At 39.3% G+C, this 65,748-nt stretch overlaps 1 protein-coding gene across 1 annotated transcript; it reads right to left on the reverse strand.

Annotated features, from left to right (window-relative positions):
- Positions 1-19,052: 19,052 nt before the first annotated feature.
- LOC140236279 (uncharacterized) lies at positions 19,053-49,513 on the reverse strand. Its single transcript, XM_072316236.1, has 18 exons — positions 49,507-49,513; positions 47,004-47,190; positions 46,637-46,767; positions 37,403-37,467; positions 33,905-33,971; positions 33,273-33,511; positions 32,335-32,436; positions 31,428-31,628; positions 30,594-30,707; positions 29,649-29,783; positions 28,881-29,105; positions 26,934-27,128; positions 26,234-26,366; positions 25,663-25,820; positions 24,798-24,890; positions 24,183-24,369; positions 20,247-20,309; positions 19,053-19,333 (listed from the first exon to the last, which is right to left on the reverse strand). Exons 1-18 carry the CDS (start codon positions 49,511-49,513, stop codon positions 19,053-19,055), a joined length of 2,583 nt encoding a protein of 860 aa, XP_072172337.1.
- Positions 49,514-65,748: the final 16,235 nt, after the last annotated feature.

The raw sequence follows: 65,748 nt of genomic DNA on the forward strand, positions 1-65,748 counted from the left end.
CCCGTTAAACAGCACACGAAATACCACGTGTCATTAACATATTCAAAGTACTGTCAGTCAAGTAAAAACTCTAGACAATCAGTTTCTGTTCATTAGTAATTCATTTTATTTCCAAAGGGATAGAAGAAGACAGATATGTTTTACCAAGGACAGGACACTACATAGCTCATTGGTATTCACCATTGTAAGTATAACACCAAGCAGTCGTTATAATTTTTGGAAATAAAAATTAATTTAAAAAAAGGAAATTATACATTTTACAGTCATGACAATGAAATAACTTTCTACCAATAGCGTGAAAATTGACAGTTGAACCGATTCCTAGAAAATTTGGTTATGTTCGTCGATATCGAAAAATGGGTTAGCGTTTCAGTGTTCGCTTTCTTCTTCCCCATCTTCCATGATACAACCGCATGACTCTTAGATATTACTGCGCCCTGGACTTTGGAAGTCATTATGAGTATTTTATAACGCTGTAATTTATACAATTCGGAGACTTCTTGAAGTCACTTAAAGCAAACAGACAAACCGAGTAACCCATCACTATCATCTGAAATTCTGCGAAATGGACATCGTACATCTCACAGAGAAAAGTTGGAAGGTTTGTTAATTACCATTTGGGTAATAGAGTAAAAGTAGACAAAAGTATACTTCAGCCTGTCACTTTCTGCGTCTTAATGAACCTAGTTGACGGTATGATGACATGCCCTCTTCCCAGAACGTTGTATCAAACTATCAAGCCTAAACCATCAAGTAATGCACCATGGTACTTGATGCATGGCCTGCATGGGCTCTCTCAGTTGGAGACGACAAATCTGAAGTATCTGAAGTATTTGCTTTCATAATTGAGCGGTTTGTTTCCAGAATTTAAAGGGTGGTAGAGCTAGCTTGTTCCAATGGAAGCATTTTTTTTCTTTTCATTTATGATAGTTTCTGATAGTGACAATACTACATATCAAGTAGAGGTTGACTGAGGTTTTCTGGAATAGGTAGAGTGAAGTAAATAAGTATATAGCGTTACTCTGGTTTCACTGATTATCAATTGGGTGGAAGGCAAGGCACAACTCACATCTAACTTCAGTATTTCCAACAGAGGAGTACTACGTTTTGGTACGCAAGTATTTTGACAAGGATTCTTAAATGAAGTGACTGAGCATGAATAAAATGACCTCTTTCACTTTTGTCTATTCAGTAGGAATATTATTCTTGACCGTCCGTATAGCACGGTGGTTCAAAATGGAAGGGTGAGGTAGGCATTAAGCAAGGAAGGTACAAAGAATTACTTACAAATGCTGTGTATACCTACTCTTGTTACATCTAACGTGCAAACTCCGTGCAAACCACGTAGTACATATAGATTCGTATGTGTACTCGTATTACAGTCACGCATACTGTATTGATTGATATTTTGTATATAACGTTATCAGGTATCTTCGAGAATATCAAGACTTTTTTTTTTGTTTTTGGTTGACCCAGAAAAGAACCAAAGGACGTCAGTGAGTGAACACGTCAATGCGAAATGAAGGATTAAAATCAAATTGACGTAATTAGATCCCATAAATGTTATATTATTATTGAACTCTTCTTAGTTCTTCCTCATCGGGGGTATGTGATTCTTTTTTGCATCTTCATTACCATGTAATCAAACACGGCTTTGATAATTCTCATAACTACGGCGGATCCAAGACTTTTCAGTTTCTGTTGAAAGAAAATGAAATGTGTAGTTTTAAATCAATGTCAAAGAATTAAGAATCGATTTCATCTAATACTACAACTCTACTAAGGAAACCAATATTCATGACAGTGCACGTCATTGCATGTATCTAAATTTTAATCATCTATATAATACGCCCTAAGCCTGACAGTTTTTGCGGAGCCCCAATACAGCACAGCAGAAAAATGTCTTTACGTAAAGTTCAGAGCCATCAATTGGCCTCATTTAGATTAAACATTTTTTAAAACCAAATGTTCGCTTCCACTTTCCCCTTTTGATGCCTCACAACCCTACATTCAAGGAGAACAGTGTACATAAAGAGATTTACATCTTTTGAAAAAAAAAATGGAATTTTCCTCAAAGATCTGACCTCTTGAAATGGACCTCTTAAGGGATGGCCATGCATGAGCTCTAACACTTAAAACACTCAAGTAGAGGAGATTTAAGCAGAGAACACCTCCCCTCTCTCTCCCTCTCTGTCTTTCTTTTTTTTTCTCTCTCTCTAATATATATAATGTATTATTACATCGATCAGATATTGAATACTTACGCTCTTGAAACCCATGGTCTTATCACATATCACTTTGACCTCAAAATCTGTTGTCAAGATACAAAGTTAGTAAAAAAAAATAGAATTACACTACGTATTGTGTACACACACACACACACACACACACACACATCTTTATTGTACCCGACATGGGACTTCGGTATTTGAGTTCAATTTTTGTGACATATTAAGAAGATGAAGTTATAAATTAATTGGAGCCGTATAATTAGAAAAACCGACTTGTAGGCCTACATGTTGTATAAAAGACAATTTGGTGATATCTGCGCTTACATCGACTAGCTATTTAAAAAAGAAATGATTTAACTTGTTTCATTCAATGAAAATCTGAACTCATTAGAACAGATAACAAATAAGATAAGAAAAACAGACAGGAGATGAACACTAGAAATACAGAATTCTGCATTTACGAGAGGGGTGTCCTTTAAATGTAGCATCATTCATCAAACTGTAAATTGTATAGGAAATGCCCCCTCCAATTTTCCAGCTCCATGACATGATAGACAGAGAAATTCTTTTGCATATTATATCTGGCCAGTTTGTTTAATGCACTCCCTGTAATGTTCAAACCTGTACATCCCCGTATGGTTAAAAAAAATGAAAGATACAAAGCCTTTTGTAGTGATTCAACTGATTTGTAACATTGATGTGTACAACGTATATTCATATCCCTACGTGTATTTATTTACCATTAATTCACTCTAGATGTTTGTAGTTTAAAATGTTACGTATAACTGTCATGTATTTTGTATTTTCATGTAGAATGATGTTTGTTATTACTGGAAAGTGCCTTTTGGCCTGCTCAGTTTTTCAAATTTGAGCAGGCCAAACCCTGTAGTACAAAATTAATCGTACAAAAAAGAGTAAATAAATCCGTAATGATCATGGGGAGAACCATGAACCCAACGAGTTTATTTAACTTGCACATAAGACAAAACAGAAACTGATGTGATGAAAAAAACTGATCGATGAAAAACAGTTAGTAGTGAAAAGGCACACGAAATACGAACATGACTTGCAGTTAACTACTTATTGTGCTGATTCAGCAAAGTTTTCTTATAGGCAATTCATCGATCTTTCAAACTACTTTCGGATCAGCGCTTAGCGATTCGCCGTCGTTTCATAGCTCTTCATTAAGTTGTAGTGTTGTATTCATCAACAGGAATTCTGAAGATTATTTCTTTTGCCTAATGGGCCTCACATGCATCATTGTGAGAAAGACTACTATATCAGGGTGCTATGTTTCTATTGAACATTGCCATAAATCGAGTACACTGTACATGTCAATGCTTAATCACGGGAGGCATTGTTGACAATAAGCACACATTACCCTCCTACGGAAAACTTACAAATCCTATACAGACATGACAGAGGACATGGGCATACTGCTCCCTATAGTGATTGCCTAAGCAATGTGTTCTGTCTCAATCTCAGGTGCGATTAAGGTTTCAACATACAATGATACAGCTGAATGAATGGGAAAATAGAATTAAACTATATCTGGTGCATGACATACATTTCCATAATGCTATGTGGAACTACACTTTATAATGAGCAACAAGGTCACTTTTACAGCATTATACACACATACTCACACACACCTTCATACAAACACACCCACCTTATTCACACGAACATGCACACACAATGTATGATAACTTCTTTCTCCGGTTCATTTCAAAAGCCATAATCTCGTTTTGCTTTTATAAAGATATCAGGACAAGCATTTGTCCAAATTTTCATTCACTAATCTAAGATGATATTGAATCATCTTTTTTGAAAGGAAAGCTATCTACCTTTAATTCAAATCCTGCTGGGTCAAGTACGTCAGCACGTTTTTTTTTTTTTTCACATAGACAAGGCTTCTTTAGAAGTCAGATTGTCTTCAACTACATAGCATGTTTTCTTTAGTTGTACAATAGAGGTGAAAGCACACAACCTGGGCACAATCTTGCAGCTTGATTGAATCATCTTTAACATAAATTTTCTCAGTTACTTTTATTCACCTTTTTAAGTCTTTCATCTCTATTTTAGTTACATACACAACCTAAACACCCACGGGCAATAATAACTCATAATTAAATTCTTGAGAAGGTAACGTGAGACATGTTTTCATCGTAAAGAGACGTACAGAACGTCTTTAATAATAGCTCAAGAGATGATACCCAAAGTGATACTTGAACAAATGAGCTTACTTACTCGAACTGTCGAACGGTTTTACAATGGGAAGAGGCACGTCTTTCCGGACACGGTAGTTCAGCAACAACTGGTGGAAGGAAAATAGAAATGGCCGATTTAAAAAGATACTGTGCCATGATGTCAATTATACATAATACGCAATTACAGCTTTATTTATTTGAAATAACAGTAGTCTTGTGCTTGTTAATCCTATTAATGTTTTCAAAGGTTGTACGCAGACGATATTTCCAGGACAGCAGGCGATTTAATATTATTGAAATGGCAATTGTCTTGTGCTTGATAAATGTTGAAGTGTTTTATTTGCTTGTAATTGTGCAGACGATCTATTCAGGTCACCGGGTTGATTAAATATTATTTATTGATTTAAGTGTGATAATATGCCTAAAATGCACGTCTAAATGTATCGTGCATATCACTTTAAGTGGTGCAACATGCGTATTCAACGTATAACCAGGATTTTTGTAGATGATAATAATAATAAGCCATCTTTATAGAACTCAAATCACACGTATGATAACTTCTTTCTCTGGTTCATTTCAAAAGCGATACTCTCGTTTTGCTTTTATAAAGATATTAGGACAAGCATTGTCCAAATTTTCATTCAGTAATATTTAAGATGATACTGAATCATCTTTTTGAAAGCAAAACTATGTACCTTTAATCAAATCCTGCTGGGTCAAGAAATTCAGCACGGTTTTTGTTTCTATCTTTTCACATAGACAAGGCTTCTTTAGAAGTCAGATCGTCTTCAACTACATAACATGTTTTCTTTAGTTGTACAATAGAGGTGAAAGCACACACCCTTGGCACAATCTTGCAGCTTGATTGCACTTCATCATTTTTAACATAAATTTTCTCAGTTACCTTTGTTCACCTTTTTAAGTCTTTCATCTCTATTTTAGTTACATACACAACCTAAAGACCCACGGGCAATAATAACTCATAACTAAATTCTTGAGAAGGTAACGTGAGACATGTTTTCATTGTAAAGAGACGTACAGAACGTCTTTAATAATAGCTCAAGAGATGATACCCAAAGTGATACTTAATGTGATACTTAGTGAACAAATGAGCTTACTTACTCGAACTGTCGAACGGTTTTACAATGGGAAGAGGCACGTCTTTCCGGACACGGTAGTTCAGCAACAACTGGTGGAAGGAAAATAGAAATGGCCGATTTAAAAAGATATTGTGCCATGATGTCAATTATACATAATACGCAATTACAGCTTTATTTATCTAAAATAACAGCTGTCTCGTGCTTGTTAAGCCTATTAGTGTTTTCAAAGGTTGCATGCAGACGATATTTCCAGGACAGCAGTTCATTGAATATTATTGAAATGGTAATTGTCTTGTGCTTAATAAATGTTCAAGTGTTTCACTTGCTTATAATTCTGCAGACGATCTATCCAGGTCACCGGGTTGATTAAATACTATGAATTAATTTAAATGTGATAATATGCCTAAAATGCACGTCTCAATGTATTGTGGATATCACTTTATGAGGTGATAATGATAATTTGCCATCCTTATAAAACCCAAATTTCATTTTATAGGACTCTTGGGTAAAATGTTATTTATCATAGTATCCCTATCAAATGTAAAATGGGCTCTGCCCAACTGCTGTACCTACACATGTTAAACCCCATCACCTGAAAGTTGAATACGTTAATGTTTCTTTTCTTTTGTTCCACAATGAAACAAGATGAAAACTTGGATTATAAAGCTGAAATACATATCCTATAAACAGCAAAGAATTAGTAAATGTATGAACGAATAGCTTAATCACATTTCGATGTTCGCAAACATGGCATGAGAAAACAAAGCTGTGTAATTGGAAGCACGTCTTCTTCATAAAGTATCGAATAGGTATCAAAATTCACCATCTAATCAGACACATTGAATCAGCAGCGAAGTGACCGATATTAGACACTGACGTTTATTGTTGTTGTTGTTTGTTTTTTGTAATTAGGTTCTTTGATTATGTTCTATGATAGGATAACTTACCGTTGATATTTTGTCTCTATTGCTTCTGGAAGAGTACTCTGAGTCCTACTCCTTTAGACTTCTGAAGTCTACGGAGTAATGAATTAATGGTTGGGATATAAAGATTATAGTCTGTTCTTGATTTCAGACGAAGCGGACGAACCCATTTCTGTAAGCCCCGCCCTTACCCGCCAAAGCTTGGATTGTGTCGAGCTCCGTCGGGCTGAGTTGGTTTGTGACATATGAAGTACAGAGTCTATACAGTTATCATTAGCGACCATCAGTGATTAGAAAATCCATTTGATGGAATTACATGCGAAATCATAATTCTTAATATGCATATAATTAGTCTGCATACACACACGGAACGGAATTGTGTACTTGACGGAATGAAAACATTGAACTTTGGTATCTGCCTTCTGGCGAAACGGTACAAAGTAAATACACACAGCCACACTTAAAATAGTTTAACTTTAGCAATGCTTTATCTTTGATACACTTGATACAGTGATAATCTTCCAAGAACTCTTATTAAAATGAGCCTAAAGCAGATTTCCCTGACACGCAAAATGCCTTCAAAAGTACAGAATAAAACGCTATCTGTAGTCCTTAGGTGGATTAAGTTATTTGAGACATAATGTATTATGTTTTTTAACTTTTCATGAAAAACAACAATTGAAAAGGGTAAAGCCTTGTCCAAAAAAAGGGGAGGGGTATCTGAGATAATTGAAGATCGTTAATGTAAGTGATTAGAATTTAAAGATCATAACTATCCCTCAGATCCCGATCATTACCAAAGGGGCATCTCCTTAATGTCCGGTTCGGGGTTAAAAAAAAAGAAAGAACGGTCGGCTTTGATGATGTCAGGGGAAAAATGTCTAGAGTAAAACTGTCAGAGGCATAGAGGGACAAATGTCAGCGGTAAGAATGTGGAGAGTAAAAATTCAGAATATATTTGGCTTATCCTTGTCTCAATGATCTCTGACAATACATTCCTTGAAATGAATTACTCAATAGTATAGTATACTCCACTCCAGTTCCATTTCCCTAATGCTGAATATTATGTCCAAAAAATTTCATGATCATTACTTTATTATTCAGGTGTGATTGGTCCTGACACCTGGTTGGAAATTGTAGGCCTACGTTGCAAGTTGAAGAGATAGTACTTTTTCTATTTGCCTTTTGCCTTCATAATCTTGACGAAACAATATCAAGTGTGGAGATGCAAAACCAGGTGGCGTGGTCCCACCTCACCTCACAGCTATCTGGACTCCATGGGAGACCAGGAAGTGCAGGTGGTGGGCTATCCAGCCATCTTCTCAGATGGAAAAATGAAACAAACAAAGTGAACAAAAGTTTCATAAATAGCCACACCTGTGGACTTTGTGAACGTTTTATCTTTGGGACACTTGAAAGCATGATAATCTTCCAAGAGCTTTTATCATATGATCATATGATAGCTATTACTGTCAGTGTCACTCAACATTCATTAGTGATAAAGTATAAATATTGGTCTAAAAACCGAGTGACCCTGACGTAATTAGTAACCGCATATAATTATGCAGTGGGACAAAACCAGGTGTGTCCACTCTTCTTTCGCAGTTATACAGTTATTACATTAGAGACCGACTGTATAAATTGTTCATTTGAACAAAGAGGGAAGATATTTCAAAATACCTAAGTTAGTAGTGCTTGTAACGCGAGAAACGTGTTTTATATACATTCTTCCAGACTAGGTTAAAGGGCATATACGTTTGATAATGTAATTCCCTGTAAATTATCCTGATTGAGGGGAAAATTGGCAGCTTTTTCAAAACGTGACCTTCTCGTCGGGATACGATCGTGAAGAGAGTTATCTGGACTCATGTTTGAGCTGGTGACTGCATGAGAAGCTGCTGTGCTGTGATGTTAATGTGACTAGTGCTATGTTGCTATAAATTGCTGTAACTTCATCCCGGTTTGTCTGACCAATCTGTATATATTAACTTTGGGGGCGACCACTGATAAATAATCATTATCATTATTATTATTTTTTACTCAAAACCAGTTTGGAAGATATAGCTATGCATGTTGTTACAAAATATTTTTCTGAGTCTCCACATGAGTGTCAGGTTCGACGATTCCAGTCCAGCACAAACTCGTTGCTGCTGTAGTCATGGATGTACCCGAACGACCCTCCATCTAGACTTTTGTTATGCTACCAAAACCTAAATAATTATCAGTTACCATCTTCAGTCAAATATCTTTATCATCGTTATCAATGTTTAATCGAAATTACATGTACGTAGAGATGCTTCAATTTCAGTAAAGTGGCATTTCAAAAGAAGAATCTCTGAGTGGTAAGACCACTCCGCTGAGCTGATTAATGTTTAATTTATAGCTTTATTTTAACAAGTTTTTTCTTAACCGGATTTCTTCACAACGTTACAAGTCAATAAACTGGATGAGCAATTAAAAAGCGTGTCAACGTTCAATAAAATAACTGCCATGAAACTTTAAGATATAGGGAGCAACTTCAATCGAAATCTATACGGTAAAATAACTTATGTTGGGATTCCTTGATTGATTCTAAGCAAGAAGTAAGGAGAGAGGGCTTGCAATGACACGATATGTATCCGCAGTCATACACATTCCGTGCCTCATACATTAATTTCTAATATTTAGTTGTTAATCAATAATCTCCCTAAATATCTATATCCCATCTCGACTCTTATTTCAATGCCACGTGGAAAATGATATTCGATTTATTTATTTATTTATTTATTTATTGACTTATTGATTGATTGATGGATTGATGGATTGATTGACTGATTGATCTATTACTGTATTGTCCATAGTGAAATTCTTTATATATTGGATATCACATTAAAATAAGCATCAAATACATCGCAGGTACACCAAAGACATATCACAGAATACAACTGAAAATAAATCATATTAACATACAATACAAAATGATACATGAACCCGACGTTTACAACTGTAGAATATATATATATATATATATATATATATATATATATATCAACATTAGGGATCAAAGTTCCGCCGATTTTGTTTTGTGACAGTGATATCTGTCATATGATTATAATTAATTTTGATACAAATTCTTGGAAGACTATCACGATTTCAAGTTTTCCAATTATACAACAATTATACAACAAAGCCGAGGTCAACAAGTGTGATTATAATGAAACTTGCACAAGGTATTCTTTCGCCAGTCAAATGACAAAAGTCCAACCTCTTCATTCCATCACGTGCAATTTAAAATTGAAGGGGCAAACTTATCATTTCTGTTTAATACTACCTCAAAAGTTAGAATGAGTTGAATGGCGACCACGCATATGAAAGTGCATAGGGGCGGGGCTTAAGTATCAAAAGGAACACGATTCGTCCGCGTTCATGCTGACGTAGATGCAGTTGCGGCCCAATATTGCGGACGGACTTTACCTTAGCCTAAGACCGGTTACAGATTTTGAGATATCAGCGGTCAAACTGCTATCGGTATATAATTTCTCAATTTTGTACACTTACCGCAGATTCTCCGTCAGCCTTGGGTTGACAACACTTCTCTACTTACTTGAAGACGCATGCCTGAGACCGTTCACACCACTTCAGGCCAAAAACAGATGGTAAGATATTGTAGAATTTTCTAACAAGAAGGCCAGAGTTGGAAACAAGTTTTTGTTTTTGTTTTTATCTTATAGCTGGTACAGTACTTCGAAATCAATGCTATTTGTCTAATTATAATCTAATATTGATGTGGCCTAATTGGTTAAAAAAGTTATCAAAACAAAATTTCACACTTTCTCTGTCAGTCCGTTTCTTTCATTTATCTATCAGAAACTTATTCATTGAATCATGAGAAACTCATCTCCGCTTCACACCATTAACAAAAAAAAAATGCAATCATGCAGGTTCACATCTTTTGCTGACTGTTTTAACACTTTAAAAACGTCTTGCAATAGTTTTCGCTCCTTTTGGTCAGCAACATCTCATATTACTAGCAATCTTTTATACCTCGATTCATGTCAAGTTTGAATGCAACTCTTTTTTCATTCCTTTTACTTTTTCTTGACGTCTCCGAGAACACACAGACTCATGGAGTGAAGTGCATGATGAATAAAAAAATGTACATATTGGGCATGTTATCAAGCTGAAATTGATCAGTGACGTTTAATCAACCGTTGACCTGGGAACAAGTAAACTATTGATCATGTTGATAGGGCCTAGATCAATATTAGAGTGTCAATATAAGGGCCTACTTAAACCTGCCTGGAAACAAGTAGGACTGGAGAATCATTAATTATTACTTCAAGCTATGATTTTTCCTCATTTAGCAATTGTTGTCAAACTACCGTGTCAGTCAGCTCTTCACAGACCACTTCAGTATTGAAGTAAGCACACTTTCTTCAAGAGCCATTTTGTGTATCATCTCTTGAGCTATAATTATACGTGTTCCGTACTTCTCTTTACAATTAATACGAGTATTATGCACTGCAAAAAGAACGGTGCTAGATTTAACCAGGGAGGGGGGTCCCTGATTTAACACCATGGGTGTTAGACTAACACCAGTCAAGTGTCAATAGAGGACCATACCGATGGAATGAGAAGTGTTCACCTCGCACTTCGTGGTGTTAGTTTGACACTAAAGCTGGTGATATTTTGACATTGCGCTGATATTATGACACTACATGGTGTTGCTTTGATACTGCTGGTGTTAAATTCAGCGGTTCAGCACCTGCCCATTGTCATTAGGAGACCACACCAATTGTTGTTACTGTGGTATAAATGCATTTACATTTTTTCCCCAAAAAATCAAGTAGGGTCCTACTTTATCGGAAATGTATCTTTAATCTTGCTGAACTTCAAATCAACAAGAAGAACAGTAAATGATTACCTATCTAGAAAACAACATGAAGTTACACCCGAAGATTACAATTTAACACCACAAGCGGGAACCGGTAAATTAGCACTAGCTCGGTGTTTCATTTAACACCAGACTTTTTGCAGTGCGGTAGGCTCAAGTTAAAATGCTGTGGGTCTTTTGCCTGTGTGTATGACTATACAGCGATGAAAGTGTTACAAGAATTAAAAAAAGAGAGGAGATAAATGAATAAATAAGAAACGACTAAGAAAATATATGTTAAAGTTAGGGGGAACAATTTAGATAAATGATTTAATTGTACTTCATCTATATATCAAGATGAAGGTACAATCCAGAAGAAGATGATGGTTATGTGCTTTCGTCTATAATAGCGTATAACTAAAAGATGCCATTTACTTTTTGTTGACTTCTAAAAAATTATTTCTCGTCTGGGTGCCAGAGGCTGAACCTTCTTTTACTGTCCGTCAAATTTTTTTGATGGGCTTTGCCCTATTTCGACGGTACTGAATCCAAATCTGGCTAAAGCAACATTTTACGGTCTTAAGGTGTTTTTTTTTAATTGTATATTCAAACTGGTCATTTTGGCGGTCATTTTGGATATCTCACAATCTTTAAGGATGCTAGAGTTGCCTCGTCCAAATTAGGATTCAGAACCCTTGAAAACAAAAAGGGATACCTCATTCTTTCTTTCCAAAATTAAAAATATATTGGGTAATATAATATCATAGAAACATCAGATGTTGGTGGCCAGATTTAACACTTTAACACCAGAAATAAGCAATGTAATATATTTCCCTTCTATCTTCTGAAAATCAGTCAGTCCAAATCAATAAAAAACAACGGGGCTCAATTGTGGAATTTGCTAATCACGATAATGAAAACCGTTTATACATTAAATCTTTTTATGACCCAATATAAGCAGCTTATTTATTAGTTGTATTAACTAAGTTCATAATATATCAATGAATAATATGAAAATTTTACAAATCTTATAGAGACCGTTGACAATTATCAAACATGTTTGTTTTTATTCTTTATTAAAATTGTGATGTTCAAGTTGATTTTGTGTTTATCATGTTTCGTGTTTCTCTTAAATGTATTGATAATCTTATAGCGCCCTCTGAATTTAGTTCTTTTTTAAGTACATTTTGACAGATAATTTTTATTCAAAGCTGTGATTTTTTAAATATGTTGCATAGAAAATCTCCATTTTCAAGCCCCAGGCTGTTGTGTTATTTCCTCTCTAACTCATACATCTCACTAAATATTTTGAAAGTGATTTTATGAAATTAATAAATTGAATTATATCAAATTTTGAATACCTCATAACGATATATTTTCGAGGGTTTTTACCATTTATTAGGAAATATATAGGAATTTTGAACAGATTTTGGCTGCAAAACCCTCAAGGACTTGAATTGTCCAGATTCGGATACTGCCCTCGACATAAAGCAAAACAATCGATGTATTTTCAATTCATTCATATTTGCTCTTATCATGGTTATAGCACACCTTTTTCATACAGGCCCCCCTTTTTAGCCTTTAAATACCCATTGTCTGTTTTACTTATTTCCGATCGGTTTGACTACCTTTTGAAATCTGTTATGCCCATTGTATAGCCCATTTAAGCAATTATATCATTAGGCCTCTACTTTATACAATTTTGGTCAGCTTTTCTTTACAGTTAAAATGACATTTGTTACCTTTATCTTGTGTCGCCAATATTAATTAAAATACAGAAGAAACAATTTGTAATAAATGTACAAGGAGAGAGAAATGATTACGCTCATGCATAATGCATCAATGAACTCTAAAAATCTTGCGTCATCGTTTATACAGGTCTTAACAACAAAAAGAGAATGGACATTTTTGATGTAAGTATCCAATAACGTACGTAATTTATGCTTACTAAATTCATTCATGCACAGATGGTAGTGCGATTTCAAATCTTAGTGGCCCCGGACCTCCACCAATGCCGATTCATATCTTGCCTATAACCAGAAACATAAAGACTATAAGAATTTAAGAGGAATTCTCGGGTGCTTTATTCCAGATCAGTTTTCAAATTGAAAAAAAAAAAATCACCCATTGCACACGAAGAGGAAGGACTGAACCGTTTGAATGCTAGTATTACCACTTATGCAAGTGTTTGCCCTAATTCTTATGTGTGTGTGTGCGTGTATGTGTGTGTGTGTGTATGTGTGTGTGTGTATGTGTGTGTATATTCATCCTGTTTAGCCATTCAAGCAGTCAAATGTTTATAGGAAAGGGGAATTTTTTATGGGATTTTCTTTTTCTGAGATTTAGGTATCTCAATCTGACAGATTTTGGAATATTGCTAAAAGAGCAAGGATGGGTCAATATTCTACTACAAAGTGCAATCTTTACCGAGGGTTGTAAAATGTAAATAATGTAGATCAAACCCCTCGCTTCACACACTGTTTCAAAACGAATGCCCGTTGTTCCAAAGTTGACTTCCAGGCATCCTTAATCATCTTTATCAATCAGAAACACTTTTCCCAGACAAAGAATTGTATACTTTTTACTTTGGCGTGTAGAGATTGCCTTACATTACTCAGGGGGCCCTTAAAAAGGCTATTATTTGAGAGTATGAATATACACATACGTATTATATGCAAGGAAGGACATGCACTCTCAGAAACATTCATTTTCCGTCACAGAACTGAAAGGTCACATGAACTCGACGATTGATTCCATGACAATACTTTAAGAGATGGTACAGTTCCGGTACAGCTGGATGAGGCTTCGGTTTTCCTGCGTTTTGCTAGACTATGAAATACCTCTTATGAAATGTATAAAGAGCATACAATTTGAGAGTAATTCAAAGTTTATTTTATGAAAATTGGTTTTGAAAAGGCAGAGATATCCAAAATAAAGTGATACTAGGATTGTTTTGTGTTACTTTTTCTTTTGGATATCTCAGCCATTTCAAAGCCGATTTTCATCGAATAAACTCTGAATTCCTCTTAGAATTGTATGCTCTTTGTTATTTCTTGAAATCATTACCAAGTATCTCTCAAAAATTAAAAGCTGAATCCTCATCTCAACCAATACTATACCACCCCTTTAATAACACAGCGTTTCTTTCCCTTTTTCAACAGTTAATACTGGTAAAAGTCGCATCGGTAGTAGTGGAGAAAGTTGGAGAAGTGGTGGTCGATATTATCGTAAGAAATTTTCTCAATTTTTAAACAACAGAGTATGATGCATGGAATTGAATGATTTCGATTAAATTATTTGACGAACAAACTTGTTAATAACAATGAAGTAGCAGATCCAAGGGAGCTCTGCCCCCCCCCCCCCTCTATCTTTTAATACCAAAAGTGTGCATGGAATCGTAAGATGACAAACATAAATAACAAGGATATAAAAAAAACCCACCTCCTTATTGTGAGAGGGGGACAACCCCTCCCCCTTTTGGGATTCCTGAATCCTCCCAATCATATGAGAATTGACTTCATAGTATTTCCTTTTCTTTATTCATTTTCTATTATCAGGACGCAATAGTCGACGACGACTAATTCATATACGATGCATACTCAACACGTTCGCATGCCTGATCTCCAGTACACACCAGTTCAACAGTTCTGCACTGGAGCATCGAGAGTGTTGCTGCCTGATGCTGCTTCTGGCACAGCTAACAGCCCAGCACCAGTGCCGGACCCAGAGGGGGTCCAAGTGGCGCGAGACCCCTTTATTGTATTTTTTTCGGGGGAGGGGTGCATGTGCCCCCCCCCCTTTATTTTGCAAAGGCGCTTCCCCTTTACGGAATTCCTTGATCCGCCCCTGCAGCACTGTCTTCACTCCTAAATAAAACCGAAATTCGTGTTGTTCTGTCCTTCTGGTAATAAAATGACGAACTGGTGAACACAAAGCGATGATTGAGTATTTTTCTTTAACTGGCTGTCAGTAATTTGAATATGATTTTAACACGTAGTGTTTCGTGTGCTGTTTGTTGGGAAGCATATAGACGGATTGTTGGTCAACAGAAATACTTACACATCTTAATTGTAAACAGGTGTTTGCGCGTTTTAACTGATACATGTTATTATGTACTAGGGTATCTTACACAATAATATGGTTTTCCAGAGCTTGCAAAGTGTGTACACACACACACACGTTCACACACACACACACACACACACACACACACACACACACACACATATTCACACATGTATATATATATATATATATATATATATATATATATATATATCATGTATAAATATGAAACTCTACATATCATTATACAAACACACACACACATAATTTTATATATGTATATATATAATATATATATATGTGCAATATACATGTACATACATGTACGTGTATGTATTAATATGTATATGCTGATATGTATATACAATGTATATATATTCATACATATATTCAATTACATTTAATATATTTTCACATTAAGAATACATCGGATCAAATCTATTGAAGTGAGCATGTCATCTCCTTACACCTTGCATCCAGTTTTTCATTTTTCATTTTTTCATTTTTCATTTTTTCAACCCAAATTTTAACCCTTGAACTCGTAAGATTTTACTCCTTGTCTTTATCAGACTACCTTATTTTTTGACTGAATTTTCCCTTTGATAAAACCTTCTATCACGGCGCCAGTAGTGCAGGCAAGGTCGTGGCAAACGCGTTTATCACAGCTTCCTCCCAACTTTTACTCTACACAATCTCCAGCTAGCCAGCTCTCCCACTCTCACCCCCCCCCCCCTCTCTTCGCTCTCTTTCTCACACATGACCTTCATTCTTACGCTTTTCAAGTATGACACTAATTACTGAAATAATGCGAAACATAACAGAATTACTTTCATATGTTTCTATATTCGCTTGACATCATTCTGGTGTATCTCAAAGCTAGTGAGACTCGTGCATATATTCACACGATGGAATGTTGACATTTGACGGAGTGCTGTAAGTCACACTCGTGAAACTGTGGCAGTGTTCGGGATGCAGTAGGGAGCTTTAGATTTTCGGCGCGCGGACGTTCAAAGGAAAAAAACATGATCTGAGCTTGCGCAGTAGCGCGCGTAAAGTCAATCTATTTTTAGCTTGCGTCGCCAGAGTTGTTTACTACGCGTACTGGGCTATTTTCACGTCCGCACAGTTTGCGACGCAGAGAGCTTCTTCATGCACTGATCATTATTGGGGCGCGATTTTATTTTTTATACGTTGCGTCCCAGCGTAATCTAAAGCTACTTTTCCACACGACGCAGGGAGAGGAGAACGTCCAGCGCAAGCGTCGGCTCAAACGTCCGCGCGTCAAAATCTAAAGCTCCCTACTGTTCGGCACTAATAGTAGGGCAGATATGTAACAAAAATTGGTCGAAATGCTCACATCCGGCGGAAAGTATGAAATTTTGCATATAGGGGTATTTTGGGGCGCTGATTTCAAATATTGCCGGATCCAAGAGATTTGACCACGGGGTCGGCCGCCATTTTGAATTCCAATATGGCCGCCATCACAAAACAAATTCAAAGATCCCTATCTTCAGTTCTGAATGACCTGTGGCACCAAAATTTGGTACACATGAGCGTTTTGACACAATGAATTTGATGACAGATTGATTCGGAGTGTCTGGCAAACATCGAATGACCGCCATTTTGAATTCCAATATGGCCGCCTCGACGAAATATTCAAAATCTCTATCTCGATTTCTAAGTGGTGAGTGACCCTGAAATTAGGTGTAAACAAGTATTTTAACATACTGAGTTAAACTATTAACTGATGTGATGTGTCTGACAAACGCAATGCCTGCTATTTGAATTCCAATGTGGCTACGAAGACAAACATCACGACTAACATTCACGGGCATGTCAAAAAGTGCAGCAAAAAGGAAGCATAATGTACCTTTCACGGACGTCACAATGTAAATACATCAGCGCGCACTCTATCAGTTACAAACGCGCGCTCAATCAGGTAGCCTAATTTACAAACCCGAGATAGAGATTTTCAACACTCCAACATGGCAAATATGTATTAAATTCAAATTGGCTGCCGTGCAGCTTGTCAGACATATCAAATAAGTCTGTTATTGAAGTCATCATATCTTCATGCTTTTATATATCAAATTCCAATGGCTACTGTCATTCAGAACTGAAGATAGGGATCTTTGACGGCGGCCATTTTGGAATTCAAAATGGCGGCCGACCCCGTGATCAGATCTCTTGGATCCGGCAATTTTTGAAATCAGCGCCTCAAAATACCCCTATATGCAAAGATTCATACTTTCCGCCGGATGTGAGCATTTTTTTCACATATCTGCCCCACTATAACCGATGTTACCAGCCGTGATTCCAGCGGGCCTGGTTCAGCCAGAGACCAAATTGACTTTGATACTTGAGCCTCTTTACGTACGTTATAACATTTCTCTGGTAATAAGACATACTTTTGTACGAAGTATGTTGATATAGTACAAAGTAGGCCTATCTGCTCTGTCGTAGATGTGTATTGAAACTTAACACAAACCTTCTCTACGTCGGTGACAACCTTATAGAGTTTGCCTGAAGCTTGCCGCACAGTAGACTGACCAGATCGGAATGAATACCGACTAAAGTAAACTCTAACAACAGAAACAGAATTGAAATATTGAGGTCCATAAAAAAGCTCGCATCTGTCATTGTCTGTGAATAAAATGGACTTGCCCTGGAACCATTAGGCCTACCTCATGTTCGTATAAAAGGTACTAAAGTATGTTCAAAAGCAAGAGTCTGACAGTGTTGATCTCCAACGACTGTAACGATCTCGAGCATATTTGTTTGTTTCTTTCTTTCTTTGTTTGTTTTGGGGACCCCATTTTTCTTTATTTAACGAATTGACTGTATTACCATACTGTAAAAATTAGGGAAAAAAAATATAAAAAATTCTAAAAAATAGGATAAGATTTTACTTAATGAGTAGACGTGCTGTCAAACCATAATGATGATGTCTTATTTACCAAGAGTAGCCTCTTCAGTGTTGCCACTGCTCTACCAGAGGGCCCTGCCATTATTACTACCCTAGCGTTGCAGATACCCATTTATAACCTGGGTCGAGAGGGACATGGTAGGTAAAAACATTTTGTCCAAGGACTAAGCACTGGGCGGGAATCGAACTCGGGTCCTCCCACTGGGAATCTTATCCACTACCCACTATCCACTATTCAGTGATATATAATGTTGATTTATGTAAATTCTTGCCAAACATGACGGATACAATGGCATGTTGGTATCAGTTTTGCTAATAATGGGAAAGCCGGTTCAAAAAGCAAGAGACCAACTCTTCCGCATTCGGAGGGAGATCTACGGGGGATTGAGGCCAGTCGCTCAAAATCTCCCGCTCTTTGAATATTTCTTTCTCTAGCTGTGTGTCTCACGCTCCAAACTATAACGTTCCCCTACTTAAGTAATAAATATGTTTACAAATAAGGCCAAGATAGCACCAGACAGGACTTATAGGCCCTAGCCCATGTCTTCCATGGCCTTAGTACGTGGGCAAAAGGACCCCTGCCGGAAAAGACGTATAATTGACGCTTCGCTCTCGTACGCGCGATCAGAGTCTAGTTAACTGGGTGTTCCAGGCGGGAAAATCTCCCGTTAAAGACATGCAGTTTGTGGTTGGAGTATCTGAAGCAGCACTTCCTATAATGTCATGTGAGGAGTTCTCTGTACTGTTAGCTGATTCCTGCATCCTCCTTGACACGATCCGCCAAGTCCGTTCGCCCACAATCACAAAGTCCCTTGCATAGCTCAGCGATCCTTTCCTTCTTGTTTCTACAGGACGCCCTCTCGCGCCAGGTGTGCAGCACATTGAAAATGCGATCGACGGGTACATGATGCTCCTCAGTAATGTGGTCACAGTCAGCCTTCTTGAGGCCCAACTTCAAGGCAAGGGTCTTCCACTCAGAGCCAATCTTCTCCGCTAGGTCACTGAAGTACCTGTCACAGAGAACGTCTAGAGAGGCAGGAGGAAAGCGAAACAATAGAAAAGATTCACCTGTTAATAGATGATGTCACGGCGTAACATTATGCGCAAACAATCACAAAAGATTGGTATTGCGTGGTGGTCAAAGACAGTAACATTCACATATTTTATGTAAGAAGAAAGAAGAACAACGAATGGTATTTTCATGTGTTTGATACTTTTCATAAATCCATGATGTCATCTCATTACACAACGCATCCCCATGTCTTGCTTACAATCTTTGCTAAGGTTCAGATTTTGGTATAGAAAAAAAAATGCATCCTTCATACAAAGACTACTTTAGTTTCAATATTGCAATAACGGCACTGGAAAGAAGCCTTTTTTTTTCTCTTTGCAAAACTATCCAACACTGATTCATTTTACAACACTTTTTATGTCAACAGAAAAGTGCTGATGCAATGACACAATACCCTCACTTAGGTGAAAGATATAAATGAAAGCGATTGATATCATTGACAGCACAGCAGTTTTATTCTACCATTATATTCAGTTGTATTGAGAAGGTTAACAAACATCACTGCTAGTGGAACGTTTTCAAAACTGGGGGCACACTTCCGGGTTTCATGAACTAACAAGCCAAAACAAAACAAAACAAAACAAAACAAAGAAAGAAAGAGCCTTCAGCGCATCTTTTGGTGTGGGCACACTTCCGGGTTTCATGAACTAACAAGCCAAAACAAAACAAAACAAAGAAAGAAAAGGCCTTCAGCGCAACTTTTGGTGCCACTTTCGGATTTCTTCCGCTGACAAGCAAAAAATAAAAATAAATAGAAAATAATGATAAATAAAAATCACTGGAACATTCTTGTCATCATTTATTTCCGCAGGAAGGTATCTGAGGCAAACATTACCATGGCAACTAATCATGTGACAGGTAACATACCTTTCTTCTTCCTGCAGACGAGAGGACTCTCGCTCCCTTCGACCGACCCAGAGTGTTCCATACCTAGAAGACATAAAATACACACACTGACATGTTGGAATACAGGGTCAAACGATAAATTTCTCTGTAGTTTACTCGGTGTCCTGGGAATGGATATCTTTTACTAAAAATGATAATAGTATAACAAGTAGTTATATCAGAGTACCAATAGGATTAGCGACAACAGTGAAAACCGTAATGAAATTAAGAACGTTGATATTTATGTTAATAGGCCTATGTATACTAAAAATAATGTTGATTTTTAATTTAAAAAAATGAGAAAGAACTAAAACAATATAATATGCTCGTCAACAAAGTCTTCCTGCACAGATGTTACAAGTATCTTTAGAATAAAAGATAAATCTTTCAATAAAAGAGGCTCAAAAATGAAATACAGTGCTCTGCCTCATATGCTTAAAATGACTTAAACGAAGACAGTAATATAAAATGAATGAGTAATATGTGATTTATTCAACTTAAGCCCCCGTTCCACTATGCCGTTCTCGCTACGATTTGACAATTTTCTCAGGTCGGGAAGGATCGGGTAAAACCTGAGCCGATCTGGACACAGTACGATGTTAGAACGCTCTAAGTACGCTGCAGTTATGACTACCAAGTGCTTGCTACGCTCATACTACGATGATCGGGAATGAGACATAACGATCTCTGCCGCTGCCGGTACGCTTTAGAACGATGTGGCTACGCTGTCAGTGCGATGTTGCCGATGTTATCCGATCAGTGCACGCTGTATCTACGCTCTGAACGATCTATACGATCTTATCACGCTGTTACCCCGTTCAGAGAGCTGAAAAGTGCCCGATGTGCCCCGATGTACCCCGATTCGACTGTCGGTCTGCAGTCAGTCAACTTATTAGCATGCAGAACCGAAGAAATATACTGTGGACCCCGAAGAGGCTCCTCAACTCACGGTACTTTTGCATGCACAATACATATTGTATAAACAAAGACGTGCTGATTTTTCCAAGGCTTTTTCTTGATGTCCTTGCTTCCTCCAATTGTAGATGATTTCATATTCCTCAAAATTCTGCTATGTCCTCTTCCTCCTCTTTCAGCACCACGTGCAGTCTCTCTTTCTTCGCCTTTTGACTCTTCTTTTTCTTCATCTCTTCTTCTTCTTCGAAAATTACAGCTAAAATTACTTCCCGTTTTTGTGCCGATGTTACTACGCTCAGAAAGACTTTGTTACGCTCATCCCGCTGCGTTTACGCCGTCACTACGCTCTCTCCGCTGCGTTTACGCTGTCACTACGCTCTCCCCGCTTGCCGTACGATTAAAAATATGTCAGTTTTGATCGGGGAGATCGGGAAGAAATTTTGAACCGGTTCAAAATTTCTTCCCGATCTGAAAAAATGCCCGCTCCAACCCCGACCTCCACACGCTGCTGCTACGATGCTTCCGATCCCCGTACGCTTTTGCCGCTCTCTCCCGATCTGCTAGATCGGGACAGATCGGGGTCCAAATCGTGATAGTGGAACGGGGGCTTTAGCCATAGAATAACAAAGCTCCCGATTTTTAGTATTTGAAGAATATTGTTAGCTGATAGGGAAGGTGTTTTACATTCTCGATTAGAATTTCAAATGAACAGAAATACGTCATTTGACAATGTATAAGAATATTTCCCAAACATAAAACAATGTCTAGAAATATTTCCCGAAAATAAAACTCCACTCCACGTTAAAGATGATCATCGGAAATGCAATTATGGTGAATGAATCTTACATAGACGAAAATATAAAAAGGAGAAAATTTTATGACTCTATACGTTACATCTTAAGATTGCTACATCACCAAGTCAAATGAAGATAACGTCATAAGTCTTCTACTGGTTAATAAACTCATCTTCACTAAAACTCTGTTCAAGTATCTATCTATCTATCTATCTATCTGAGGATAAATTCAAATAATACTCAATAAATCTTTATCATCATATAGTACAAATACCATAGAATCATCAAATTATACCACAGTTCAAATAAACGAATCCTCGACTCGAGGCGTTTTATTGAAATTGACATTCGCCCTACATCGACGGAAACAAGCACCGATTTCTCTCGCTTCAATGGAGAGTGTTATTACTAAAACGCTGAATAATCGGTGCCTTTACGAAGGGCAATTTGTCGAGAGTCAATAAAGCAGAATCTTATTTCAGAATGAAAAATTAATAATCAGGAAAAGGGGTGGCAATCGGTAAATCAAACTTATCCCTACATGTCTTAAAGGAGACCTCCGGATGATTTACATATTTTTACATTTGAACAACTATAAATTAGTTATACAAAGGACAGAGTTTCAGAATTTATGATAATATCGATGAAGAATGAGAATAGTTTCAAAATTTAGAACAAATTGCAATGAACAAGGATGATGACATGGCAGAGTCATCATAAGAATGCATGAGTTGGGGCTCAAGGAAGCAGAACAAAAGAAAAACGCATGCATAGATTATACAGAGGTGAACTCGCAAGTAAGCAGTAATATAATAGAATTACACTGCACATTTCTGAAATATGTGCACTGCAAAAAGTCCGGTGTTAAATAGTGAACACCGAGCTGGTGTTAAATTTTCGGTGCTCATTTATGGTGTTAGATCAACACCTACGGGTGTCATTTCCAACTTTTATTCTTGAAGAGTTTCTTAGCAACTGCACTTCTTGTTGATTTTTAATTTAAACAGGACGATCAAGAATTTTACATTAAAATACTAGATTTTTGAAAAAATGTGAAAATAAATTTACACCAAAGTAACACCAGCTGGTGTGGTCCATTATTGAAGCTGGACGGGTGTTAAACCTTTGATATTAACACCAACAAATATCAAATCAACACCATGTGGTGTCATTTTTTAATTAACACCAGTACAGTGTCAAAATAATGTTGAAATGTTGAAATATTATTATATATATGTTTGAAGTGATTTGATGTACATACTTAACCCTATAGGGAATATCAGAGGGTTTATTTAGTTATGATATGTTTGCTATTACTGGTTGTTATGACAATTGTTAACTGAGACTCATGTTAGTCATATGTGTGTGCGTGTGTGTGTGTTATTTTGAATTTTCTGATATAAGCTATTTATTTTGTAAATTTAAAGTTGAGGGCTGAGAACGGTTGAAGTAGTTTGATTTATATAGGGTTATAAAGAATTGATATATTGTATATGTAATAGAGTTATAGGGTGTTGTTTGTATTCATTGTGCTCATCATAGATGTAATTATGTAATTGTGATGTAAAATGTGTTTGTATTGTCATGATCATTTTGTTGTAATGTAATGCCAGTGGAAGCCAAATTTCTATGTCTGACATAGACCAATAAAGAAATGAATGAATGAATGAATGAATGAATGAATGAATGAATGAATGAATGAATGAAAATAACACCAGGTACAGAGTCAAATTAACACCACGAAGTGTCAGGTGAACACTTTTCAACACCATCACAGTGCATTTTTAACACCTGTGGGTGTGGTCCTTTATTGAAGTTTGATCGGTGTTAGATTTAACCCCCTTGGTGTTAAATCTAACACCGATGTTTTTACAGTGTGAACCTTTTATGCCATCATCCTTCTTCAGTGTAATCTGTTTAAGGGTTTTCAAAGTATTGTTTCTCTGATCAAGAACCACAATGAATTCTACAAATCTATACATGGAGTTGTCAATTTATGTACTACATGATGTGAAATTATGAAAATCGTCTGGAATGTCCCTTTAAGTACAAAGCAACGATTAATGGAGACATTCCAGAACATATATCAAACTCCATAAGCCTATAAACTCTATCAAGGGTAACATTTCATTTTGGTTTGTCTGGCTACACTCATTAATTGTACTCAAGTCAACTAGCACGTTGAGTGAATGAGTCACATTTTTCTCACCGAACTTGGCCCAGACGGAGGCCACTCGAATGGCGTGCATACCACATCTCAGACTTTGCTTCTTACTTCCCTCCTTAAACGTCTTCTTCTTGCCGCACCTTGGACAGGCAAAACATACATCATACTGGATTCTCTTAGCCATCTGACGGCGGATACTGGCCAGTGTGTCGGTTAGAAAGGTCATGACCTGTAAGAGAGTAGTGTTCAGTGACAGTGAACTCGATTAAACGTTCGTTTAAGGTGCGTTTTGTGCGTGTGTAATGCGGTTAAGGTGGAACCAGTAAAATCTACGTGAAGAATTGACGATAACAATTTGAATGAACTTATCATTCAAACTTATACGAAGAACAGGTAGCATCGCATTCAGTTGGAATCGTATAATGTTGCCACAATGTTTAACATAATATAACCTATGTGGTGCCGTTTCTTTCTTGAGAACAATGCGAACAGTATAACTAAGGGGGTTATCAGTACATAACATGTTGTCGCTATCCCCTATCTGAAGACGGCCAATTATCTCTATTTCCAAGAAAGAGTGTTTTAACTTATTTTTGTCAACAACATTATTACTTTGTCATTATTCTCCGTATATTCAGAACCATCACCTTAACTTACCCGTTTCACAACATCGGGTTTAGGAGGATCAGTCACGTGACTTATGCCTGCGTCGTCTTCCGGGTCTGCAATGTCAGCTCTAAAGACAGTAATCTGTAGAGAAGTTACACAGTGCATCATGTTATACTGAATGCTACAGGGACTGGGTTCCCCATATATCATGTCGGTTGGATTGTTATGTTCATATTGTACAGTCTCATACCCTTGAAGTCCTGGGATACCAAGAGAGAATTAAAATAAATTTTGACTGTAATCTGATGAAAAATAGGGAAGTTTTAGACATTCAACATTTTAAAGTTTTGCTAATTGTTGTATGAGTTTTTGTACAGTGGTTATGAATATGTAAATGAGAATGAGCTAACCATGTCATAACCTCACAATTTTCCATTGATTGTGTACAAAAAAAAAGAATGACAAAAAATTAAATGTTTCTTTCATTGAAGTTTGGAACATGGTATTATTCCTGGTTGAATAACTTCAGAATAATGATCAGTTACACATACAAGGAATAGAGCCTTGGCATAATTGCGGTTGAATTAAAAATGGGAAATTTAAAAAATTTTAAGTACAAACTACGAGTATATGACAAGTGGTGAGGGGATGACATGTTCACTTTGCCGTTTGCATATTACTGTTTCCCGAAAAATTCACAAAACTTCAAAATATCCTAACTTCTTTATACCATTGAACTCGTAATATTTTACTGTTTCTTTTCAGATTAACTTATATTCGGACTGGACTTCCCCTTTAACTCTTACAGGCTGCAGATCACAACTACATATTTTTTATTAAGTAAAGAAGAATGACTATTGGTACAAGGCAAGCGATGTTTTGATATTCTCATCCAGTCTCTGACAATAATTACCTTGATGGCAGCTTCATGAGGTGGCAGCATTTCAAGTAAAACCTGATGATAGTCGTCTGGCATCAGACTGATTTGGCGGTAAAACAAAAGAACTGGTTCTCCGCCCTCATCGTCAATCCACCGCACAGTGCGAGTCATTAGACGGTGAAACAAGCCATCTTCATGATACACAAAATGACGTCAAGAGTTATAAGATTGCTTATTTGCAAATTGTTCAAATCACCAATAAAATAACATGGTAATAACAGAGCAGATATGAGAGGTTGTGACGTCATGAACTGAAATTTGAAAAAGCAAGTATGTAGCAGGATAGTGCTTTAAGAGAAATATGGAAAATTCCTTTATATTTAATTCTATAATTTATCCAATTTCCATGAAACCTTCCACTGTTCTGTTTCAATGAGTTTAAACTATTTTTAATGTTAAAGAATAACCACGGAGCTTGTTTTGAAGCTCCCTTTCACACATACTAGAATGTCTCAAACTGAGAAAATCAGTGACAAGAACAAAAGGGCCTCTTTAAAATCTTTATTTCGGTTGTTATTTCAGCCTAGGGAATTTGGGAACATACCCGGTAAGAAACCATGAAAATCCACGTAAAATTCTAACGACGACTTCTTGTCAATTTGCCCGATGTCCTCTCGCGAGCAAGACGGTGTTAGTCTGGATGGGACGTAGTACTGCTTCATGACTGATCGATCATCCTGTGAGTACAACAGTAGTGAACGTAAAGGGCGACGATGACAATATGATGAAAAGAACTCTCATTGTCCAACCAATAAAAAAAACATATTCCCTCATTTCTAAAGAGAATTTAAAGAGGCTCAAGATAAACCACTTTGCTGCGATAAAGGCGCCGTTCTCCCCTGGTAAATCTAAGTCTGCGATATAAGTGAGACCAGAGGAAAGTTACGCAACACGCAATATTCCGAAAAGTACTCCCGTGGTCTATTCATTATGACGTCATTGTAATATGGCGTTGAAATAAAGATGAGAGACAAATAAAAGTAAATGATATACACATTTGCACACTACCCTAAATTCATCTTATAAAGTTTGCCCTTTATTTGCAAGTGATAACAAGACTTGCATTTGATCGAGCGTAACCTTTTCTTGCAAAAGAATGAATCAGCAATTTGCAATTAATCTCTAGACTTACACCTTTGATTTTGTGGTTTTGCAATATTGATCGCAACTTTCTTACAACGCTCCCCCCCCCCCCCCCCAGTCTTGCCACAAGCACGCCGTATTTCTGTTACTTGATGACTTACCATTGTTTCCTCTCCATCGCTCATTGTACTCTCGGGTTTCAGGGGCGGGGCTTCGCAGATGAGGTCAAACTTTGCCATGAGCTGTACGAGGGCGCCCTTCTGCTCCAGGAATCCCTCCCACATGTGATGGATGAGACGCTCTTCAAGCACTCCGTCTTGCTCCAGCTTGGTCCAAGCATCGCTCACAATGCCGTCCTAAACAAAGCGACAACACCAAGGACTGAATTTCATTTAAATATCTAAGATTACGATGTGATGCCTCTGAAATCTGCATCAAAACACAATTCATCTGATTGAACCACATCGTTTGCTAATACTAACATGCACAGATCGGTGTACTTGCCATGAACATGCGAGAAAACTAGCACCTACAGCACCAGTCACTTCAATAATATTAAAGGCCCCGTCACACTATAGCGTATAAATCAGCGAATGCCTAGCGGATGGGCAAAATTTGGCAAAGTCCAGATACGCTCGAATCCGCTCGAATTCGCATGCAAGCAAAATGTGGTTTTCGAACGTTCGCCTAGCGAATGATGAGCATATGCTAACCGTGTTTCGAGCGGATAAAGTAACGAATGAAAGCGAATGCGTACAGTCCATCCAACGGATGCTAAGCGGACAAAGCGAATGAGCAACGAATGCCCAACATATGCAAAGCGATACTGTGACAATCACGTGACAGATCTTGGCTGACGCATACTTCACCAAATTATTTTGGGCAGTGACAGCGTCAAGTAATGTTGTGACTGTGAAAATGGCCCCCAAAAGAAGGAAGCAGAAGTCACCACCAAGTATTCCCGACGTCACTACCCTCGGCAGTCCTCAAGATTCCCCTAAAAGTGCACGTCTTTCTGATGATCACGTTGACGATGATGTTGGTAGTCCAACATTCTCCATTGCGTCTGGTGCCTCCAACTGGAGTCGAACTTTCACAATTCCCAATCTCCATGCAGAGATTCCCATTTACTACAGCGGTTTAGAATAATGTTCTCGAAACAAGCACTGCAAGTGCGGTTATTATCTACCATTTATTACTTAATGCCAGAATACGTATAATGAAATGTCATGTGGGGGGGGGGGGATGTGGCATAGTGGATACGACTCCCGACTCCCGAACCAAGGACCCAGGTTCGAATCCCGCCCAGTGCTTACATCCTTGGACAAGATTTTTTTTACCCACGATGTCCTTTTCGACCCAGGTGTATAAATGGGTACCTGGCAACGCTAGGGTACTAATAATGGCAGGGTCCTCTGGTAGAGCAGTGGCAACACTGAAGAGGCTACCTGGGTTTTTAAAACCTTTTTTTCTTCTTCTTCTTCTTCTTCTTCTTATTATTATTATTATGTGTGCTATGAATATCTATTTTTTTTTCTACTACGTTTAATTAACGTGTGTTGCTGTGCAGATTTGATGGCGAAATTTGGACGAACGGCGGACGCATAAGAAACGAGCAGAGCGACCAAAACTTTCGATCAGCGGATGCTAAGCGAACACAAGCGGATTGTCATTCCGTTCGTCATCCGCTCAAGATTTTGGACATGTCCAAAATCAAAATTTGACTCCGGCGGTTCTCTGCGAACAGCTAGCGGATACAGCGAACATCAAGCGGGTTACGAACGAAGAGCAACGGATGTGAGCGTATCTCCAAATTTTCGGATCCGCTGGGCATTTGTTGGCTCGATCCGCTCTAGTGTGACGGGGGCTTTAATAAAGCAGCAAGATCATATAACAATTAGATGATACTCGGATCACCTAACAAATGGGAGTAAATTAAAAGCTAATTTCACGGAATTTCAGTCAAGTCAAGTGTGTGCAAAGATCATCTTGATAGAGTTACTGGACTGCCTTCACGGGAAGTAGATCCTTTCTATCTCCGGTGCATTATTCTCGGGGGGAGTACACGTTGCTCTCGCTTTGACCTTCAATAAAACGGAAACACTTACCCTCTTGGATGGTTCCAGTACAGTGATGACCTGTTTGAAGACGTCAATGAGCCACTGTGGGTTGAGGATGACGATGTCTCGTAGGTGACTCTCCTCCTCCTCCTCCTCGTCCTCCGTCTCCACCTCACCGAAGTAGACAATAAAGCCGAGGTCGTGGTAGAAATGGAGCATGGTGACCAGCTCTTGGTCACTGTATGTACTAACTTCCCGCATCATATCTCTGACCTGATATGGACAGGAGAAAGACACATTATCAGCACATTACTGACAAGTAATATGTTGGAAGGAACAATGTAGTATCACTCTCTCCAAACACTTTGTGTATCTGAGTGCCCGGGTTAGCAGAGGAAAAACCCACAGCTGCGTGCGAACCGTCCGAACTCCTTGGCAAAGGAAAGGATTAACAAGATAACAGCAAACATTTTTCCTATACATTATATCAATTAAAAAAAGAAGAAGATGTATTCAATTTACTTCTCACACCTCAATAACTCGCAGGACAAGTGCACAACCGTTGGAACACGAAAATGACGTTCCGGGGTCTACGGAGAGTATACCGGGAATGCGGGTTGCATGGGATTACGGATAGTATAGGATTATGAATAGTGACAGGATTATGGAAGTATGAGGTTTGTGACGGCGCGGAGTTTAGGAAAGCACGGGTGTAAAGAGTGTCCGGGGCTATAGATACGTATTACGGGATTGTGAATACAGTCAAGAGCTATTCCTGAGCTGGAGAAAACTGGATAGTAAAGAGCAGCAGCATACCTGGTCGAGTGACATGAAGTTGATTTTGTTGCCCGAGAGAGCCTCTTCGAAGAGAAGATATTTAATCGGCATTTTCTCACCCATGTACGGCTCTTCCTTTGCCACTCGCTCTATGTGTTCCCGGAGAGCAACGATCTGGGAATTCACAAAAGATTCACATGTTATCATGATAACATTCTGTGTGAGAACCGGTGGTTTGTGGGATCGAAGACTTGGTACATCTATAACACAATAAATTCGCAGCCACCATTAATCGTAAATGTTGTTAAACACAATTTCAGGACTTCATACTAGTAGTGTTTGTTATAAATGATGCACAGGACAGAGTGAATCGTTGATAATTGGATGCGCGAGCGTAATTTTAGAACTGTTTAAACCCACGAGCGCAGAGAGTGGGCTTTAGAATGTTTCCAAAGTTGGACGAGAGCATCCAATTCTCACCAATCTACGAAATAGACCTGTGCGTCATTTGTGTTATAAAATGGGCCCATAAAATTAATGAAATTCAATATTTTTCCCCCATCATGCGTCTGGTACATCTACAACACTATGCAAGCTTGAGCCCTGCTTTCGGATATTACTGGACGCATGGCCATGCGGTTGGATTCTACCGGACGCATGGCTCTGTGTGGATCAGTACAAAATCAATTCATGATAATTGACCGATCAGATTTTAAAGCCCATTTCATGATATCAAATATGTGATGTGTGATGTGCAATGGTACCTTAGACTATTTGGCTTCTTTTCTTGCAGAAAAATAAAGCATTATTGTTTAAACGCACAAAAGTACACACGAAAACGTGTGCAAAAATGCTTCCCAATAGCCCGTTTCTAATTTCATCCTGAATTCAAATTAAGAACATTATTCATTCGTCTATGTCCCCCAGTCCTTATAATGCAGTTATTGGTTAATGATATAATGCCAATACTAGATTTATTCACACCTCCTTATCATCCTCCCCGAGACTATTGTCTACAGCGTAGTAGCGAGGTATCACGTGACATTCGTACGGCTTCTTCTGTATCGTCTTCCGGATAGCATCGAATGCGGCTTTCACCTGGCAACACAACAAATACAAGAAATCAAGAAACTTTGTGAAAATTGGCAGACTGTATGGCAGAAAAAGAAAGTCTTCTTAATCTTCTTAATCTGTTTATTAGAAATCATTTTAATATATCATAGTCACTTTGAACATGGAAGGAAAATAACACTTTAAACTCATAGTTGGGTAATTTGGGTACGATGCAGAAAGTTAAATGGGTAACTCTTTGGCACAAAGAAGAGGCGGCAAACTGGTGGTGACTCAAGTCTCCATTCGTTGAGGAGACGACTTCCTGGAGACTGGCTCGGTCACCGGGGAGGCTCGGGACAATTGAACATATTCGATTTTTTTCGGTCACATTTTCGCGGAGACTAAACTTTGTCCGTACCGACTCCGAGAGATCTGAACAACCTTGCAGAGAATGATGGCGATCCACCTTCGACAATGTGGAGACGTCGCGGAGGGGCGCTCCGCTAGAAGAGGGGAACTGATTAATATTCACTCTCCTGTGAGTGCACTGGATGGAAGAACATGGTTATCCCTTCACAAAACAAAAACCCTCGTCGTTACTTCTTTAGAACGCAGAAGAAATGATATCATCCTTTAAGATGTTTAAGGAACGTGTAGTTATCATTAAAATGTAAAGAAAATACGATATTATGAAATTCTGTGTTGTCTTTCATGAAAACTTACTCTAAGGCGACGACCAGATATAGATATAAACTCTCTATATACCTTTTTATCCCTTGCCTTGGCGTCTCCTTCTATACTTTGTTTATGTGTCCCCACGATGAATATAGGGGGTGATTTTTGGTGCGTCTTGCAAGTACTGTTTTTGGTAACCGAAGAGGGCGCTACAGCGTGAGCGAAGATGGAGTTCAGCCAGAACGTGATGAATTGAAGACATGTCAGCTCAGACTTCGAATTCTGTTTGGCCTGAGAAACAAAGATCGATAGAATCGGGTTTCATGTTGGTTTAGACCAAACAAAGTGACTGTGGTCAACAGTACGAGAAATATGATGAAAATTGTATATCTGCATTGTAACAAAAGTCAAACAATGTCATCGCTTGGAGGCCTCGGTGTTTCAAACGACATTGCGGTGTGTAAGTTCATCGTATACTAAAGAATAATATTGTACGAGTAATACGTCACAGTATGCTGGGATCTTACTTTTAGCCATAACGAGGAAAATGTGGGGTAGATTAGAGAACGGTGCGGTGTTTAGATTCATTTCAGGTTAATCTAATGCTACTGACAAACTAACTGTGTGACAGGACCATTGCTCTGTTTTTGTTTCCCCGTGTTTTATATTAATACTGTCAATTGTAAGAGTATCTCTCGAGTTTTCAATTAATCGTTGCGACAATTCTTTCACGTCAGACAGCACACTGCAAATGGATTTGAAGGACGACATTTAATCCTTGAGCCGAAAAAAGGAATTACATTTCGTTTTATTCTAAATCCACTGTGTAAATTACAAATTTATACATCCATTATACATCAATCAATACAACTATGCAGCAAAACTGAAACGAAAAATCTCAAATTCATGCCTCATTTCAACTGTTTGTTCATTTCTTTCTTTAAATCAACCCCTCCCATTATGGGACAGGAAAAGATTTTAAATCGTGATCGCCAACCGTTTCGTAGATTTCGTCTCTAGCCTCAGGTGGGACTACCGAGTGAAGGTCGTGACTCAGATCAAAAACCACGATGTAGACCGCACGCCATGACAAAAATACCTGATAGAAACACAGAGAGAAACAAATCAACAATAGTCTACATTTTCTGCTATTGTAAAGGACAACAGTTTAAAACAGAAGTATCCAAGAAGTCGTTACTACGCTTTAATACTCGCAAGGTACTCTTGCCACTTTCTACTTTCAACATAGAAGGCAAATCCCGTATTTAGTCACGGATATGACCTTCAGACGAGGATATTGTAAGTTTTGTTTGTCAGAAAACACTACAGTATGGGACTCAAAGGAAATTAAAACATCGTTCAATTGCCGGGGCCAAGAAGAAACAAATAAACAGTCAAATGAAAATCGTTACCTGACGGAAAATTGTAAGATAATATTTCTTTTCTATTAGGAGGAGTTGGGGCATTATAGGTTATTAATCTTGTTAAGTCGTAAGAGCAGAGAGCCTTTTCCGCATCCAAAATTAAAAAAAAAATAAATTAATTTTCTAATCTTTTCTTACAACTCGAGGAAGCTATTCATGACTCCATGAAATCAAGCAAATGTCTAGCTTTGGATTTTCGTGTCCTCATGATCTCTTTCTCTGTTTGTTTTACGAGAAATGGTAGTGTGTTCACATCTTTACTTCATTTGCTCATTTGACGTCCCTACATAGGACTCATTTTCTTCCATTTACACATTTATCCAACCCTCGTAATCATCCATTCTAGTAAAAAAAAATAAAAAGATATATATAAGTACACAGCATGTTACAAGGCTAATGACACAATAATCAGCATTTTGTGTGGATGAGTGTCACTTATTTGTTTGTGGTACACAAGAATTCCATATCCATGTAGTTCCGCTATAGATTTTACCGATAACATTGAACCAACCTGGTGGGTTGTGTAATACACATCGTGCCCCGCGAAGTCCCATATACTCAAAGAGACCTCTCCATCTGATGAAGAGTCAGGATTGGCTCCGCCCACTGCCCCGCCCACTGGCCCGCTTTGCTTCAGCCGCAACTGTTCCTTCAGCATTCTCTCCACCAGACTGGCGATTTGCTGTGGCATGGGTGGCTCGATGGAAGGTGACGCGGCGCCCGATGAGGGAGAGGGATCCAAAAGAGACTCTATGGGAACATCGTACGAAAGACTCTTCAAAGTAATTGTCCTATATTTATTGTATACTTCCCCCAAAAAACAACAAATTACAAGTGTCTTAACTGTTCTGATCATCATAAAGTCTCATTTTGTCCAGGCCTTGGCTGCGATGACCATTTGCTACCACGGTCGACATCCCCACAAGGTACAATGAATCTGATACCGATCCCACAGTCCAACTGATGTTACCCACTGGCGAGACACAACTGCTTACTAGCGAGACACATACACTTACCCAATAACGAGACACCGAGGCACACCTACCCGATACCAAGACACACCTACCAAGAAACACCTATCCACTACCATGATACATCAACTTACTTCCATGACACAGTTATTATCTACCATGACACACGCACCCATTTCAGATGGATTGAGGCCGATGCCGTCAGTCGTGTCTGGTCCTTGGTTCTCAGGCTGGTCTTTCTGAAAGGGGAAGAAGAGGAAAATATGATTCATCACCCGAGAGAACCTGTAAAATCTTGAGATTTTGAAGAGTGATGAATATATGTACGCTGTTAAAGTTACGTCTCTCTACTAGACTCTAGATTTATGCCCACAGACGTATGTCTTCGTACAAAATTGACGATTTTCACACGTACATATAAGGTCAAAGTTGGGACTTGCAATTTACCGCAAAGCACAGTTGTTGTTGTTGTTTTTTTAAAACGTTTTCAAAATGTCAATTGACTTTACAAAACGTTTTTATTATGTCTGCTACGTCTTCGTCATTAACGGATAATGGGTTTGCGTTTCACCATGTGGTAGTCCTGAAAAGGACTGTGGAAGAAGAGGAGGTAGGAGATAATGAAGAAGAAGTGAGAAAGAGTGTGAGTGAGAGTAGAAGGATTATTTCTTGAAAATGTGAGAGTCCTGAAAAGGACTGTGAACCACAGACGAGAGTAAGGAGAGTGAAGAGAGAGGGCTCGACTTTCCGGACAGCTTGACTATCCGTCCTCAGGAGTTCACATGGTGAACCGCAAACCCAGTATCCGTTATCTACACCACCATGCAAACCTCCTCCTTCAAAGATCATCTGATTAAGCTCTACGGGAAGCCTACCCAATGCACCACCCGACTTCTCCATCACAACCAAGCCAAAGCCGCTAAACTCACCAACCATCTCGCTTTCCCCAAACGCTGCCGGGACTCCGACATCATGCCCCAGGTATTCAACTCAAGTCCTCCAAGGTTTATTATTAAACCCGACTCAAGGAGATCAGGGGATTCGACAAACTTCACACCAAAAGAAGCCACCCAACCAACAACCGACGTGCCTCCCCACCAACCAAGGACACGGTTATCAACCACAGCCAACATCGGCTCACCGAAACCGAACACAATGTCTCATCCCTGGGCCTGAACTTCGCCGCAGCTCCAAAGAAAGCCCCTTTCTCGGAGATCATCCAACAAGTAGAACCAAAACTTCGATTCCTCACCAAGGCAACCGCCGACAACATCCGACTCAAAATTGCTCAAGCCCATTATGGCGCCAAACAACCCAATCCCAACATCACCAATAAACAACGCACAGCCATCAAAGACCTTTGCCACAACAAGACCATCCACATCCTACAAGCTGACAAAGGCAACGCTACTGTCATCAAGGACGAGCAAGTCTACGACTGCAAGATTCAAGACCAACTTGGTGACGCCAAGACCTACTCGAAACTCAAGAGCGACCCTACCACCGCAGCAGAAAGAAGAATAGACCAGAAACTACTCTCTCTCCATCTATCCGACGCTCCAACCAAACCACTTTACTTCCAACTCTGCTCTTCCTCCGCAACTTGCCCCATCTTCTTCGGCCAACCCAAGATCCACAAGCCTCTCACTCCACTTCGCCCCATCAATACAATACAGCAAGACATTTCGCCTACTTGTTTCAACCTCTCGTAGGCCTCTCTGACCACCACGTGACAAATTCCAAGCACTTCGTGGACGTCATCTCCAAGACCCAAATCCAGCTCTCCGATCTACTAGTCAGTTTCGATGTCGTCTCCCTCTTTACCAGCGTCCCTGTCAACAAAGCCTGCGAGATCATCAAACAACGACTCATCTCCGACTCAAACCTTCAAACAAGAACCAAACTCACCCCTTACCAAATCCACGACCTCCTACTCACCATGCCTCAAATCGAACTTCTTCCAATGGCACACTGACTACTACAAGCAACTGGAAGGAGCAGCCATGGGATCCACTCTCTCTCCAATCATCGCCAACATCTTCATGAAACATTTCGAAAACAAAACTCTCCGATTTCTCCCACTCGTCCTTCCTTATGACTCCGCTACATCGACGACACCTTCGTCATCTGGCCGGATATTCAATTGGATTTCCGCCCTGGGCACACCGCCAATTAGAACCTGATCTGTTCCTCAACCACCTCAACCAACAGCATCCTAGCATAAAGTTCACCATGGAGGTCGAAACAAACTACTCCATCCCGTTCCTAGATGTCCTCCACAAGAAGACTTCCTCCGGTTTCCCATCACACCAAGTCTACCGCAAACCAACACACACTGACCGATACCTCCACTACCGCTCCCCACATCAGACAAGCCTATCAACTCAGCAGCCAAAAGCATCTACACAAGAAACTCAGGCATGTCACCAACGCTTTCACTACCATCAACCAGTACCCTCGACGGAAGATCCGCACACAACCATCAACCAAGAAGACCACCAAGAGCACCCCCACCGACAAAACTCCCGTCATCAGCCCCCAACAACTGCCGTGCTTCCATACATCGGCAAAACCTCCCAACTACAACGCATCCTGAGATCAGCCAACATCCAAGTCAGACATAGCTCTTCCAAAAAACTACACTCCATTCTTCACTCCCACAAGGACAAGAACCCATCCAACAAGAACCAGACGTATCCAGCATACCATGCAAGTGGGTCAAAGTTTACAAAGTTTACAAGGGAAACAAACCGCAACTTCGACATGAGGCTCAAAGAACACGAGACCTGCCAACCACTCAACGACTGGGAGAAATCAGCCATTGTGAAACACGTACAGCGAGAAGACCACCGCGGTGGGTCCCAGTCAATGCGGTGCAAGGCATCGACTGGGACCGCAGGCACCTCATCACATCTTTTTCACACTGGCACTCTAGAAGAATCCGAGAAGCCATTGAAATCCACAGACACAACACTGTACCTCAAGACACTGGCCCCCACATCAACAACATCCCTAGCTCAACGTTCCCAGTTCTTAACAACGAGACCATCCGTCCACCGCCCAAGAAACCCCCATCGCCGCCAGGTTCTCTAGATTTTCAGGAAAGGGACATAAAACTTTTTAAAAACATTCTTAAATTGTTTTATGAACGTTATAGACGGCTTTCAAAAGTTTTCTTGACGTCCAAAGAACGTTCTCATAACATTTTATATATTCTTGAAAGGTCCTCTGATGTCTATAACGATTTTATAAATTTGAAACGTTTCAAATACGTAGAAAACCTTCTACAAAAAAGTTCTGAAAACATTTTGACAAAACGTCCAAATAACGAAATTGGAAAGTTTCAAGAACGTTCAGAAAACGTTCAAATGTTAACTGGGTGGTGATTCTCTCTTTCAGGTTAGACAAACGCAGCCTAAAAAGATTGTATGTAATTAGACAGTTGTTGTGGGTTTTTCTGTAAACAGAGTCAACAAACGTATTTTAGTTGGAAAAAAAAAAGTGCAATAGATATGAAATTTGGCATGTGAATGAAGAAATTATGTTCTATGGTTAATGAAATTACAAAATTTTTACAGTATGATTACTACGTGGTGAATAACCCTGAAAAAAAAAATGGAAAAGCTGGCTATGAAATCATGTTCAATACTTTTCTCATTAAACAACCTACCTTTCGTGAGCTTATGATGAGTTGTTTTGCAATAGCATCAGCCAGAGCCTGCTTGTACGAGTCCTCTGCAAGAAAATGTAAAACAGCTCAGAGTATATTACGGTACTAACTGATCATTGTTTCACGTGTGAGACTATGACATCATAATTTCGATTAAATGCAATATCATAATTCACTAAAAGCATACAGAACTGGGAATTTGAACATATGGCAGTTTCAGGGTTTTGTTAATCCAATATTTCGTTAAACAACAAGGCAAAGTGGTGTGAGTTTTGTGGTCATAGCTCAAAGTTGAGGACAGTTATTGAGAACACACAATATATGGTGCTTAAAGGGCCTGGGGAGGAGTGTTCGGTTGTGCAAAACATGCGAAAGAGAAGGTGTTTTGGGTATAAAATGAAAGGTAGATAGCTAACTTAACATGTGTCAAAATATCTTGGAAATCGAAATCTTCTCAAATGTTTTAAAAAGCGAAAAACAAAATATACTTTTCTGGAAAAAGATCCTTCGATACGATGGCGATACGTATTTGAATTGCGGCATACTGCTTGTTGACTGCGGACATCAAGCCAACTTACAGCGAAATCAAGCCAACATGCCGAGTGAGCTGCGGAACTACAGCTGCTGTACTAGTAGTTACAGCACGTTAGTTAGAGCAAGTTAGCAGCTCTGACGGCTGGCTGTGCCTAGGGCGCGGCGGCGAGCGCTGGCCGCATCACTTGCCATAACTCGCAGCAGTGCAAGCTCGAGAGCTATCTAGCTAGCTGTACGATCTTGCATGCTGTGTACGAGTGTATGAGTTCGCGCTGTGTTTTCATTTGATGAGAGCGCTAACCTAAAATCAAAGGACTCCTAGATCCTCCGATTCTGATTCACATGTCCTTCTTCCAAGATACTATGAGAGATAGTTCTATCGTCGGAAGACTCGGTAGGCTACGTATCCTAAAAGCCATCAAACTCCATTACAAGATTCTTCATTGAGAAGTACGAGTAGCGAAAGCGGGATAGGTGAACGCGGTACTACGTAGCCCGACCAGACGCCGGGCTATTTATACAGCGACTGGGCTGTGCCTGTAGCTGTACGTAGAAACTTTTCCGGGTAAGGACACAGCCCAGTACGCAGTTACAGTAGCTACCGTGCTTCGCACGGCGTCTGGTGACCTGGTCGGGCTACGTAGAAAAAAAAATCAACGAAATCTCAATTATTAATTACAATTACACGAAACACAAACGGGTTGTGTTATCACATGTACATGTAATTCAATACATATCTTAAACTTTTCATGCACATTGTCAAGAAATGCAATCTTCATGGCAAACCCATTTTTTTTTTTTTTTTTTTTTAGTTCTTCAAAGATTTGAAACACAAGTAGGCTAGAGAAGTACGAGGTACCAGGTTATATCTAAACTTGCATTGGATCTAACCAGTAGTTCATTTTTATTACCGATACAACTTGTCATGACCGATTCGTAATTTCAAATGTGACTTAGTTGTAAAATTTATTGTGGATGATTTTCTTCACAACTGACACATTCACTGAATAGGTTAGAAAATTGGTCATTGGTATGGCTTAGGCCTACCTTTTTTTTTTCTGTATGAATACGGTTAATTGGAATTATTTCACAGATACACACAAAAATGTTGGGAATCAGATCATTTTCAGTCTTCTAGACTGAATAATGTGACACCTGTAATAGTCTAATAACTAATCCAGCAATTTCTGAGGCTACCTTACACATTTTCTTATTCATCATGCAATGCAACCACGCATGATGCAATATGTCTCGTTCACCTACAAGGCGAAAAGACACAAGAAATAATCTGTTCAAGTCAATTATTTCCACATAGGCCAACAACATTCACTCAGTTTTATCTAGAACCCTGATTAGGTTTTTATCATCAGAACACATTTTTTTCTCAGTGGTAAATTGATGCCTAACAATTAGACCTACAAAGGTATAAATATCTTGTTCTGATATTTCAGTGAATAAAAATCTAACACATTTCTTATGTAAGGGCTCGGGTTCGCTTAGCTCTCCAGCACTCGTCACACTTAAAGCAAACTAGGGCAGCACACATGTGTTACTGAGAAGGAGTCCCTTGGCTAACTAACTTGTAGCCAGTTTATTCTACACATAATTTGGCATGGGTTTACATGTAAATGTGGGTTGTAACAAATATTCATACACAAAATCAACGTAACAAAACATGCAAATAAGGAAACAAAGGTTAAAACTAAATATTCATAATATGTAAATGGTGTGTAGGCGTGGGTGATTTAGGCATGATTTCAGTATTACAGGGAACAATGGGTGAGAAGTGAAAGAGTGGAAAATGTCATGTGATATGTGGTGTGTCTGTGATAGGTGGGATGCGTGGATGAATGTAAATGTGAATACTACTGTGTGTGTGGGTTGACGTATTTATGTGTAGAGGGGTGGTACCTGTTATAACAGAAGGGGGATACACTTATAATAAATGGTTCAAAGTAAATCCCTACACTTACACTGTACGTTATACTACCATGCATAATATACAAATTTCATGTGTACATATAAATTGCATGTGTACATGGGACCTACATTAGAAGTTGTGTGTACCAGGGTACACTGACATTACATTTTTTTTTTATCTTTGCATGAATATTTGCATTTGGTGTTGCATCATGAGCACAGGTTCTAATTGCAAATGTGCTACATGTAGAAACTGCTCTCACAGTAATGTGATGTGATATACAATGTAGAGATAACAAATCTGTGCTGACGACTTGCATGTAGGCCTATATCTTTTAAATATGAAATGTCATAATAGAAATAGTTGTATGGCAAAGATTGCCAATTTACACAGGTAAGGTAGTCATTTGCAAAAAAAAAAAACAAACAAACAAAAAAAAAACAAAAAAAAAAACACTGCTCAGCATTCTGTCATTAGTCAATTTTGGCATCTACACATTATACTCCTATCATATTGAACAATTATGATAACAATAATATAACATGTAAATTAAAAAAAACCTAACAAATGCAACCACTTTCAAATAACTTGCACATTTGCAGGGAAAAAAAAATAAGTGAAGGTCCAAGAATCAATGTCACATGGTTTAATGACTTCAAGTACAAAGAACACTATACTATTTCAGTGTGGAGACCTTCTACATATTGCATTGTCAAAACACATTCAGTTTAGGGTTTTAGCGTATACAATTATATCAGTAGAACATCATGTAGGGACCTACCAAATGTATATTACAATGTATTTTTATATCTATGTGAATGAAAACTGAACATCTTGTTTGAAGTACTTCCAACACCTTTGTTTATCAAAATTCATACCTATTTTTGGCTATAAAATATAGATGCAATGAATATTACAAGGGTACAAACTCCATTTACCACAAAAATATTGTCCTCATAATGATGATTTGATAGAGTTATCACAAAATTATGTGCTGAAAAGTGTCTTCCAAAATGCTGATGGACAATGCTACTGTGTAGGACCTGCTGTGCCACTTGAATGTAACACATGGCATGATATCAGTGATCACATAAATGATGATGAGGATAATAATCATTATGAAGATGATGATAGTAATAAAAAACAATAGAAATAACAATAGTAGTAGTAGTAGTAATAATAATAATTAGAGCAATAATGAAATGTGTGAAAGGCCCTTTCAGTGAGTTACACTGCTGTGCATGACAGCCCTGCTTAAGTTCACTTTAAAACACTGGTGCAATATTTTATCGTAACGGAGTAATTGTAGCTTTTCACCACTGAAACACCTGGGAAACACAGGGGGAAAAAGACCAAATGAAAAAATAAAAGGACAAAACACTTTGTGCCTGGATACTGCAGCCCTTTCAGTTTCCAGTAACAATTTAAGCACATGCAGTTTAGGAGTTTACAGGATTTATATTCCCTACTTGCCACATGGGGCAAGAACAAATTTTCTATGCAATCAATTCAATGTTTCATTCTGATTCACACATTTGAGTACTAACATGTTTGTTGTTACCTCACAGAAAAGACAGAAATAGAGAGTTCAGAAATATGAATGTAGTGTCATATCAGTTAGTATTGCCATCACATGAATGTAGGTCTATGATTGGAATTGATGTTATTCATGTTCAATGTGCATTTATCAGAATCCCCAACAATCCTGGTACAAAGGTGCAGCTTTTTCATTACTAACATGTCTTTTGCTATTATACACAATGAAGGCATAAATTGACAGTAGGCCTACAGGAAGAGCTGGTGTCAGAGCTATTATCATTGCCATCACTTGGATGCACTCAACATAATTATGATATTGACGTCATATAAGTTCAGTTTTCAAACATTTGCCAGCCACAAAGAAGAACATGAGAGGGGATGTCACTGGCTTCATGGAGCTACATGTAAGTAGCTGGGAGGGCTGGTTCTGATTAATGAGAGGGGATGTCACTGGTTTCACTGAGTTTGGTGGTAGAGAGGGCTGGTCTCCACTGGCGAGATGGATGTCATAGGTCTTGCTGAGCTGCGTAGCCTAGAAGAGGCAGTCTTATTTGGCGAGAGGGGGTGTCACTGGCTTCAACAACCTGGATATCTGGGATGGCACTTGAATGTGATGCTAGCTGTTCCACTGCAATAGAGGCCAACAAGCACATTCTATTGATCTCTCATCTAATGACTGAATGTTGGTAATATAGTAACTACTACACATTTACAACGAAAAATTATTTTACTACTCATATAGACTCAATTAACTACTCAGTATTACACATAGTAAATATTCTCTTTAATGACTAACATTCAAGCAATGACAAGTTTAGTACTGATGAAAGTAATTATGTTAGATGCTGAAAGTCCAATGAAAATACTTAGTAACCCACTTTATTTATGATATTTACATAAAAATTCCTAAATATGCATGCCAAAGGGACGTCTTCATCTTCTAACCTGTTATCTTCTAACATCTGCCCAGGCATTGATAAAATCAATATCTGTCAGCACTCTCACCAGGTTTTGATCCACTTCAATCTGACCCAAGTCCTTTCCTCAGGCTGCTTTCACATAGAAGTATACTATTCGGGTATTCGGGCTCGTTTTTCGAGGGCACGCGAATAGCTTGAATCGAACGATAGGATTTCCTCACACCGGTTCACATAAGAGGGCACTATTCGAAAGTACCGAATACCTGCGAAAAGTATAGCAAAGTGGGAATCGAGCTTGTTCGATTTTCTTGCAGCGTATACCGTCTCTCGTTTATGAAATAATGACACTTTTGGTCTGGATTTGCCCGTTAGCAAATATAAGCATGTAGACCGACATTCTGATGCAGTTTAGAAATTGTTAATAAGATTTGCTGCGATGTAGGAGGAAGAAATCCTCACTACATGGGATGGTGAGTTGACGGTGCGGGTGATGGTGTATTCGGTGCTCGAATAGCGAATAGCGAATAGCGAATACCGAATACCGAATACCGAATACTTCTATGTGAAAGCAGCCTCAGAGTAGCATTTTCCTCCACAACTAATTGGAGAAGGCAACGGCATTCACGAACTTGTCCTTTTCCATTTCACAGGGGCATCTGGACAGGAGTTCATCTGTATATCAGACACAATGAAAGGCATTAACACTGACTTACAATTAGGATAGTCGCATTAGTTCTTCACCACTCTGTAAATTTAGTCACAGAACTTGCTATCCCTTTTATTTCAGTGTAGAGTCTACCAGGTAGCTATATCTTGTAGTGCTCACATATATGCAACAGAGAAAACTCCATGAAATATGTTAGAAATAGACTGTCTACTGTAGAAGTTAAATAGCAAAAAGGAAAATAAGACCTACAGACCCTAGCCAAATTTTTGATGAGTTGACACTGCACATGACGTCGGGATGACCTCAGCCTCTCATTGTGCATCTACAAAGTAGGCCCTATGTATACAAGCTCATATAGGGCCTATGTCTTTAAATTCAGCCACATGCATGGGATTTGGGGGTCTGTAATTCCACATACAATCATATAGGAGGCCTATATGTGGCTGCAATGTACAAACTATGTAACTTGTAACCCTAAAAGTAATGATCAAGACAACCATAATCTTATTAACCACTACCACAGCTATGGGTTCAAAAAAAAAAATGTTATCAATTATTACAGCAAGAATAATAACAGCATCGTTTGAGAACACAGAGTTAAATCGAACAATTTATTGATGTTTTGTTTACTAAATATCAACATTAATTTTCATTTGCAGGTTCAAAACAGTTGTTGGATCTAGGTGTATTAAAACAAAATGTACCAGGTAATTAAAGACAGTTTGTACAAACCTTTTGTACCAGTGCAAGGGCTGGTTTCAATGGGCAAGAGGGGATGTCACTGGCTTCATCAAGCTGGGTAGCTGGGAGGGCTGGTCTCGACTGATGAGATCGAGGGGACATCACTGGCTTCACCAAGCTGGGTATAGCTGGTCGAAACTGACAAGAGGGAATGTCACTGGCTTCATGAAGCTGGTTAGCTAGGAGGGCTGGTTTCAACTGATGAAAGGGGATGTCACTGGCTTCACCGAGCTGGGTAGCTGGTCGAAACTGACGAGAGGGAATTTCACTGGCTTCTGACATCAAGCTCGGTAGCTGGGAGGGCTGGTCTCAACTGACGAGAGGGGATGTCACTGGCTTCACTGAGCTGCCTAGTCAGGATGGTCCTTGAATGTGATGCTGGCTGTTGCCCTACAAAAGATACCCACATTTGCCACAATAATATCTGTCAGACCTTTCTCAACAACTAGCACCTACTGTGTTACAAAGCATACACCATTAACCACTACACTAGGGACTGAGTGAACTGTGCTGCAATGCATACGCCATTGGCCACTTATGTATACGCACAATAGATACACTTCAATCAACATTTTTGCAATGCCATGTGTACCGGAGACAATAATTGATAATTAGGTACCTTACCAAACATGTGAATTCACGTTTTTGGTCCGCGATCATAGCTGCCGTGACAACATATACACGGTTGACTCTCCACAAACTATTTGTAAAAACCGAGAGTGACCAGATGATCACTCTACGCAGCTCTTCGCTGACACTTTCACTCATTCAGTGTCGTTTCGTAAAATTGGATTTCTCGCCTATCGCCGATTTGTAACAAACGGCAGTTCTGATGAGTGTCGTAACTTTCTTATTTCGAAATTTTGAGACCCATAATTTGACATGAAGGTACAATAGGGCAACATAATCCAGAATATGGTAAAATAGGAATTCGCGTATTTACATGCAAAACACTTTAGCGTGCCATTTCTTAATGTGAACAGCGATTTTGTGCAATTGCCAGGAGCACATTTCAAAAAGGAGAACTGTTGAGCCAAATTTGGGATATGTCATTACGCAAAAAAGAAAAGAAATTCCAGTTATCTAATATATTGGCAGAGAAAAAGGGCCTCGGACTAGGAGTGGTAGAACATTGGTCTAGGATACCTACCATACTACCTCAATCGCATTCTGAATACCGGTACACCTTTGGCTTTGTGAATCTGCATGTAGCCTTTCTTCACATGTGAGTAAAATCTCAGGCAAATTGTGATATATCTTTTAGTTTACCGTTATAGAAACATGTTAGGGTGTGGCATAGGACACCTAACAAAACTACTAATCTAGGCCTACTCATAACAATAGTATAGTGTGTGTAGATCCTCTAAGTGACATCTCTATCAGCAATGTTACACTAACATTGTAGGTCCTAACTGAAGTTAACTGTTACTCACACTGAACTGAATGAAGTCTTCCGAGTTTCACAAATTTATTACCGATCCAGCAGAAGTGAAATGACATCTCTGTCGTTCAGCCCCTAGTGTCTTGAGGGGAATTGGGATTGACTTCATTTTATTTTTCTGTCGCCATCTCCATACTCTGTCACTGGTTTTCATGGTCTTCCTCTTCTTGGAGACAGATCTCTCGCTCTCCTCCTGCGGCTCCATTGTTGTGTGGATGGAGTGGTACGGTAAGTAGGCCTATATACGCAGCCAGCAGAGTTCGAGCGGACCCGTGCTAGCTAGCTGCCGGGCGGATGCCGGGAAATGCACCGATAACGCTCGCTAGCCAGTGAACAGGCACCCGGGTTTCGCCTCGCGATCGCGGCGATGTACAGCTGTACACTCTATCTTTGGCTTGCTTTTCGCCGAGGAGAAGGCAACAAATCAACGCTGTGCCAAAATCGGACAAAAGAGGGAGGCAAAAACAACACTTGAACGGAGAGCCTCTAAGCCGACCCCCTGTGATTTTGACAAGCGTTACATGTAACGCTCTTCACAAAATCATAGATATCTTCATAATGCCGTATTTTTTAATCGATTCTTTTTCATTGCTTAGTCCTTTCATAGGCATTGGCCCTTGTTTTTGCCTGTTTCACTTCATGAAGTAGTACTTTTGCATTTTGGGTTCCAACACTCCTCCCCAGTCCCTTTAAATCACGGAAAGTTCATTAACTTTTTGATGTCTGACCTTGTCAGAAATCAGGAACATTCGAACTTGGCTAACATCTTCAGGTAATGTACCTGTGCTTTGAATTTGGTGCTCATAGCTCAAATCTGCACAAAGTTCTTAAGAGTACACCACTATACGTGTAGGGCCTACGTTGCCTATCAGGTAAAGTTCATTGACTATTTGACCTTTGAACTTGTCGGACTTCCCCGGCATCTTTAGGTGATGTACCTGTGGTGTGAATTTGGTGGTCATCGCTCAAAGCTGTGGAAAGTTATTGAGAGTGGGGCCGGGACCTACACCACAATATTGTGAGACGACTGCTTATTAGGGAAAGTTCATTGACATTTTGACCTAGACCCCCTATAGGACCTTGCCGGACTTTACCTATATCTTAAATTTGTTATGACCAGCGTTTTTAGGTAATGTACAAGGGGTGTGAATGTGATGGTCATAGCTCAACTCTGTGGATACAAGCAGTGCATACTGTTTAAAAATCAGAGCAGTTTCATTGACTTTTGACCTTTGACCTTGCGCGGACTTAACATACAATATTCGAACCTGACCAGCAGTTTTAGGTTATGTACATGTGGTGTGGGTTTGGTGATCGTAGCGCAACGCTGTGGACAGTTAGAGAGAGTACAACAAATTGTTGAAGATGCCGACGCCGACTGAAAAGTGACGTCTATGTCTCGGTTCCGCTACGGTGCATGGCGAAACAAAAATAACTTAATCATAGAGTAAAGTTAATAAGTTCTCCTCACCATTCACTTCATCAGCGGCGCCCTTTTTCTGATGAATGCACCACTTCCCACCAGCCTTTGCGAGTTCTATACTGATATCACATCCACTTGTCGTCTCAACTCCATCCGTAATTGCTTCATTTTCATCGAATCTATGGAGTGAATGCAAAGTGCGGATGAAGTCACAATTTTTATATGAATCGTCCACAAGAACTATAGATTGACTGGACAATAACAGTAGATTGATGGCAATTAAAAACTACAGTTTCAATTTGAGCATATGCACACAAATGTAGTTTGAATAATTTGAGTTATTTTTTGCAATATGAGCTGGATGTGTTTGACAGCATTTACATGTATGGAGCCAAGTGAAGTGAAAATATCTGACCTTTGATCTGTAAGTGACTTCTTTAGACTGGTTTTCCCAACTCGTTCCTGGCCGACGAGCATAAGTCGAGTTCGGTAAACCTTCTTCGTGCCGTCTCGAGCTGCTTCGGCATAGGCGCGTTTTGCTCTCGGCCCCCGGGCAAGAATCTCAGGTGGTGCTGGCAAAACACTAAAGGCCAATGAATCAGCTGTAAAAGGATCATCACACATGAATGAAAGCTGTTGTACGAAAATCAAAACACTGGCAGAATTTGTCTTCTCTCAGATTCAGTCTTTGTTTTTCAAATTGATTTTTTGGTATTACACTAGCAGAAATGCAACCTATTTCTGTCATGTGTGGTTGTTTGCCTTGGATTCAGGGATACTGGACCTTAAAGATGGAAGTAAAATTTGACCTAAAGAAATGGAGTAAAATGAAACTTGCAGTAGGCCTGTAGTAGCATTTTCACAAAAACAAAATCGAACACCGAATTTGAAAAAAAAAATAAAAATTTTGCGCTTAGATGACGATGGTGACATTAGTCAAACCACATAATATTATTGTTCTACATTCAACTCATTCAATTCGATTTTCAGTGTAAAAAAAAAAGCAGTAAAGAGTGAACATTGTATGTAAAATAATTAAATGACGAGGAAACCACTAAAAAACAAGTGGCAGTAGGGTTATGTCTGCCCTTACAGTGGATACGTACAAGACAAATTGCCATGAAAGTAGACACTGTGACCCGCGACAACGGTTTCAGGCAAAAGTCGCAAAAGCAAATTCCCTCCTAGGCGGGGTACAAACATTTTGACCATTATTTTTGTCGATTTTGGGTTTTTGCAGAATTTGAATCTTTGATATGTTTTCTACATATACACTAAATTTCACAGCATTTACCCTATGTTGGAGCGCACTCGTCAGTTTCGATCTTCTTTCGAACGCCGCGCCACTATGCCCAATGTTGCTACGGCGCGGCATCTCGCGTGCGATTGGATAGTGCGTCGCACACATTTACATAGTTCGGCTTTCAGAGATACGCCTCGCAGCGTGTCGGAAATGTTTTGTCCACGCTAATTACGCATGCATGCTCCATTGTTGTTGCTACAATAGATACCAGTATGCTCGGTCTTTAGTGTAAGCTCTTCGTTTGGCTTTCTCTCCGAGCTTTTTTACCGCAATGTTTGACAACGGAATTAGTGAAACAAAAGGTGAACAACAACACTAGGCAGCACTAACTTAATGTGTATAGATACGATAGGAACATAATTTAAGCGTATCAGAGTGGCAAATTGCCACACAAATCGTGCAACGTACGATCGAAAACTGACTTGTTGATATTGTGCGTGTAGTAAATATGACAGCAGGTTGAGTCAAAAAGACAGCAGAAGAGAGAAAAGGAGTGGTCATAAATGGCCAGTATTCAAATAATACACTGTCGTAAACGTCAAAATTGCACCAAACTAAGTAAAGTCGTTTTTGTTTGTTTGCTTGCTTGCTTGTTTACCGCACAACGCAACACATGTACAGGTTTAAAAAAAAAAAAAAGAAACTACAGAAAGCATGACCCTTTTCATCCTTCTGCCTTCGAAAGGGTCCCCATGATGAAATTTACAAGACAAATCAAGCACTATGAAAACGTGATTTGTAAAGATGTGGAAACGAATGTGCTACCCGCTCCCGTAACGTATACACACAGGCATAGCGTGTGAATGCCATTGAGTAACGTGCCCCATGCACACGTAACCAGCAGCTTGTAGTTATCGTATCCGCCATCTTGAAAGACGTACTGGTAAACAAATCCGAGCGAAACGCATTGTGCATTCGGCTCCATACGCTGAGTTCCGAGGAAGGTGCCCGGGAAATTTGACTCTCTCAGTGAGCCAATCAGAAGCCGCTGTGGTTGCTAGAGGCGGAGCTTAAAGGGAAGATAAACCCCAAGAGCAATGTGGATTGAGTGAAAGCAGCAACATTAGTAGAACACATCAGTGAAAGTTTGAAGAAAATCGGACAATCGATGCAAAAGTTATGAATTTTTAAAGTTTTGGTGTTGGAACCGCTGGACGAGGAGACTACTAGAGGTTATGACGTATGAGTGGACAACAATACCAAGAAAATATAAAGAAAATTCTATACAAAAATCCATTTTTCATGAAAATTACAAATTCCATCAACTTGATATTGACATATGTTAGGGGTAGCAATTATTCCCCCTGCTTTCTGAAAGAGGTTGGTCCATTGCTCTTTCATAATTCTAGAAAAGTGAATTTTTGTTGAATGTCCTTTATATTTTCTTTGTATTGTTGTCCACTCATACGTCATATCCTCTAGTAGTGTCCTCATCCAGCGGTTTCAATACCAAAATTTAAAAATTCATAACTTTTGCATCGATTGTCCGATTTTCCTCAAACTTCCACTGATGTGTTCTACTAATGTTGCTGCTTTCACTCAATCCACATTGCTCTTTGGGTTTACCTTCCCTTTAATCTCGATTGGCATCATTGTACAGATGGGTGATTCTCACCTCGCATCGCCGCCTGGCATTATTTTCGAGCATGAGGGGAATCTTCAAAGCCCGTTTTCTCGCAATTTTGTTAGGCTAACAAATCAAAAAGTGCATTATATTTCGCTTTATATGACCACTCACAGTACCGGAGAATACATGTGTTTTATATCAATGCAAAGCTTAGGAAATGGGCAATGTGATTCAATGAAAAAATGAATTTTCAAAATTTCCGACTTTTGCCTGAAACCGTTGTCGCCGGTCACCAATGATGAAATATAGCACTGAATATTTGTTTAAAAACAAAACACAAAAGATACACATAAAATCAGAGCAAAAGTGAATACAACACAAAACATAAAGCCAAGAGTGTAAAGGCCCAATTTTAATATTTGATTGAAATATTCTTTACAGTAGAAAAGCGAACTGATTTACATAGGAGTTGATTTGCAATAGGAATTCATTAATGTAGCCCAATGTCCACTGTGCAACCTGAGCTTGCGAGCTGGTGCGTGCAGGAAGCGAGCTCCTGCAAGCTAAAATAAGGTCGCACAGTCATGACAGTAGGCGACCAAAGCTCGCAGCTCGCTTGAGCTCGCAAGGTTTTGGACATGTTCAAAAAATCTTGCGACCTGCTGTAAAAGCCGTGTCACACCTTTTCGGGTATTAAAGTTAAGGCCGTGTCACACCGTAACGCGGGCTTGTGGCGAGGAGGTAGTTTCCAGCACGTAGAAGATTTTCAGCGGACGAACAAGAATGTTTGCAATTTTCATTCACGCCTTGTCATACCGTACGGGGGAACTTCTGCGGCTTGACTTGCGGGGAAACAAATTTACTCCAAGGAGCTCTCCTCAGTTAGTCCGCACCTGACAGTATCTAGCGCGTAGTTGCCCGGAGGTGCTCACGCAAGTCCGATTTAACCGCAGCCAAGTTTTGAGCTTGACCCAAACTTTTTCCGGGTGAGTCGCGGGAATGCCCGTAGAGGCCCACGCAGAACGCCAGTAGGAGACCCTTAGCGGCAGTACTTCCCAGGCAATTCCCACGCAGGTACTTCGCAGTCCCGTATGTAGCCAAGATAATGAAATTCTGTGAGATTTCAGCCATTCCATTAGAGGAATTCCTTCACTAAGTTGTCAGCCCCCACGCGACTGGTACAAAGATCACACAGTATACTCGCAAGTATAACGCGTCGAGCAAGTAAGACACATGCGCTGACTCGCACAAATCCTTTCCCGCCCTCAGGAATGTCCGGTATGCTAGAAAATCCCTACACGTAACACGCCCAAGTAGCTTGCCCGGAAAGGTGTGACAGGGCCTAAACACGGTTGCGGGTAAAAAAGAATATGCGTGCGCACCTCCGGGCGACTACTTTTGAGATACATGCTAGGTACTGTCATGTGCGGATATCTACGGGGACCTCCGGGTAGTCAAAATTGTTCTTTGCAAGTCGCACGCAAGGCTGGTGTGACACGGCCTTTAAGGCCGTGTCACACCTTTCCGGGCAAGCTACGCGGGGCTGTGGCAAGGAGGTAGTTTCCAGCACATAGAAGATTTTCTCCGGCCGAACAAGAATGTTTGCAATTTTCGCACTTGTTTCTTAACCTACTAGACGCGTGCTACTTGGCTTACTTGCGTGCATTCCGTGTGACCTGCGTGAGAGTTCTGAAACCGATCCGGTTTTTTTGTAACCGCAGCCAAGTTTTGAGCATCACCAAAACTTTTTCCGGGTGAGTTGTGGGGATTCCCGGAGAGGTCCACGCACAACGCCAGTAGGAGGCCCTCAGCGGCAGCACTTCGCAGGCAACTCCCACGCAGGTACTTCGCAGTCCCCGTATGCAGCCAAGATAATGACATTCAGTGGGACTTCTGCCATTCCTTCAGAGGAATTCCTTCACTGAGTTGTCAGCCCCAACGCGACTGGTACATAGGTCACACAGTATACCCGCAGGTAGAATTTAAGTAGAACGCGTCCAGCAAATAAGACACATGCACTGACTCCCCCAAATCCTTGTTCGCTCTCAGAAATTTCCGGTATGCTGGAAAATCCCTACACGCAACAAGCCTGCATAGGCCTATATAGCTTGCCCGGAAAGGTGTGACACGGCCTAAACATGGTTGCGGGTAAAAAGATTTGCGTGCACACCTCCGGGTGACTTCGGGTGAGATACGTGCTAGGAACTGTCATGTGCGGCTCATTCCGGGGACGTCCGGGTATAGTCCATGGGCCAGGCCAGATATTGGTACCATCTGAGGTGGCAAAACCTTTTTGATGTCATTTTGTCCGTCGGGCATAGATATATGCTTATCAAGCTATGATAGCATTTCCAAATGAGTAGATTAGTCATAACAAATGAATGTTTAAAGATAATATTATAAAGTTTTGGTACCACAAAAGTTTCCCTGAATTTCCTTGTCTTAGTTTGTGTTTCAGGTTAAAGGGATTGTATAGTTTTGGTTGAGACCTAATTTCAGGTTTCTTACATTTTGGGGGGAGATAATGAGAAACCTCTTATGAAATATGAAAGAGCATGTAATTCCATGAGGACTTCAACATTTATTTGATGAAAATTGGTTTTGAAATGGATGAGATATCCAAAACAGAGCGATTCTTAATAAAGTGTGGGACCCACCTTTTATTACGATCGCTTTGTTTACTTTGTTTTTTGATGTTTCAGTCATTCGAAACCCGATTTTCATCAAATAAACTTTGAATTCCTCTTAAAATAGTATGCTCTGTACTATTTCATAAGTGTTTTCTTTGTATCTCGAAGAAAGTTAAAAGCTCAATTCTCATCTCTACCTATACTGTACTATCCCTTTAAAGTACCTTCCATATAACTAACACTGTGAGACTTACTCGCCCCAAAATGCTCTCATGTCTTAGTAATCATGCAAAATGGTTTCGTACCAGGGCCCTGTTTCATAAAGTTGTTCGTAAAGTTACGAACAACTTACGAGCGACTGGTGATTAGTTCTTGTGATGAATTGTTGAAATTCTAGTAAGTATAGCACATCGCAACTGATCACCAGTCGCTCGTAAGTTGTTCGTAACTTTACGAACAGCTTTATGAAACACCCCCAGAGCAGCCGCTGTTCGACGGCGAGGTAGTACACGTATTGTACGAAACCTTTAACTGCGGCCAGCAGCGTGCAGCCCCATACACGTGTACGCATAGCTAACTGCGACCAGCAGCCCCATACGCATAGCGTAATGGGGCTTCGCATTGTAGCATTCAGGATAAGGACAGATAAAGTATCGCGGGTAAATATCAACTTAAAATCCAAAAATTTCTTCAATTCGAAGACTTACCAATTAAGTTGAGGTATTGAAAACAGGCTTCGGGCAACGTTTGGTTCTGTCAATAGTCCCTTTCTGTTCAAATTGATGACTGAATGTGACTCGGCCGAGAGGACCTTGGGAAAGCTACATACACTGAATTCTACGGCCAGCGCATACTCACACATCACATGCACACATATTTCAAACCCATGATCGGATAAGATCTTTTACAATGGCATAACGATTAAATGCGAGCGAGCTTGAAAAATTTGACATTTTACAGTATAAAATCTGCCGTTTGTAGCTATACTTTTTTTTCGCTTTGGAAATTAAGGGGGGGGGGTGGGAACGCACCGGGCCCAACTGCTGGCAATTACTGGCTGCAACATCAGGAGAATGGCATAGCGATGGAATGCGAGCGAGCGGAGCGAGCGGGCTTGAAATTTTTGACATTTTACAGTCCAAAAACTGCCGTTTGTAGCTATATTTTTTCGCTTTGGGAAATTAAGAAGGGGGTAGGGGCGGTGCGGGCGGGGGTTAAAACTATTTTCCGGGAGCGCTACCTACGTCAGGTGTCACTTTAGTAACAACTAGCGGTGGAAGAGGGACGTATGGAAGATTTTTTTTTTTTTAAATCAAGGGGGGGGGGGGGCACACGTATAAAAATTACAAAACAAATAAGAATTTTTAAAAAGTTGCTTCAAAAGGAGGATTGGCATGGGCCAGTTGTGCCCCTCTCTAAATCCGCCAGTGCTTAAAGCTAACATTTTGATATTTACACGATTTTCCATAGCCAAAGGCCTCTAAAACTGCAACGGTTACTATTGAATGCGGTTGAGATAATCTGCTCACACGCAAGGAAAAATGAATGTCTAAACATTTATGAGAGTTAGAATTACCAGTCTTAGCTAATAAATTTCCCTATTTGTATTATATATATATATATATATATATATATATATATATTTATTTATTTATTTATTTATTTATTTAATTTCATTTATTTTTATCTATTTATTTATTTATTTTTTTTTTTTTTGGGGGGGGCTTTTTTTTGGGGGGGGGGGGGGCAAAAATGCGTTTTGCCCCCCCCCCCCCCCCCCACTTTTTGAATTGGGGGGCGGCCGCCCCCCTGCCCCCCCCCCCCCCCTACTTCCGGCGCCTATGGTTGCCATTGTCGCGCGTCTCGATATGCTAATACCATGTATGTATACTATCTACCACAAATCGATTCTTAGTGTACGAGTGATCATGGTGATCTTATCATGGCTTATCACATCTTGAGGTCTATGGTGGTAATCGTGTTGATCGTAGAAGAATTATTGGACCGTTCGAAAAATTACAACGATCAACACAATGTCTTTGACTGACATCAAGATTTGATTACCTGATGATCAGCACGATTAGTCCCTGAGTAAGACAACGATTTCGGGCGAATCGAGAAAGTGGAACTAGCTTAGTGAATTCCACGAGAGTGGTAACGTACCATAAGGAAAATCAACACGACAGTTTCAATAACGTACATATCAATATTTACATATCTTCAAAGATTACTTCACCTATGTAATCTAGTTTCTTTTTTATGCCTCCGCCATGAAGTGGTGCCGGAGGCATCATGTTTTCGGGTAGTCCGTCCTTCCGTTCGTCTTTCTCTCCGTCCGCAATGAATTTTCTGGACAGCGTAACTACAAAAACCTTTCGAGGTATCCTCATGAAACTTGGCATGTATGTGTATTGGGGTGAAATTCTGCCTATCAACTTTTGGGTGCACATGTCTCAAGGTCAAAAGTCAAAAGGTCGAGGTCAAATGCTTAAAATTTCACTATTTCCTCCATATCTCTGCAAAGCCTCAAGATATTTTCTTGAAACTTAGTGTATACAGGTATTACCCAATTAGAATTCACTGGTAAAAGTTTGGGTTCATGAGGTTAAGGTCAAATGTGAAAAGGTCAAGTGAAAATGTTAAAATTTTACTTTTTTTCTCTGTATCTTGGATATTGTTCAAGGTATCTTCATGGAACATAGTATATATTATGCATGTACTGACTGGAAGTGACTATCTAGGGAATTTGGGGTTCATGGGGTCAAAGGTTAAGGGCAACACTTAAAAATTTTACTATTTCCCTCATATTTATGCAATGCCAGCAGGACTTTTTTTTAACTTGGTGTATGCATGTATAACCCAAAATAGAGATTCTCTGGCATTTTTTTTTTTTTGCCAAAAAGGTCAAAGGTCAAAGATCAAGAGAAAGTGCTGAACTTGCTTCCTCCTCCATGTCTCGCAAGTGGCTCATGGTATCTTGAAACTTAGTACATATTTATGCATGTTCTGCCTGATATTGATTCTCTTATGAATTTTAGGGTCAAAGGCCAGATGAAAATGGTAACAATTTTCTACTCAATACAGAAATTGCACTTTTTCTCCATGCCTTGAAAATTACTTAATGCATAAACTTATGAAAGGGCCAAAGTTAAGTCAAAGTCCTAAAATCCCAGTCAAAATTCAAATTCCCAGTAACAGGGCATTTAATCTTGTTACTTATGATATACAAGAAGTAAATTTGTTATTGCTTTCAGCAATAACAAATTTGGGCCCGTTTACCCATATCATGACGAACCTCCGGAATAACGAACCTTTGGGGAAAAAATGAACCTTCGGAATAATAAACTGTGACCAATATTGTTATATTGTACAAGCTTTAACGCCGACATCTATTAACCTACTACTAATTTCACTCTTTGAAAGGAAACACGCCAACAACCAACGACACAACAGGAATGGAAACAATGTCATTATCGTTTTCAAATTCCCAGTAACAGGGCATTAATCTTGTTACTTTCGCGTGGCCTTTCTTTCTATAATATACAAGAAGTAAGTTTGTTATTGCTTTCAGCCGGCAGCATAGCTTTCGATGGTTTGTGATATCATTAGAATTAAAACATTAAGCTCTCCATAGCTGACAATTGTAAAGTAGTAGCCCGCCAAAGTTGGATTACCTTTTTTTGATACGCACTGTATAACCTGAAAAACAGATTTATTGGGTTTTTATCAAATTGTACATTACAATAGCCACTCAAATAATGATGTATTGTTTGAGTTAGTTTTCGTACACCACTTAATTACCAACTGCTTATAATAGTCTTAATCTTCGTTGTAATATTAAACTAGAAATGTCGCTATGACGACTGGCATGCCTCCGCCATAATGCATGATTCTCCTGATAGGTCTATAGTACATGTGTACAATGTGTGATTACATTTTCACAAAATTGGCAAAATATTATAATGGCATGTTTGTCACTAATGTGTTGAATGGTCACCTTCCTTTACCTAGGTTTAATTGGATGAATAGGAGAGCATGTATTTCACTTGATCTTTAACCTTTGACCTATCGTAGATTTTTTTTTTGGGGGGGGGGGTGCACGGGGACCATGTCTGAAGAATTTATGATGTAACCCAGTATGGGCCGACATGAACTACACAGATACTCCCCTTCATTTTGTTATGAAAAAATAAGATAGCCATGTTTCATTTTAAACTCTGAAAGGCCATTTAACAAGTTCTTTATTTCTTAGCGCCTTTAGCATAAGATTCTTCTTTTATTTCACTTTAATCTTCCAATAAGAGGAAACTGTCACGTCAATTTTTTTTTTCTTTAACTTTTTAATATCAGATAAGTTGTGATTAATTCCACGTTCTTGGAGGGAATCCAAAAAGACAAGAAACTGTTTATATGGGAAGCTGAATGGATTGAGTTTGGTAACACAGAATAGAAAAAAAAAACATTTTTATTTCATATGAGGAATAGAAAGTGTAATTTTTCTTTCTTTCTTCGCCGATTTCGATGAGATTTGATCAATAGATAGCAGTGATCTACAACAAACCCCACATACAGAACCTACGCAATTGCGCGCGGAGACATTATAACCCTTAAATATTGCTGTAAAGCCTATTGAACCATATCCCCTTTAATGTCGCGTAACTTTTAAAGGAATTGGTGTATTGGAAAGCCGTTTTCACATGATAATAGCTATGTTTGGAGGATAATTTTAGGAAAATTCAAATGTTATTTGTAAATACATATTAAATGTATGGAAAAGAACATTATAACCAAATTCCGTATCTTTTTAGAAAAATGCTAAAAAACGTAATTCCTTCCTTAATATTTCATGACAGCAACTATTTATCCCATTAAATGGGGTATCAACTTGTAGGAAATCTAATTTTCTTCAAAATGATACCACTTTAATGGTAATTTGTTATTCCTAACTAAAGTTATTCAAAAATAATCAGTCTCCTAGCAACGAGCTGCGGCCATCTTAGAAATATGCAAATAAGACGCGCGCGCAACTTTTTTTTTCTGCTGGCGGCAACCGGATTCGGAAAATACAGGTTCTGACGATCTTCGAACATATCGTAGAATTTTGTTTTAGGGGCGGGGGTGCACGGGGACCCTTTCTGGCTGCTAGACTACATGGGCTAGTAGTAAAAATTGGTCTTCATAAGTCGTACGCAAGGCTAGCCCGGAAAGGTGTGACACGGCCTTTACGTAGGTTTGCTGCGGATGGGGATTTTTCAAGCACGCATGAAATTTTTCTGCGGGCGGACAAGGATGCTGGCGAGTTCCGTATTTGTGTTTTAGCAGCTAATTGTCTGCTACTTGTGTGCATTCCATGTGACCTGCGTGAGAGCTTCGAAAGCGATTTGTTTTTCCGTTACGAGCGAAATACGGTGGTTGCGAAGTACCTGCGTTACAGCTGCGAAGTACCCTCGTATGAGTTTCCTGCGAGGTACTGCGACTAAGGGCCTCCTATGGTGTTCTACGCGTACCTCTGTGGGCAAACCCGGAACGAGTTTTGATCATCCTCAAGGCCTTGGCACACCGTCTCTGAGAAAGCATTGAAGGTTGATTTGCGGGAGAAAATTTTCGCTACCCGGACCTCCCACCAGTTGGCACACATTTTGACAGCACATATAGCGCGTGTCTCGCCCTTCAATTGGCCGGAGGTGCGCACGCAAGTTTATTTCACCCCCAGTCAAGTGTTTAGCATAACCAAAACTCTTCCCTGTGATTCGCAGGGATTGCCCGCATAGTTCCACGCAGAACACCATGTAGGAGCATCATAGCTGCCGCAAGTCACAGGCAGTCGACCCGCATTAAGTACGTAAGTTGCTCATGGATGTAAATAATGCTTTTGCGCCGGAAGCTCGTGTCATCTGCATGACATTCTGATGGACATCTATCAAATGAAATTCCTTCAGAGGGATACCCTCACCGAGTAGTCAGCCCGATAGCTCTTCACTCATGTGCCTTCACGCAGGTCAAATGGAATGGACGTAAGTAGAACGTAAGTAGCACGGGTCCAGCAGGTAAGGCGCAGGCGAAAGTCGCCCAAATCCTTGTCCACCTGAAAAAAAAAAAAAATCTTTCTTGCCCTGAAAGGTGTGACAGGGCCAAAACTTGGCTGCGGATAAAGAGGACTTGCGTGTGCAACTCCTGGTAACTACAGGTGAGATAAGGGCTAGGTACTGTCATCTGCCGGTCATCTGCGGGGACCTCCGGGTAGAAAAAAAAATTGTCCTTTGCATGTCGCACGCAAGGCTTGCCCGGAAAGATGTGACAGGGTCTAAGCTCGCAGCAGCTCACAAGCCGGGCAAGCTCGCAAGTATTCAAGCCTACCTGCTCGTCCTTTCAAAAGGGTAGAGAACTCTGAGAATTCCAGGAGAGTTGAGTTTTAAAAGCAAATTCAAGTCCAGTTTCCTAAGTAAGTCTGATAACGAAGACTAAAATCTTACAATTATGTCTATAACAGTGAAAAATTTGACCAAAATAAAAAAGTAGGGAAATAATTACATTGTGAAGTTTCTCTTAATTCATGCAAATAAGTTGATGAAGTGATCACTACTCAGTTTTTCTTTGCTAGTGTACAAAAGTGACAGCCATTATTGTTTCTGCAATCAAATTGTAAAATATGATGTGATTCCTGGTTGAATAACTTGTAAAGCTGACGACAAAACACATAATAGTATTTTTGGTATTACACAGCCAACAAATGCGATTTTAGTGGTCTACAAAGTTATGATGAGCTGCACCCCCGCATAGGTAGCGGCAGAACACTCCATAAAGATACACCAATAAATGACAAAGAAAACTTTTCGTAATTAGTCTAATTTGAGACCAATCAAATTGTTTCCTGTAATCCTTCTAGTATTTTATCTATGGAATACAATTGAACAATTTTTTTTGAGAAGCTGAATGAGATTACCATTCATAAGATTGTATATAAATGAACAGACACACAACCTATGAAATTGGAAAAAATGACAAGTTGTAAATTTTGAAATATTGGCACTGATGACCTCATAATAGAGCTGAAAGAAATGTATCTTACTGCCATCTTTTGGGTAACACACAGACACTTTAAAGTTGATATATAAGTACTCCCCAGACTTATATTATTTCCACATACAAATGTAATGAGATGAGGTTGCAGTAGTGCACATCAGTATCACGATATACTTGGCACATAATTCCGTAGTCGAATTGATATACCAGCCTTTTTCACTAGGTAGTTATTATTTATCTTTTCAACTTGAGTTTTCCCCTTTTCCAATGCTTATCAATATGCAGGCAAACAAAAGAAACAGCATTACCAAATTAGCTTTTGTCATTTTCCTTTATACCTGGCAAGATCGATGTCTTCCTCACACAATATCCTCTTTTTTTTATAAGTTATTTGCCAATTTATTAACATTACACCACTTAGCTACCTCACAAAGATGCACATTGACTTGAGACATATCTACAGTATGTCCTAAGAAATACGAGGCCCTCCGCAATGATATCTTTAGAAATAGTGGATCAATGTCGATACAATACATGCAGGGTATGAAACTATAGCTCATTGCCTGCCCACATCTTACAGAAAACCCCATTCGATTTTGTAGAGGATGTCGGGAATCTCTTCCCTCCAAATTCTGTCAATCATTCACAAACATGAGCATTGAATTGCTAAATTGGAAGAATCAGACTCATGACATGCTTTACAACAACCTATATTTCTCTTTGACCGCTTAACCAAATTGAATGAGGTTTTCTTCAAAATAGAGCTAAGATGTTATATTTTAAGACCTTGAAGTAGTACTTAGACAGGTCGATCATATTGGGTGCTATCAATTCGAAAATCTGATTGTAATTTTTTGGGGACATACTGCAGTATGTCCCCCCCCCCAAAAAAAAAAAAAAAAATAAATAAATAAAATAAAAATAAATAAATAAATAAATAAAAAATAAAAAATACCAGACAATTGGAAGGGCAATTGGAAGGGCAATTATATCTGCGCTGTTTTTTAACAATCGAGCGGGGATATTATCAAAGCCGAATGCTTTACGTGTGTCTAAATTAACTGATTGATTTCTAACTTCAAACTGTGTTATTGTTTTCCAAAAGAAAGATGCCCTTTCCTCTCTTGATAGATACTCTTGAGAAATTTTGTGTTACCAGTTTTTGTTTTTGTTATCTTCCCAGCTAAGTCTGGGAATAAATAAAATAAAACAAAACAAAATAAAATAAAATAATAAAATTAAGTTAAATGAAATAAAATAAAGCATGCCTGTTACGTCAGTGCGTAGTTCGTCTTGCAACTCTTGCAAGTTCAGCTGACAATGACGATTTATTAATCCCATGTCACCCATACCCACTGGATATCCGTTCTATTTACATGAGTAAGTAATCAACAGTTATAATCATTTACAATATTTACAAAGTATATTCACAGTGTGTTTACAGACTATTGTACTATTGAAAGAAACTGGAGGACCAAAGTGTAATTTTAGCTAGGGGATTTACACGTACACCATAAAAATTAGCGGATTACAAAATTCGAGATTTGTAACTCGCTAGCAAACTCGAGGTTTTGTTGTTTGTTTTTCTTCCACGTGCAGTGGACACAAACCCCCCCCCCCGAATCAGCGAGATGAGCAGCGCAATGCATGCTAAACCCAAGAAATCTTGCTCTTATTTCTGAATTAGTGCGCTAATTTGCCCCGTTGGTAGGTGTGAACGGTCAGTTTTAGAAACTCGAGTCTTTATATTCCACCATTCATCATCATTCGACATTCAAAGTAGGTCTACGAGTCACACAGCTCACGAGTCATACAGCCCATAAATTCGACACTAGGCAAATAAAGCCCATGAGTTCGAAAGATACAACAGGGACTTAAGGCCAAAAAAAAAAAATTGTTTGTTTGCCCTTAATTGTCAAAACCCAAGAGGGTCGGTAGGTCGTTTTTTTTTTTTTTTTTTTTTTTTTTTTTTTTAAATACAGGGTACCTTTTTTCCATGTCAATGCACTCAAAACTCCAAGAGATTCATTCAAATTTTCGTCTTGCCAGGAAACACTCACTAACAAACACTTATAACGTTCATCTTTGTTAAATTTTGCAAACAGCTCCAAAAAAGTACCTTCCAGTGAGATGCTGGCAACTGAACTCCAAACAGTTTTGGTGCCATGACAGCTGGTAACGGATGCTGCAAAAGTAGCCATCTTGTGAAGGGCTGCACATGCACTAACCCATTTTTTCTGCCGGTCCGACCTGTCTCTGTCGACCGGTAAATGCTCCGTTTTACCATTTTTTACAGGTCCGAACAGAAAATTTACCGGTCAACAACGACAACATAAAAAACATTAAATGACTTGCAAACTTATTTTCTTGTTTTTTATGGATGTACACCCCCCCCCCCATGTACATTTTACAGATTAATGGGGTTTTTTTAAACTTGCATTATTAATTGCACAAGAAATTTAAAAATAAGACAGGAAAAAATTAGAATGCTTGTTTGTGAATTAGTGTAAAATGATAATGAAAAAAATCAGATTGTATCACATGCGTTTGTGACTTTTTCTAAACATCAGCGCACGAACTTGCTGCGTAACCTGCTCTTGGTGGTCAGTTGGATTGCGATGATTTAATGAATTATTTAGCTGTGATATTTTCTGATGCACGCGATACAAGGGGTTCTTTATTTTTCTCCCGATAATCTCTTCGCATTTGTGCATGCGTTCTTAAAGGTACACGACATGCAGGGCCGAATTCGCAATCCTTTTTGCGCCTATTTCCCACCTCAAATATTAGCGGGATTGTGACGATTTGATAAATTACTTCGGCTGTAATAATTTTACGATGCACGCGCCAAAAGGGGTTGAAAATGCGTCCTTTATTTTTTCCCGATAAACTCTTCGAATTTCGTAAGTGCGTTCTTAAAAGATGAACCACACGGCCGAATTCATGATACTTTTTTGCGCCTATTTCTACCTCAAACGTCAGCGGGATTGTGACGATTTCATAAATTACTTCGGATGTAATCTTTATTGATGCACGCACCAGCTAGAATGGTTGAAAATGCGTTCTTTATTTTTCTCCCCATAATCTCCTCGCATTCCGTAAATGCGTTCTTAAAAGATAAACGACACGGCCAAAAATCATGATTCTTTTTGCGCCTATTGTTTCCTCAAACTTCAACGGGATTGCGATGATTTTATGAATTATTATTCGGCTGTAATCTTTAGATGCACGGGCCAAAAGGGGTTGAAAATGTGTCCTGTATTTTTCTCCCTATAATCTCTTCGCATTTCGTACATGCGTATACGACACGGCCGAATTTACGCTCCTTTTAGCGCCTATTTCTACATCAAATATCAGCGGGATTGCGATATTTCGTTAATTATTTCGGCTGTAATCTTTTGTGATACATGCACCAGAAGGGTTGAAAATGCGTTCTTTATTTTTCTCCCGATAATCTCTTCGCATTTGTGCATGCGTTTTCAAAACTATACACTGCATGCAGGGCCGAATTCGAGATTCTTTTTGCGCCTATTATTGTTTACTCAAATTTCAACGGGACTGCGAAATTTTCATGAATTACCACTCGGCTGTAATCTATATGATGCAAGCGCCAAAAGGGGATGAAAATGTGTCCTTTATTTTTCTCCCGCTAATCTCTTCCCATTTCGTACATGCGTTCTTCAAAGGTATACACGGCCGAATTCACGTTCATTTTTGCGCCTATTTCTACCTCAAATATCAGCAGGTTTGTGGCGATTTCATTAATTACTTCGGATGTAATCTTTTGTAATGCACGCACCAGAAGGGTAAAAATGTTTTTTGTTTTTTTTTCTCCCGATAATCTCGTCGCATTTGTGCATGCGTTTTGATAACCAACACGGCATGCAGGACTGAATTCAAGATCCTTTTTGCGCCTATTATTTCCTCAAATTTGAACGGGATTGCGTTGATTTCATGAATTCTTATTCTTCAGCTGTAATCTTTTATGATGCACGTACCAAATGTGTCCTTTATTCATTTTTTTTTTGTTTCTCCTCTATAATCTCTTCGCATTTCATACATGAGCTTTTGAAAGGTGTACGACGCGGCCGGCCGAATTCATGATCCTTTTTGGGAGGATTTCTACCTCAAATATGTAAGCGGGACTGCGATGATTTCATGATTTTTTTTTCTCCCTAGTATTATCTCTTCACATTTTGTGCATGCGTTCTTAAAAAAAGTACACGGAAGGGCCGATTTCGTGATCCTTTTTGCGCCTATCTTCATTGTGAGATCATTCTGAACGAATGAAATTTGTGAAATGACTGTGTAAAATGAAACTGAACGCAGTCAAATCCATTTACTGTATCGCTGAATATCGAATATGTTTTTACTTTTCTCAAAATCGACACAAGTAAATTAGTTCTAACATGTCAACTGCCACACTGCTGCGAAACCGGGATCGGATCGTGAGTAAAATGAACCCAGAAATGCGTGCGCTTCTAATTCTATCAATGCTGCTTGTCTGGCATGACCGCCGATCGCAAGCAAACGAAAAGCAGTTACACTGTACATGCTTTGCATGTATTGCATGGCATGGCAGTGCGTGAGCAGCGCCAATGCCCAAGCTAGCGCGAATAACTGGTCGCCAGTGTGCAGCCCTGTACTAAGTGCATATAGTACATGCATTGATTGGATTTCGTGCGCGTGCATGCACGCATGTGAGCCAAAAAGGTAGCTACATTGTAGCATGCAATGCATGCTATAAAACGTAGCCTGTGGACCCGCGCGGCCCTGTGAGATGAAAAAAAAACAAACATTTTTAGACTTTTTTTTATTCTTCCTCTAACTTAAAATGGATAATTTTGGGTTTAAAACCATTCACAAATTTGTAGAAGATGAAATTTGTGGAAAAAATAAACTTGAAAGAGCAAAAAACAAAAAAACAAAAAAAACAAAAACGCGACCCGAAATTTCCGCGATTTTCGGTCGGTCGCGAAGGGCAAACAAACCATTTTTTTTTTTTTGGCCTAATGTGTCGGTCTCGTGGGCCTTGTTAGCTTGGTGTCGAACTAATGGGCTGTATGACTCGTGATCTGTATACCTCGTGGGCTGTATGACTCGTGGGATGTATGACTCGTGGGTGTTGGTCTCGTTACGTGCACCCCTGGAAGAAATATGAACCCACGGCAATGCTTTGATTTTATGGGCTGATGAATATCTCTTTAATGTCGAATGAAAATAATTGTGAAATCTTACTATAGAAATTATTTGTGATTAATAGGATTGAATAATGAATAGGCCGATATTTCTGTAAATGGGATTTATGGAAAAATCCTAAATAATGAATGGCCACGACTGATAAGGGAAATATCATCTTATTGAATTAACAGGGTGCTAGGGATTCCGAGACGGAGCAAAGCATTCGGGGGTTCTGACAACAAGCAAAGTCTGAGGTACTGCCCACGACCGAAATTTGGGATCCAACAGGGACGACCCGCTACTCCAGGCAGGGCATCGTCACCAGCCTAGATTAGAAGAAACGCAGCAAATTAAGGGCGCTACTAGCAACAAAGAGCAGAGTAACCAAGCTCGCGATTGAGTTGAAGAATTGGAAATCTACTGTATACTAAGTTTGTACTTATATAATCACTTGTAATCATCCCCAAACCTTTGAAAGCAGTACATTGTAAAAGACTATAATTTTTATACTGAATGACGACGGTGTGAATGGTGTCTTATTTCGAGGCACGCTGGTTGCACAAGTTGAACCAGCTGAATGAATGAACGGCCTTTTACAGGAAAAGTATAATATTGTTATTTGAGACGAGGATTGGGCATTTTGTTTTTATTTGTGTTTTTTTTTTTTGCGATACATAAAGCAGGGCTCCACACTAACTTTTATTTTTGGTGGCCCAAAGGCAAATATCCGACTTTTTTTTTTTTTGGTGGCCTGATCAGGCCATCAAGTTCTTCATTTCTGAAATTTTGGTGGCCTGACGTGCGTTTATGGTGGCCCCGGGCCACCGGGCCACCGTTAATGTCGAGCTCTGCATAAAGAAACCACTTACGAAATGTTACAGAGATATTTGATGAAAATCGGTTTTGAAGTGGCTGACTTTGAACTAGTTTGCGACTAGTTCGCGACTCTAGATTTTGCTAGTTGCATGCAGAGACGTCTCCACGACGTCTCCGAGACGTCTCCTGAAATTACAGACTCTCCGATTAGTCGCCAGTTAGTCGCAAGAAATTTGAACATGTTCGGTTTTTCTCGAAGTCTCCGCAACGTCTCCGAGACGTCTCCATCAGTCGTGATGACGTCGCGGAGACTAATCATATCCGCGACTGCTGAGACGTCTCCGCGACGTTTCCGCGATGTCTCAGAGACGTCTCAGAGACGTCGCCGAGACTTGCTGGAGACCGGAAAAACTGGTGGGAGGTCGCGGAGACGTCATGGACGTCGCTGTTTGACATACTTAAAAAAAAACGTGACCTATCTGCGTGCTGACATCCTGCCTAGATCAAGTCAGGTGATCCTGCAAAGGCTCCCTCGTATTTGTTTTTTTTTTTTTTTTTTGGCACCTGTCATAACTCATCTCAGAGACATCTCCTTGGTGAGACCGCATGATATTTTTATGTTGGAGACGTCTCCGCGACT

This window comes from Diadema setosum, chromosome 12 (assembly GCF_964275005.1).
Source record: "Diadema setosum chromosome 12, eeDiaSeto1, whole genome shotgun sequence".
Taxonomy (NCBI): Eukaryota; Metazoa; Echinodermata; class Echinoidea; order Diadematoida; family Diadematidae; genus Diadema; species Diadema setosum.

Excerpts from the sequence above, each read along its gene's own strand:
- LOC140236279 (XM_072316236.1), bottom strand. Across the intron at positions 26,367-26,933 it reads GCGATGGAGAGGAAACAATG|GATGATCGATCAGTCATGAA; the intron begins GTAAGTCATCAA and ends TTGTACTCACAG. Across the intron at positions 20,310-24,182 it reads CTCCGTCTGGGCCAAGTTCG|GTATGGAACACTCTGGGTCG; the intron begins GTGAGAAAAATG and ends TATGTCTTCTAG.